Genomic DNA, 72,089 nt, shown 5'->3' with positions numbered 1-72,089 from the left:
AGTGTCCGTGTGTTTTTCCTCCCTTCCTTACTCGATGGTTTGTTCATCTGAATTACTGTACATGTGTGCCTGCACACTGCTTTCTTTGTTTTGCTTCTCGTATAGGTGAGAGTGGGAGTTAAAAAGGAAAAGACAGCGGTACGAGAGAGAGAGAGAGAGAGAGAGAGAGAGAGAGAGAGAGAGAGAGAGAGAGAGAGAGAGAGAGAGAGAGAGAGAGAGAGGAGGCCCGTGCACGCTGAGCTGCCGCGATGCAATTTCACCGCCACGTTGCCACTTTCAGCCCTATTCATCCCTCCCTGCTGAGCCCCATTAGAGGAGACGGGCAGGTGAACAAGTGCACATGGAAAACAAGTTCCTCTAGGCGCTGCGGAAGCACCAGCCAACCCCCCCGCCTACCCCGAACCCTTTGCCTCCACCCACACACACACAGTCCTCCTTAGCCAGATGTAGATTGGAACAGACATCAATAAATAATTTAGAGGTCCTGAGACTTTTAAGTAGGAATCTATGCAGTGTGAAACGCCGCTTAATCGAGTAACTTCTGATACCGTATCAATCAAAGCGGGTTAAAAGCTGCTAACGTCTGCAGAAGGAGGAGGAGCGGGATTCTTTTCGTTTTATTCCATCCCCTCGCTCACTCTCCTCACCACCTTTTTTGTCTAGATGATGGGACATCAGGTGACATTTGTATTCATCAATTGACCCAGATCCTCTGGGTTGACAGAGTGAGAGAGAGAGAGAGAGAGAGAGAGAGAGAGAGAGAGAGAGAGAGAGAGAGAGAGAGAGAGAGAGAGAGAGAGAGGCAGGCAGGCAGGCAAAAGAAGAAGAAAAAACTCACTGGTGCAATGCAGCTCATGCTAATGCAATAAAAAAACAGGCTGATCAAGAAACACTGTATTTGGGGGGGAAAGACATTTGAATATGAGTTTCAAACAAGCCACTCGATTTAACTTCGCAGACACTTGATACAGGAAGAGAATGTAATGAAATGTCAGAAGACGATTTCACTGCTAATTCTCACAGGTGCAGGGATGCACTGATATGATCAAATACATAAGAGGCCTGCATGCAAAATGAACGCCATCAGAATCAAAGACGGAGTGATTTGAGCAATATGTCGCCGCTTCATGTTGCGCCTCACATATTTGCAGGTTCATTTTGACGATTCACATATTCAAATGTTTTACATTTTGATAGCAAGAACTCCCCTGATAGATCGATCGTGGCTCCTCAAAGAGCGACAGAGAGAGAGAGAGAGAGAAACAAACAAATTGTGCGCCTTATACATTATGTTTATATATTTCAGTTGTTTTACCACAGCTGAGCAATTTGCTGGCAAGGGCATAGTTGTCAAGTTATAATAACATTGGAGTCTTATTCCAGACAAGATGGCATGGAGACGTGCACACACAGGCATGGAAGAAAGAAAATGAGAGCGTGTCTGGGATCAAACACACACACACACACACACACACGCACACACACGCACAAAGCTCAATTCTCTGGTGTCATCAGCAGATGTGTACATACCCTCGTCTCAATACAATACAGATGAGCTAATAGCCTCGGAGGCTCCCTGCCTGCCTCTGATCTCCATAATATCCCTATACACACACACACACACGCACACACACACACACACACACACGGAGGGAGCGAGAGAGAGAGAGAAAGAGGGGTGAGTGCACCTGCTCAACTCCCATACTATCTCAATACCTGCCTGCGTGTGGGGAGTCAGAAAGACCTGGTTTACATTCAGAGGACAAATATGATCACTTAGGGACACATTCAGAGACTCGCACATGCATGTGTGACGGGCGAGTGCTCAAATATACACGTTTGTGCACAAGCAAGAATCCTGCACACACAAACACACATGCAGAATGATTTCCACCTGTTATATATGTGTTACATAAAGCTCATATGCTTATTTAGTAGGTGTTCTCTCTCACAAACGAGCAGGTGAGGCAATCATGGGCACACACTCACACCGATTCAAAGTTTTTTGGATTCCAGCGACTCCTGACGTGTAATCCAGGCAGCGCCATTGCTCACTCGGCACACTGAGGTTTCTACGTTCTACAATTACAGATACATTACATTAAGATAATTGGCCAACTTTGTGACAATTGTGTTGGTATTTGCAGCTGACGCCATTCAAGCTACAGCATGCTAGTGCTTTAATACGTGAAAAGCCACCTTCATGGAACCCTTTGGAAGTGACAAGTAAAAGTGTATTTTCTTCAATCTTATCCCAGCTAGCTCATTTTAAAGAAACATCATTTGTAATACTCAATATGAGACAATGACAAGGTCAAGAAAATGTATATTTTTCTTACTGTTGGAGCGCGTAAAAGTGTGTTTGTTAGGTCGCTTTATTTGCCAGGTCTTCTATAGCCAGTAAATAAAAAGCAAAGTGAATTCCACTTCAGTCTGAGGCTTGGAGAGGATCTGGGGGGGATCTGATAATCACCACAGGGATTTGTGTGTGTGTGCGTGTGTGTGTGCGTGTGTGCGTGTGCGCCATTTGATATCCAGCAGTGAGAAGAGGCACCACAGGGATACTCCAGTCAGAGGAGCTCAATAACACCTAATTTCACAATACACACACACATACTACAGAAATCATTGTCGACATGTAAACATGCATGCCAACGCGCATCGACAGACTATAACGGACTACCGCCAGAGTGCAGTCGCCCAGTAATAATTGTGTAATATCCTGGTACAATGAAAAGCTGATTTTCTAAATCAAACGGTGAATGTGAAACCTTCCATTACCGCGCAGCACCAAGGACAATTTATCACGGTAAAAACTCAACTGGGGCAAAGTAACGACACAAACATTAAATAAATAGCATCTAATCTAAACTGTGGACAAAAACAAATAAGATGATGCACCGAGTACATGATTGGGAATAAATTACAATTCATCTACATTTAAATCTGCAAAAGTTTATTCTCTCTATCTCAGCGGCCTTTGGAGAGCAATCGCAAATATTAGCATTTGTCACAGGTGGACAATTTTCTTCTGTCCCCATGAATATAGAAACCATTTAAAGTCTAACAAAACAACAAAAGAACGGTAATTTAAGTCGCTGCAGATGTACAACAAAAACAACTTGCAACTATTACATTCGACAGACTAAAAAAACAAAAAAGAGAAACCCCAGAAGCAATATATGAAAAACAATATGAGAATAAATGTAAGAGGAGACAGCTGACAATCATGGCTGAACCAATCAATACATGGTTTCTCTACTTCCCTCTGGCTGCTGTGTAAGAGCCAACATCTGTCAATTAACTAACACACACACACACACACACACACACACACGCACACACACACACACACACACACACACACACACACACACACACACACACACATACACACACAGTCTATCAGTCAAAGGGCAATAACCTCCTATGAAGCGTTGTGGTTTGGATCAGCAGTATTGACAGCTTTCACATTAGGCCTATTGAAATGCATTGTTGTTTCCGCGACAACACACACACACACGCACACACACACACACACACACACACACACACACACACACACACACATACAAATGCTGCGGGTCTCTGGCATGCAACAACAATCAATCTAATGCAGCAATCGCATTCTTTCCACCTGCTTAAATGGAGAAAAAGAGGCGGGCGGGTCCCTCGACTTCTCAGTGTCACCAAGATGACCCTCAGCCTTGACCTCTGACCTTTGGAGGTCGTGGTCAAGGGTTCAAGGGAGGGGAGAGGCGGAGAGAAAGGGTGAGGATGAGCGGGATGAGGGGGATCGATAGTTATGTTCCGACGGTCACGCCTGTTTCAGGAGAATAAAAGGCATTATAGATCAATTAGGTTTGTCATCTATTTAGTTACGTTTCTATCTGTTTCCTTCTGGGAAACAAGACCCGCCAGTTACCAAACAATATTTATACTAACACTTAGATGCCGCAGTAACATTTGATTGATTCATTTAAAGCATTTTAACAATATTTATTTGAATAAAACATTACATACATTCAAATTTGAGAGCTGTGTCTGGGTAGGCTAAAAAAAAAAAATCATTAAACAAAGGCCAAGAAAAGCCAAATGGGTCCGGTAGAAAAAGTAAAAACTGTCAGAAGTTGGAAGGTAAGAAGGAAGAGAGGGAGGCAGAGGGAACTGTAATGATGGTGTCGGATGTCGTGAATGCAGCAAAGTGGACATGTAGGAAGGGAACGCATGAAGACAGAGGGGGGGAACATATTTTGCCGAGCGTTCAGTCTCACTAAATTACTTCAGTGTTTTGAATCTCTTTTTCCAAAGCACATTAGTGAACAGGTGTTTTTAAAACTGCCATTTTAATCTAATGGGCTCTTAGATTTTATGGATTCATCTTGTATTGCATTTCTCTTTCAAAGTCCCATAAATACGCACATTAGCTATCGATTGTTTTATAATCTAACAGATATCTGTTCTCCATGGCCCTTTTGTCTCCTTCATTTCTTCGCGTTGTTCTTCGCTGCCGTTGCTGTTTGCGTCGATAATTCTGAAAACAACAATCGGCGTGGATGAACTCCATCCATTTATCGGTCACGCTGCTGGCTGTTGGTCGCGGTCATGTAGCCGCAGCCCCTCCTCCTCCCTCGAGGCGTTGTGTTAAGTCCCATTAGCATAACACTACCCATGGAAAACACACGCACACACACACACACACACACACACACACACACACACACACACACACACACACACCTCAGGACACTCATGAATATGTTTTGAGTTGTGCGAGGAAGGAGTTGGTTTATTCATTGTACAGGTAACATAGTCGAAAAGAAAAAACAAGTTTCATCCATAAGTTACCGGTCCACAATAAAAATAGATTTTTTTAGGCATTCTTTTCCCCAGCTTCTGTATATATATATATATATATATATATATATATATATATATATATATATATATATATATGTATATATATATATATATATATATATATATATATATATATATATATATATATATATATATATATATATATATATATATATATTTATGTGTGTGTGTGTGTGTTGGATGTCTTACGCCACAATAAAAACATCTCTCCTTCTCTCCTCTGTCTCTTTTATTGTATTGTATTGTATTATATCCAATTCCCAGAGGACCGTGGGGTAGCATCCCTCTCCCTCACATTCTCCGCCGGCAGCCCTGCACGTCTGTGTGTGTGTGTGTGTGTGTGTGTGTGTGTGTGTGTGTGTCGTCGTGTCGCCCTGCTGTCAGAGGGGTAAACGGGGAGTTAAACAGATATATCCAAGCGTAAAATCTAAAAAGGCTCCCCAGCGGGCGCCGGAGGGGGCTGTTGGAAATCAAGCACATATCAATTGAGAAGCAGAGAGAGACCAAGTACTGGTGAGAAGAGGAGGGGGAGAGAAATAGGGACACCCTCTTATTGTAAACCCGTCCGTCAACTAGAAATGAAGCCTCTTTCCCACTTTGCAAAAAGAAAACTACCACCAACTAACATCTGACTTGTCCTTTCATGGGAAATGTTACAATTGGCTTTCATTCCCGGGACAAGTGACTCGGCTCCAGCGCTGGGATGTGATGGAAACATGACACCTGGGTGGACATGCTAATTTTCAGTCTTTTTTTCTGGTGCGATTTGACAGATTTGGACCATTACAATGATATGTAAAAGGTGCAAAATGTAGAATTAATGAATTCATTTTACTTCGCTGATCATTGTGACTTCATAACCTCGACAGAAACATAATGAAAACCGTCTTTTAGTCTTTGCATTGTTCCAACAATCACCCACTCTGGTTTGAGAGTGTGAAAGAAAGACTGAATAAGTAACAAATGTACAAAAGAAAAACAGCACGGTATATTCAAAGTGGAAAAAGAAAATCATATATATTTGTGTTTACACACACAATTTGGGCCGGTAAGAGGTATTAACCGCCTTTTCTTCCCCTTTATTAAAAATGTTTTTACCTGCATGTCTCTACTCCTCACCCTCCTCTATCTCATCCACTCTTTAACTTGCTTCCCCCTGAGAGTGCATGTTGCACTGAGCGCTGATGGTGAAACTAAGGAATTTTCTTTTTTGTCTGCGCTGTTTCTCCTTTGCTGAGTATGTTTGTATCGTGGAAACTATTGTGTTTGCACACAGGCAGACACACACAACATGATCTTGTCCCCTATAAAAAGGGGTAGGATTTGCAACTATGAAACAGGGACACACACACACACACACACACACACACAACCAAGCCCTGCAGTGGGCGGTGTAATGCTCTACTTGATTATCTCATTGTTGTCTGTAAGTACAAGCCCAGATTGAATCAGCCTGCACTCCATTGTCTCTCTGAAGCTGGTGTGTGTGTGTGTGTGTGTGTGTGTGTGTGTGTGTGTAGGTGTGTGCGCGTGAGCGTGTGTGTGTGTGTGTATAGGGCTGGTAATGAATGGCCAATCTAGTCTATCTAGAGAAAAGCTTCTCATCACAGCGCTCCCATAATTACTAGCTCTCTGTGAAAACTACGCACTGCTTTATTACTTCACAATGCGGTGCAGTCAGGGCTCGGGACTGAAGAGATGAGATGAGCACACAAAGTGTTCATTTTATATTTGAGTCGTTTACTGCAGCTGGTGTTCGCAACCAGTGCAAGCTGAGTGATTTACAATGAGTGAAAGGCCTCAGTGACAAGACAGCGAAGACACACTATCACACACACACACATTAGAATAAGTTTAGTCAAAAAACTATGTATACACAATGGCAATCAGTGCACTTATGCTGCGAGCTATTACTCGACTCCACAATTAAAAAGTTACTCATTATTAACATATGACTATTACTTTAATTAGTAATTATGTGTTTGTAACTACATTGCTATACTTTTACCTCTGTATGTTAACTGCTTAGCTTTTTTTCTCCAAAATGCGATCCATTGGCTGAATATTATGTTTGCACTTATCTATCTGCAGCACAGTGTAACATGGATTAAAAAAAAGAAAAAAAAACAGAAAGGATATGTTGATGATTTCCCACACTGCCCAGACGGCCTTTCAGGAATGTCCACATAAGCAACTTGAATTTGTTCCACTCAAGGGTGCCATATGCACGAGCAGTTTATGTACATTATTGTTTTAATTAATCTTACGGCCTCTGAGTTATTCTCCCACCTTTCTGTTACACTAATACTATTATGAAAATGGTAAAAAGTGTAACGTAGTGTTGCCATTCTAACACATTAACCACTTTAAATGGGAGAATAGCGCTTTGCATAAAACATATGATTGATATTGATATTTATATGTTTGAATGGCTGAGATTAAAAACAAGTATGTGGTTGTTATTGTAATTGAAATATTTGAATTTAAACTACCTTATCCAGAGCAGTCCTGTGACTACAACATCCTATTATGTGGCATTCTGTGTGCTCCCAGTACTCCTGCATCCTGAGTCCTCCCTCCTGCTGGGAGCCATCAGACCAAAGGGACCAGCCCGAGGCGTCTGCGAACCAGGACAGGAGAGGCTGACTGGGAGGAAAAGGAGACTGAGTGATAAACAGAGGCTTGAGGACGCATAGAAGAAGACAAGAAAAGAGGGTGAATAAGAGATGTACAAATTGTAAAAGGGGAGACTGGACATAGAATAAAAAAAAAGGCAAAAGGAGACGACAAAACAGCCCTGAGGCCTGCTGGCCTCTCTTTCATTCACTCTCACTTCCCCCTCCATCCCTCTTAAGGCGGTATTAATATGGTCGTGTAAGAGACAGGGATGTACGTGGGTATTTGTTGTAATGCAGAAAACGTGACATTCATTGCTGTGGTTCTGCACCCGCGATCTCTGAATCAAACGGCGCAGGCATTGCATTTTGTTCGACGGCATTGCATTTTGTTCAACGCCAAATATTTAGAGTTATTGTGTTTGAGTGAATACAAAATGTATGAGATTTTTATGCCCAACTTCAACCCGGAAACAGACGGTTCGTCTGAGCTTATAACCTACAGGCAGATACGGAGGAAGCTGCCAAAACTCGGTGGTGGATTTTTATGTGACGTGCCTTGCCAAGAAATACTGCAAGTGTACAGCTGAAATCACAAGATTGATTACAATTTTAAAAAACGATAGACATTTAATTCTCACGAGCCAAAACTGGCACAAATCTTATCTTGTTAATGTCAAGAAGAAGAGGCCAAATCATCCAAATGACCTCATTGCAGTTATCAATAAACATGAAAATTTGATTTAAAAAAAATAATATAGTCAAAAATCCAAAGTGAAAACAATATTTGAGTAGAGACAACTTAATTATTTTCGCACTGTGTGGCTGACCTCGAGTATAAATCAGTTCAAACTAATTGACTCCTTTCAGAAAATCTACATGTGTTTTGGGGGAAAGTCCTTCTAAAATACAAAATCAATGAATCTTAGCTGCATCCTACGCAGGATGAGTCCATTAGGGGCTGCTTATGTGTCCTGATATGGCTGTAATAGTCGTGATTAGTACAAACCCAGCCGGCCATAGAGGATGACAAATGGCACATGAGACAGAGCGTGATTACTAGCGTTTATATTGGGCAGAGACAGTATCAGCAGCACAGAGTATGATGGATGACGCCCGGAGCGCAGTCAGAGCTGCCTCATAATTAGACCGTGATGGCATTAGTTGCGTTTCCTAGTGGGTATGTCACAATAAATGTGCCAGAGTTGTTAAAAAGGGACACCTTGACATTTTCAAACGCGTGTGTCGGTTGTTTTTCACTCCGCAGGCAGACTGTCGCAGCATGGGCTCGAGTCTTTAGCGAAGTGACACAACGGCTTGTTAGAGCCATGAATGATTATTACAGAGTGAACAATGTTGTTTTTTTTCGGGAAAATCACCAGCGGCCTTTATTGGGCGACGATGCCGTCTGCATGTCAGCTTGCTTCCGTTGCCGAAATTGAACCGGGAGAGGCTTGAATTCACCGCTGCACAGGTAATCGTCATCTGAGCTCTCAATGTGTCCGTGTAAGCTGAGGTAATTATTAAGAAAGGTTACACCGTGTGAAGGTAAGGTAACAGAGTGGAAAGTAATAGTGTGTACCCGAGGCGGCTCAGGTGAAGGGTTTTCTGGTGTGCCTTTCACCCGTCTGGCCACGCGGCCGAGAAGCAAGTGAAAGTCAGACGTGTGTGTATGTTTTTGCTGTTCTTGTCGTAACCCACACTAAGATGACATCTAATATGAGATTCATCAAATTAAGAGGGGAAGGAGGAACAAAATGAAGCAGTGGCAAAATGAGTGACGGTAATTTCCGTGGTAATCAAAAGCAATGACATGACGACTGTACAAACAAGCTGACTTTGACTTGGCTTTTTCGCACTAATCACCGAACAATAGTTGTCCGTTAGAATGTGTTGTTTTGAACTATTTGGTGCCATATTACCGTCTCACTGCACTGCACAAGACACAAGAGGATCTCTAATGTGTGTGTCATCCTTGGTAGTCGGATGGTCACAGCCCGTTCCATATAACAACGTCACAGGTTTGATTCCGGCCTCGGGACCTTTGTTGCATGTCACACCAGTCTACCTGGTGCTGCCATCCGTCTAGTGAAGGCAAACAATGGCAAATAAAGAAAAGAAATGTCTGCTCTGGTTCTTTGACACATTATCTGATCTGAAGCGTTTAACACCATTCACTTTTCACAGACCTGTTTGGAACTGTAATGAGGGGCCAAGCACACATGCCACATATATGTACTCTATGAACGGAACCTCTAGACAGCAAAAGATCATTTAATTCATAAAACGTGGAAAAACACAAATCATCAACGATCGAGTGTTTTATGACTTATTCTGTGTGATTTCAAGATACTGACACTGAAAACTCTTGAAACACTTCAGTAGCAGGACTTCTCAACCTGTTTGTGGAAAAGGAGACATTTATGAGTAAAACTTAGAGGCAGTGTTACTCAATGAGATGGAGATATATCGCAGTGTTAGTCAAGAGTTAAAAGATGGCCTTTGCAAGTTCTCCTCTTCAATTGTAAGGCCAGTAGTGGGATTCAGTCACAGTAACAGCAGTACTAAAAGTCGTAGTAGCATGCGTATCAGCGGTAATAATATAAGTATAAACAGTTGTAATCGTACAAGTGGTAATAGTAGTATCTGGATCAGCAGTAGTTGTAGTGGCAGAAGTAACAGATAGCAGCTGAATTCAAGGTATCGTTAGAGAAAGCACTCAAGTAATGTTGTGGCAGGACAACAGCAGAAGGTGTGTTGTGTTTGTACGTGTGTGTGTGTTATTTGATTGTATAAAAGTGATACCGAGATAGAGATGGTGTTGCGCTCACATTTCAGACTCATCAGTGTCAGTCAAACTCTCCCCGGTGTCCGTATTTACTCTCTTTCTCCAAATGATGTCCAAATAATCTCTCTCTCTCTCTCTCTCTCTCTCTCTCTCTCTCTCTCTCTCTCTCTCTCTCTCTCTCTCTCTCTCTCTCTCTCCACCCTAGTTTTCCCACACTCGGAGATGAGAGCACACCAAACCACGATGGAAAAGTCAAGTGTCATATGCCCAGCTAACTTTACATCCCTCATACCACACACACACACACACACACACACACACACACACACACACACACACACACACACACACACACACACACACACACACACACACACACACACACACACACACACACACTCAGAGGAAGCATCCCATCTACCCGGCCGTGTGTCTGGCTCCTGAATTAGTTAGTCACAGCACTCAGCTCCGGTCAGGTTGAGATCGTGTTGCCAGTGTAGTCGTAACACAGTCAGGTCAGACAGGTCAAATACCTGTTCAGGTAACACACTGTGACCTGTTACCGTTATTTTACCTCAGCTTACCGACAAAGGCAACACTCACCTCTCACTACCCGCCGGATCAGAATACCTTCTCGTGTCCACAGCGTAGACTGCATTAATGCCCCACGTATAGGTTGAGCAGATATCGCTCTCCAGAGTTGCTATAATTGTGTACATGACTGCATGAGATCATTGAAATGATCAGTAGCCTTGATCTCATGCTCTAAAGAAGACATTTGTGACAAACTGAGTTGCTTTTTCTTGCAGAAAAAAGAAGCGTGCCCCTTTGTTGCCTCTCCAAGTGTGTTTGTATTCTTTCTGGTTATACTGCAGTGATCTGACTTAAGTGATTTATTTAATGTCATCCTCTCTTCATTTACCAATTTATCTTCCATTGTCTATAAATTGTTTTTAATACACTTTAATGTCTGTACAATATTTTTATAATTTAAGCCGTTTCAGTTAATTAATCCCACCCCTCCAAAAAAGAAAAAAAAAACAAGTGCATTACAATCTGATTTTTATTATCCCGCTACACATACATGATTGCATTGCCGTCTGGCATCCATCTGATCATCTAATAAGTAACATCTGGTGAGGTCCTGACCGGCTTTTGCCTCTCAAGATTTATTTTGACTCAGTGAAGCATAACACAGTCAACTCATTTCAATCACAGACTATATCATTCACACACACAACAATCTCAATGTGTATCACAAAAGACAAGGACACGCTGAACATATTTCATCATTAACATGATCTAATCTTTTGCATTATAACCAGAGCTCAAATCTGAGTTTAACTTGTGGGTTTGGATGAATGTTTGAGTAATTGTTTTCTTGGTAAAGAGGCTTTATGTCTCGTATCATATTATAACAAAATGACAAAGAGGATGCAGTATGCTTCACTGATTATTTTACTTCAACCCAGTCACTCAGATTCATTAACATTGGACATGGACATGTATTGTTATACAATCATTTTGGTTGTTGATGAATCAAATTACATTTTTATTTTAATGCTGAACAAACTGACAATGTGGCTTGTTACAAAAGAGCAGATTGGTTATTCTGTCATCCAGCATGCACCTGGCCTCAGAAACCAAAAACAGAAAGAGGAAGTGAGTGATGAAGAAATAAAAAAGACAGAGAGACGTCAGTTGTCTCAGTTTACGCTTGATTTGGTAAGTTCAAGCGTATATGTGTGTGTGTGTGTGTGTGTGTGTGTGTGTGTGTGTGTGTGTTGGTCTCAAGCTCAATGACAAACACACACACAGGTGTGGTAATTAATTTGGTGGCTTGTGATTGCCAGAGTTGCTTACTGGATGTAGACGCCAGATCAGGGGTGTCACCTACCAGATTGAGTCTGCAGGTCTCACATACAGACAGACGCAGAGACATGAACGCTCAGTCACCACCTCTGATAGGGTGACGAGGGAATAAATACAATTAAAAATGTATAGAGAGAGAGAGAAGGGGGGACACAGACAGAAGAAAATGTAGAGACAGAAAGAGAGATCAAGAAAATATAAGAAAAGAAGACAAGAAATAAATAGAAAAGGCCACACAGCCCACTATGCTCCTCCCTCTCTCAGTCTCTTTCGCACACACACACACACACACACACACACACACACGTATACACACACACTCACGCACACACACGCACACACACACACAGATGCGGGGTGAGTGACAGGGCCTTATTGCAGGTGTAAATTGAGGCTGCGAGGTGTGTGTGTTGTTCATTAAAGCAGAGTGAATCTCTATTGGTTTTCATTAAGGGGCCTGACCACACCGACTACATGCTTAATCTAGACAGCTCCGCTCCTCCGCTCACCCCCATCTCCATTTCTCCGTCTCTTTGAAAACGCACACAAATGAACACACGCCTAAAACTTCTCGTCCCGCACACAGAGACAAAACCAGATTCTTATTTATTAAGCAGAGGTGGCAGGTACTGAATAAGTCGTTTTTTCTTTCTGGAACAGTGTGAGTGTGTTAGTCTCGGATTGTTTATGAGTTGCTCGGTGTGAGTCCCTCTACGTGTGTGTCTGTATAAGACCTGCATGTGTACACTTGTGTAAGTCCACGTTCGTTTGTGTACCAGTGTCGACCCATATCCATTTATGGAGTGAATTTTCTCCTCTATAGATGTGTCTGTGCGGGTTTGTGAGTGTGTGTGCGTGTGCGTGTGCGTGTGCGTGTGTGTGTGTTGGAGGACAATTGGCGTCTGTGGTTATGAGTTAGGTCTAATTTCCAGGAGACCTGTCCCGGCTAAACAGAGCTGACACAGTGCTGCTCGGACCAGTTATCTGTCACTCGGAATTAGACACTAACACACAACCTGAGAGATGAGCTGGGGGCACGCACACACACACACACACACACACACACACAACTGTTTTTCTCTCACTTTCTGCCTTCTGTGCACAAACAAAGATCTTGACCACATGGGTGCCCACACACCGCACCAGCTGAACCTCTCTTTACAAAACCGTGGGACTGAATACGCTGCTATAACGCTCAATCCTCATTTTTGTGCAATTTTGGCAATATTTTGGAACCCGGCTGAGAGGATTTCTCAGCCAACATCTCTTTATGGACCTTGCTTTGTGCATGAAGGCATGTCCTGTTGGAAAGTGACTTCCCCAAACTCTTGCCAAAGTTGGAATCACACTTTCGTCGCCACAATAATCAATCGTATGATGTAGTCGTGAAATGTCTCTTCGTTTGGAACTGATAGACCAAACCAAAACCAGGAAAAACCAGCTGGACCGAAAATATATTTTCTAAGGCGAAAGTGGGCAATGGCCTGAGCTAAGGTTGCATTTGTACGAGCGGGTGGGCATGTTGATGACGTTTCCATGCAGAACCAGAAGAACACAACGAGAGGGTGAAGAAGAGGGGCCATTTACACAAAGATGGCAATGAAAGTGTCTGACTGGAGAGGCGAGATTCGGCGACTTCTCTTAGTAGGACCGCAAAAAGAGATATGAATCATTTGTATGCCTTAACTCTTCTGTCCATTCTGGGAGAAGGATCCTGCTCTGTGGTTCTCCTGAAGGCAAATTTGTCATTTTTGACTCTAAAATATAAATTAAACATGAAACAATTTTGACACATATTTACACTTATAACAGCCTCAAACCATTGTATAGTCATGGTGTGTATACTGGAGAAAATATGGTGGTCTGCATTGCCCTAAATATGCCACCTTGATACAGAACACACACACACACACACACACACACACACAGACACACACACACACACACACACAGTTGCATGGACCCAGAGGATAAGCTAACATGTGTGAGGGGGAACCGTGGAGTGTTTACAAGTGTCTAGTAACTCAGTTGTGTACCAGGAAATACAGCTTGTCTTATCTTTTCATCTCATTATTTTCTCACTCTCACAGGGGACCTTTAAAAAAAAAAAAAAAGTGTGTAAGAAAGACGGTTTATGGAGTGTTCAGAAGTATCTGGCAGATGGGATCGGGGTAATACAGCGTCTGATCTTGCTGTCTCATTATTCCTGTTCAGACACTCGGCCTCCTCAAGTGGTCCTGCCGCATTTTTAGCCAAGCCTCAATCCAATCATCTCAATCTATTGTGTGCTCTGAGGGGCCATCCTGTCACTCTCTCTCTCTCTGAGGCTTTGAACATGTGCGGCACCATTCACATACATCTCGGTAATATCAAAACACATCTACAGAAGTCTCTGCAGCGTGCTCTGGACCCTTCTGTCATGTAAAAATGGGAAATTGAAGAGTTTCTGAATTCATATTAAAAAATATTGGATGTTTGTGACGCAAAAAAGAAAAAAAGAGATTATATAAAGCAAGTAAAGGTGTCACAGCATGATGCACACTAAAGGACTCTTGTCGCTCACTGGCTGGCCTTTTCGAAAGCTATCTTTTAATCAATGACCTTCTACTTTGGGGATCTTTCTTGATGAAATAAAACAAACCTCAGTGCATAGCTTTCATCTTCAGATTCTCTGAGCTGGAGGGTCTCCTCAGATTTGTAAAACCGCAGCTTTATGTATTTCTTTTCGACAATATAGTTAATGGATTAAATGGGGTTTGAAAGGCACGCTCAAGACTTACCTCTCATATTCCCTCACCGACACATGAATGTAACTTTCCTGACAGAAATATGAAAAGGTAATCATCAAGTGCTCCCACTTCACCTTCTCAGGCTTTAAAGTGCAGGTTTGAAAAAAAGTGCAGAGCAGCTTTTGTATTAATGAATTCATAAAGCATTGAAAAAGTGGCACTCAATGTTCTGCGAGTGCACGAGTGCTTCATGGACCTTTACAGTATTAGAAATTCATGAATTAGAGCTGCAGCACCACTGTGATCAACTTCTCATGACAATATTCTGCTTTATATCATAAAAGTAGCCTTGGCCTATGTGATCATGGAAAAATACATTAAACCACTCTTTGATTCCCCATATATGATGTTTAAGTGAATATAAATAGAGGATGTGAATCAAGACTGAAGACTTGTATTGGGTACATAGATACACATTATATTAGCATGCGGCCCAGCTCACACAAGTATAGACGCTTCTTCAGTTTGAAAACAATGTTGACCAAAACTATTTGTTTTCATTATTAATACAATCAGTAATTCCTTAACAATGGGATTTGTTAGTGGTATTTGTATAATTCGGGGCATGTATTACATTTATTAAAGAGAGGAAAGGATAAAGAGACAACAATGGTTCTTGGTCAAAGTCAAATCCAGAGATTTGCAGATGGAGGTTGACCCTGAGGCCACGGAGACACAGAACAAGTCTGCTTGAAGTCCATCATTTCATCATTGACAAGCATTCAAGTGCAACGGCATTTTTAAATGCTGGCTCACTCGCGTTGTTCCACCATGATGTCGTCAAGACGCTGCACATTTAACCCTTCACATCACAGTGTAAGCGTAGCGCGAACAAGAGTTGTCTCGTTGCGATGCCACGCAGGGTTCAGGGGAGCGCACCAGAGGATGGCGTGGGTTCGGGCAGGCGGGTAAAACATTGACCAAGCAGTGTTCTAAGTAGGTTATTAAAAACTTACAGAAACTTACAGTCCACCTTCACTTTCCTCTCTCTCTCAAAATCAAACACACACGCACACACACACACACACACACACACACACACACACACACACACACACATGCAGAACGCAGGTTTAATCTCTCCAGGAGCCTTGTAAACTTTGTTTGCAGGTTAGAGATAGCATACACTAAGAAATAACACAAGGCAATACAAAAAGATAGGGAGAGAAGACAATAACAAAAAAGGTATCGCAAACATTTTCATTTAAAAATACTGCCTTTGTTTTCCAAATCAAAGTAACACATTAGAGAGAGAGAGATTGTATTGGGCTGTGGCTACTCTGCAAGAGGGATATAGAAGTGTATGTGTGTGTGTGTGTGTGTGTGTGTGTGTGTGTGTGTGTGTGTGTGTGTGTGTGTGTGTGTGTGTGTGTGTGTGTGTGTGTGTGTGTGTGTGCGTGTGTGTGTGTGTGTGTATTCCCAGGGCCTGGATAGGCTATCAAGCATCTATCCACCCTTTGTAACAATCAATATTTATAAACCCCTGAGGACGTGTGGTATGAGGCATATAAACAAGCAATGGAGTAGAGTAGGACAGACCACCAATCGCCAGCACACATTCACAAATAAAAGCAGCAACATTATTATTATTATTATTATTATTATCATATCTATTTCATTTGAAGTTTTATTTTTTAAACAAACGCGAGACAAAGTAAAGAGACGATAACATAAGACGTGTGAAACAGATGTTATAAATGTGTGTATGGTACAGATTGTATTGTATTCTAAGTATGTGTGTGTGTGTGTGTGTGTGTGTGTGTGTGTGTGTGTGTGTGTGTGTGTGTGTGTGTGTGTGCGCATATGGAAGTGTGTTGGAGTGTGACATATGTGCATGTAGATGTGCAGGAAAAGAGGAGAAGAAAATGAAATAAATAGATGCGTAAATACATTTGAATAATGCTAACATTACGTACATGTAATAGCTATATTTATAATAGTATCTTTACTTATCTTATTCATAGTCAGTAGAAGAAAAAAAGAAAACATATAAAAGAAAAATGAAGTCAAATAACTGAACAGCGACAACAATAATCAAGTAAGAATAAGTCAGTACATTTATTCATTTGAGCAGCAAAGTGCGACAATCAATCCCAGACGGAGCAAAGACAGAGAGGAGACAGAAAGAGACGGAAACTGTCGAGGCTCAACAGATTATCAATATCTGTCAGAAATTTTCATAATCATGTAAAGAATATTGTAATTAATTTCCCAGCATAACTCCCTGTGTGCTTTGCTTAAAGGCAATTCACTGTGTGTGAAATCAGGTGAAACAATGAGTATTGATTATCATCGCAATTCTGCATTTTATTACCGGCTCGATGATGTGATGGTGGTTGTCGTATACAAAATACATTTCAGGAGCTGTTTGCACATGATTACCTATGTTTTCTGTTGTGAGTTGTTGTTGTTTTTTTATCTTTTTTTTTTTTTTTTTACAATTCCTATTTGTTTAATAACAATTTAACTGACTGGCAGAAAGCCTGCAAACTAAGAAATGACACTTCTACTTTTACTTCAGAATGTTTCAAGATGTGAACACAATCATTTACTCTACAATAATTGAATTATGAACTCTAATGTAAGAACACTAAGTCATTTGTGGCTCCTCAACTTGGAACTATTTCTTTGATTTTTCATCGTTGACTTTCAGTGTAAGTGTTTAACAATCAATAATCCTTCATTTCATTTTACTTAATGCAGGTGACAGATGAATAACAGTCACATTTACATGAAAACACTCAAACAACGCCATAAAGGGAGCACAGTCCCGAGAGGGGAAAAGCATTTTATTTGAATGAACATTTGGTATTAAGCGCCAAATCCAGAACCAGCTATAGTTTCAGGTCCAATACTCAAACACCCAACAACTCAAAAGCAACAAACAGTATGTCAGTGGGGAGTCAACAACTGTCCAGCCTTGTGAGGCTGTTTTCCCTTCATACTGTAAATGTACAAAAGGCAACCAACTGCAAAAACTACAAAAGAAATGATTGAAATTGATTTAAATAGCATGCACATTATCAGTCAACACACGCGTGTATGAGGAATGGAGTTTCCTGGGGTGCATCTGTGTCTCGTGGCTAATATGTCAAAGATGCCAGTTGCCCGCAGGTAAACATGCAGTTACAGCGGTGCAGTTAACCCCAACTACACCGCAATTACTACCACGTCCCCGGCATCCGAGTGAGTCCTCGTGGTCTGCAGCTTTGCGCACCAACACGGCGGCACGCGCCATCCGGCGCTCACGCCGCGGTTTCCCTGTCGAAAGTGCGCGGTAATCTCGTGCACACACCAACGGCAGTACGCCTTTTTAATGTGCGTGTTGTGTCATCAGAGCAGAAGGAAACATTGCGTGTAATTAACATGTGGGAGGGGGTTTGACACCTTGTAATCACTGCGTGGAGATAAGCGCCCACAGCCCCAGGACACTCGCCCGCACACACACACACACACACACACACACACACACACACACACACACACACAAACACTGAAGGAAGACATTTTCAGAACATGCACAAACCGTCAAACAAACATACACACACACACACACACACACACACACACACACACACACACACACACACACACACACACAGAGACAGAAGCATGCACGCACCTGGCTGCTCAGCTGCCCAGGCTTGCGTACACACCAGAAACGCACACATAGCACACACAGAGGGCCTGTTTAATATCATTTACATAATGAGAGAGCAGACACAGTAATAGCTTTTCCTTTCTCTTATTATCATAATTTCACCCTGGGCGCCAAATGACAGAAAAATAGAGGGAGAGAGAGAGAGAGAGAGAGAGAGAGAGAGAGAGAGAGAGAGAGAGAGAGAGAGAGAGAGAGAGAGAGAGAGAGAGAGAGAAACACAGCAGCCGTGTCTCGTCCTTGTTACCCTGTAACAACTCTTCCTCAAAGTCAAGGCCAACTACCCCTCTCTTTTTCTCTCTCTCCTTCTCTCTTTCTCTCCTTCTCTGTTTCTCTCTTTCTCTCTTTCTCTGTTTCTCTCTTTCCTCTGTATCTCTCTAAACCCCGTCTGGTTGTCTGTCATTCACTTGCACAAGTCAATCTTTCATGTTTGTATTGAACAGTTTTAGACGTTTCAAAATAAGATACAAAATGACTAAAGCAGGGTATCATGGATGTAGGGATTTCAATACATGAGAGCATAATTCACATGACATAATACATGTAATGTTTCAAGCAAGAAGTGGCGTTTCACTGTAAGAATATTGTAAGAATTGTGTAAAAACTTACACATTTAAATTTGTTTGTGATTCCAAAGCAAATTGTAATTAAAACCTAATTTGGACAAGAGCGTTTTATAAAACCAAAACCTAGTCCAATAGGAAATACAATTTAATGATACTATTAAGGTTTTGAAACTGCGTTGATCTGATACATTTTAGGAGAGAAAGTATTTTAAACAAATGAATGCAATTGTCAAATGAAGAACATGTCTTGCTATAACTACATTTGAAAGTCTTGTAAAATTAATGACAAATCAGCAGTTCAGTGATTGTGTGTCATTGATTTAATATCGAACACGCACCACACTGATCTAAGTCTTTCCTGCCCATTTGGCTTTCTGTCTTCGTGTCTTATGCAACTGTACACCCGTAAAACCACACATACCGCAATCTCAAAACGCAGGTACATTTTTTAAATCAATGTGTGAATGTCCGTGAACTCCTTTAAAGCCCCAGGAGGAAAGCGGGGTCATATTCTACTGAAATCTAAAGAGTAAAAGACATATCGGACTCCCGTGTCTGTGTGTGTCTGCAGAATGTCATTGATTTCTGACAAAAATAAGATCAAAAAAAGACCCTGTTTCATCCGTAAAAGAGGGATCAAGTGTTGTACGCTGCAAAAGAAAAGACAAGCGGGGGGAGAAGAGGAGGTGGGAGGAAGAAGAGGGAAGAGAAAGATAAATCAGCACTCATTCCTGCTCCTCTTCTCCCTTTTTGTCGTCTCTTCCTGGTTCCAGTCTGACCTCTTGTTTTCTAACCTTTCGTTTTTCTCAGTTTGTCCAGGTTCCCTGTCTTTCCTCGCTTTCGTTCCCTTCATCATTTCTCCTGAGTCTCTTTTCTCACCGCTTACTTTTATCTGCCTTACCAGGCTTTTCCTCTCCATCTCTCTCTCTCTTCCATTCTTTCATGCTTGTTTTCTTCTCAGTCATCCTTTTCTTTAATGACCCCTTTTCTCCTTTCCTAACTTTTCATTGATCCTCACCATCTCCTTAGTTTCTCTCCTCTGGAGCTTTGCAGTCTTCCTCCACCTTTCACGCTTCCAGTATTCCCCCTTTTCTCATCTCCCTTCTCCTTGACCCTTCACCCGCCACTGTTTTCCCTTCCTTTATCAGTTTTCCCTCATTTCTTTTTCATCTCATCCCTCTCTTTCGCCTCTCTCCTTCTCACTTCCTGCTCCTTTGTTTTCTTGTAATCTCCCCTCTCTACCGCTGACTCCTTACTTTTCACATCCTTTCAACTCCCATCGTTTCTCTCCCCTCCGTCCCTTCTCTCCTTCCGCTGTCATGTCTCCTCAACTTCGTTCCTTCCTCCAATCATTTCCCTCCTCCTCTTTCCCTCCCCTTGTCCTCCGTATCGACAGACGAGGCATGCTTTTTGCTAAAACATTGGCTGATGAATCATTGATGTTGCTGTTGAGGTTTCAGTGGCGCGGGGGCAGCCGGATGTAAATAAGTGAGGACTAGGTATGGGTGTAGCTAGCTCATATTCAGCCCTCCCTCTAAAACATTGATGAGATATACTTGTGTGTGTGTGTGTGTGTGTGTGTGTGTGTGTGTGTGTGTGTGTGTGTGCGCGCGCGCTGGCCCAACTGTGAAGGCTATTTAAGAAGGCAAGATATGACAGTTGTTTACAACTCGGGCCAGACACTGAAGAACTAAAGGAGGAGGGGAGGGCTAGAGAGACGTGGGGATGAAGGATGGATGAATGTTAGAAAATTGGGGATCGGGGAAGGTAAGGAGAGAGGTAAAGGAAGCAAGGATGGAAAAAAGGAGGAAAAGGAATGGAGGGAAAAGAGGGAGATACTGTTACTTGTCGTGGGGACAAATGCAATGACATGGAGCAGAGACATGTCAGGATGGCAGACACAAGCATACAAACACATACTCCCATTGAAAAGCACACACACAATACACGTGCCCTTACATTCTATGACCCGCGACCAACGCAACATGCACATACGGTGAGAGCAACGCACAGATCCATGCACCATGGAAGAAAACAGATTTGTAAGTTGTTGTTGTTGTTTGTTGTAGTATAATAAGATGTATATTAAACAAGTGGACATAATCACCATGATGTCACACATTGGTTTGTGCACCGCTGTTTTGAGGCTTTGGGTTTTGAATTTTGGCTGTAACCATCTTGGTTTTTTTTTTGCGTGACATTTTTAAGAGGACAGAATATTCGCAATTATTTAAATTAAAAGGAAAACACTGTAAGAGATAACTCAGACTACAAAACCGGACAAAGCGTGATAGCGACCTGTCAATCACAAGGTGGTCCCGCCATACCCAGCTATATAACCTTTGACTCTAAATTAAACCTCACTTTGCTCGATGAACATCATGCTGTATTGAACAGGATTTGAAACCAGCGATTGAGACCATAAAGTCATGTTTCCAAAGTTTAAGGTGGTAATAAATCAAGAGAGAATTGGACAAAGTTGACCTTTCTTGTAAGAAAGATGGTTTGCTGAGCTCTGATAGAGTTCCACGTTAACAGCTTTAAATCAGATGCCGGGACATTTAAGAGCAGCAGTGTTATTACTTACAAAATCAAACCCACTATAGCTTTTACTTGAACTTTACTTGAACTACTTTCACCACACCATTAGTGTTAATGGGAACATTCACTTCTCAGCGCCCGTTATCCGACTCTGACACCATGTCAAAGTAACGGATGATGCTTTTAAAAATGTCAGACGTCGTACACACAACCACAGCCGTATACCATGTCAACAAACATGATACAACAATCAGTTGGCGGATGCAGAATACCTGTGATTTGACTTGATGTTTCAGTTCTTTCTGCGAAAGAGGACTTGGGAATCCTCTAAGTGTCCTCACTTGTGATGGATTCCCTGATTTAGTTCTTACAAGTACATCCATTCAAATACTCTTTTACACACACACACACACACACACACACACACACACACACACACACACACACACACACACACACACACACACACACTTACACTCACTGCTCCACACCTTCATTTAAAGCACTTTTCAGGCCTCTTAGTGCCTCCCTTCCTCCCATCATTGAGCACCATTAATACAGTCATTTAGTCCACTAATACATCAGTGTGGTCAGTGCTGTTACATTATGTATCAGTTGGGGTCAGTGCAAAATGAACTGTACTGGTCTCGACTCTAACCACACATTGTAAAGACATTATCCATTTCCCACAGAAAACAACACCAACGCAGTGGTGAGTGATTTAAGGAGACATGTTCATCGATGTGCCAGTATATACTCTGTGTACACACACAGCTACGCACGTACATGTAATGTGTAAATATGCAAAAGTGAGCATTCCCATTGATAAATAACCGCAGTATGTCCATATATTTAATATACAGTATACATACATCCCAACAAAGTTACAAAAGTACACTTGGATGTCAGAATTGAATTTGAGCATTTTAATACTGAGTGAAATGCATTATAATTAAACATGATTAGTCTTTCAACTTTTATATTTGGTTGGTCAGTTTGCAATATGGTCAACAAAAAGGATCAGGCTCATGTCCATTTATTGTAGGATAAGTTAAAGTAGTTTTCATGACAGGCCGAGCGACAACAGCTTGTGTGCTTTGGAAAAAAACATTGAAGACTTCATCTTTTATAGATGGAGTGGCCCTGAGACTCGGGCCCTGAAATAAGCTGAATGGATTTCATATTTAAAATCACTAAGTAGTGCCCTCAATGATTCCAAAATGGTGATGATTAATATGTGTGTTCAATGCCAATTTGCTTACTCACTGTGGAATAAACTAGTGAGTGCCGATTGTGTATGGAGCGGTGAATGAATGAAGGACGGCGTGACTTTGGATGCAGGACTTGATCGGCGGGGCTGGAGCATATCCCATCATGCACCAGGGGAGAGGCGGGGAAACACCCTGCACAGGTCGTTACTCGAATATTAGAAGAGTTAGAAGCCGGAGACTGTGCTGAACCATAAATAACCGTACTGCATTTGAAGAATGAAACGTAAAAGCACCTTAAATTACATACAAAGCATTCTCTATTTAAGACCAAACAGGAGGCAATCTTATCTTATAAACCTGAAAAACACCAGAAAGAGCCTGAACTCAGTGAATATTTACTATTTAATGTCATAGAATGGCACACAAACACTTTGTATGAATGTATTAAGATGCAACTCTATATGAGCCTCTAGATTTATTCATTTCATGTTTTTTTTATTTAAATCACTGCTGGTACTAATCTCTTAGCAAGTACCAAACATATATATATATATGCACATATGCACATGCATACGCACACAAACAGAGCTCTTAACCACACGGTGAAACCCCATATCTTTTAACCACAGAAAACAACAGCGCCTTAAGGTTAAAAAACCAAACTCTCTGAAGCCCATTAGCTATTCACCGCAGAGCAGAGCACTTTAGGCTGGTGTTTTACAGTTAACCACTGTTTCTAAAGCGCATTACCGACTCACCGCAGTGTGTGTACTCCAATGTGCGTACGTCTCTTGTACGGTATGTGTCTCTGTCTGACTCAATGTTGGACGATGTGTATGTGCATTTAAACATCTGTGTGGGTCACCGAGCATGGACGTGTGATTGTGTGTTACTGTTTCCGGGCTGCGCGGGTGTACAAGTAACATGACACTTTAATGAAAGGATGAGAGAGAGAGAGTTGTGGGAAAGAGACAGATGCAAGAGAGAGAGAGAGAGAGAAAGAGAGAGGACAGAGGAGAACAATATTGAACGACGTAAGAAGGGAAAAACAAAGATTCAGAGTAAAAAGACACACAGACACACATGGACATCAATACTGTCAAACCAGAAAGTCACATCAGACACATGAGACAAGACCCAGACTGTGTTACAGTGAGTGACAGTTGGATAACAAAAAAAACAGGCGAGAGTGAGACGGACAGAAAAAGAGAGAAAGCGATGTGCAGAAAATGAAATACTGACATGTTAAGACATGAGAGAGAAACAGAGAACACGCAGAGAAGGAAAGCGAAGAGAAAATGAATAGACACGAGAGAAGGAGGAATTTGTTTTGCTTTCATACTTTCCTTCCTCTTTTTTCATGTTATTAGAGTGTTTCATAAGATTCTTGCATTTTGCGTTCACTATTATTCTATATTCATTAGTTTGATCTTCATCACAGCTTTGAAAAAGATGTACTTACATCAAAGTCCATTGAGAATGAGAAGAAGAGAAGAAAAGAAAGCAAGAGTGAAATTCAAAGACAAGGGACACAGGGAGGAAGACAAAGACAGAGAGAGAGAGAGAGAGAGAGAGAGAGAGAGAGAGAGAGAGAGAGAGAGAGAGAGAGAGAGAGAGAGAGAGAGAGAGAGAAGTGATGGAGGAACGAGTTAACACTGAATTTCCAAGAGAAACTGTGACGAGGCGGCAGCAGTACATCTTGATCAACAGATGACTGATCATATCAGCACTGGCCATCTTTCACCAGCCGCTGTTTGACGACACAACGTGACCCCCGTACCCACACACAGACATACACAAGCACACTCCCACACACACGCACACATCCATTTCCCCCGACATACCCCGAGGCGGGAGCATCAATAACGTATGGCCTGGCCAGGGGCCTTCATTCACACAGACAGACACACACACACACACACCCACACACACCTCCACACACTTTCATTCACACGAATGCGCACAAACATGTGCACAAATACACCACCATATGGGAGTTTCACATATTCATGCATTCGGTCAAACACACGCACATCCACAAAAGGTGGTCAGGCTATAGAGAGTAACAGTGGAACAAGATAGACACACACACACATGCATGCACACATACACACACACACACACACACACACACACACACACACACACACACTACCCCCACATTATGGCTCTGTGCCCTCAGGCTGAGGTCTTACCCCCACCCCTGGACCTCATGTCTTCCCACTGCCCTCTGTGTTTAGCGACAGTCGAAATGAGGAAATAAGAGTTGAATTAATAGGAAATATAGTTGTTTCTATGAAGGCCAAATGGAAATGGAGAGAGAGGATGAGAGGGGAATGGTAAACACTGATGGAGGGAGAAACAAGAAACAGTAGAGTGGAGGCCACACAGGAGGTTGCAGTGCATGAACACGCTGTATTTAGTTAGAACAAACATTTTAAAATCAGGTGCTGCCGAATGCAGTTCCTTAAAAAGACAATATACACAAGAAGAATGTAGAATCTAACAATTTGGGCTGGGACCAGCACCTCTGTAGCTCACTTTAGTCAGTCGGTCCACGTAAGTTTCCCCGCCCTTGGGCAGCTACAGTTTTGTCCTTTTGAGGCTGACATTTGGCACGGAGGTCAAGTGTGTCTGTGTGAAGGTACATGTTTGTATTCTCTTTCGTTGCTATGTATAACTTTTAAATCTGTTTTTGCAGCTGAATCCGACAACACATGAGAAGGCAAGAAAGGTGTCATCCAATGTATCCTTCAAAGCATCCATAGCAATTAAATTGTAAAAATGTAGTTTGTGAAATTGAAACGTTCTCGTTTTTCTGCCACTCAACCTCATCTATCTGCAAGACTAAGAAATCTCTCACATGACTTCATAATATGATGTATTTGTTCCATCTTGCATTGAATAAAAAGAACCAAAATTTAAAATGTAGCCAATATACTGCAGTACCAAATATTACAGAATCAATCTTAATAACGTACAGTGAATATATAGAACAGAAGAGGTGGACTGCAAAAGGGGCACGTGGGTACGTAGGAGCTGAAAGGGGATTAAAAAAAATCAAAAAGACAAGAGGACTTAATGGAGGAGCATGAGATGAGATGGGCATAGGGGAGGGCAGGAGGTGGGAGGACGGTGGCTCTGTACCTCAAGCCTTGTGTCTGGAGTGTAATGGGAGTGTACTTTAACACCTGAGTCCACCACATGCACACACACGCACACACACACACACACACCCACGTTCATACGAGGTCTTCCACTGTGCATTCACTCTCTTTCATCTTTTAGTTATATTAGAGTCTGTCTGCCTCTTTTGTTTGGTTCTTTTTTCCTGTTCCTTTGACATTATTAAACAAACACACCTGGTGTATATGTTACTTCAGGTCACACGTGGACTATGTGCACTCTTCAAAAACACAATAGCAGCCCGAGATCTGTTCTCCACAGCACACATCCAATCAGCACACACGTCTGTCTTCTTACCTCGCTGTGTTTCTCTTTGTTCAGACTTCCTCTGTGTCTTCTTCGCTTACATTGGAGTTATGAATGTTGTCCATCGCGTGTATTAAGAGGGGGTCTATGAAAAGGAGGATAAGCCATACGGGTGACTTCACTTTGCGACCAAACAATGTTGTATGCATAGCACGCAAATCGATGACAGTCAATGGGAATTTAAAGAAAATCACTGCAATTAGGTGCACATTCGGTGTTGTTATATGGTTACCACAAACTAAATCAATACGTAATGTGTACTCATCCTTTTTGAGAAGCAATACATCTAAAAAATTGTGTTCTAAAATGCAACAAATATCACCTATGCTATGACACTATGAGTCTGGAGCACACATCATGACCCAAGCTTTTAAAGAGCAAGACAGGTCACACAAATAATAATCAGCTTGATATAATCCAGCTTGTTGCCTGACCGGACCTTTTAGAGGTCTAAAAGTTGCTTTACCTCCTTACATTCATGAGGAACACTGCTGATTTTGGACTGATGAGTACCTATAGCGGACATCATGGACTCCAATATTTGAGATATCAATAATGTCTGTGCTTTTCCTGCTTTTCCATCATATAGATTGAATTATTCATGCCTGTTCTTTTATATGTGTTTTGTGTCAAAATAGCCAAAAGTCCCATGCGAGCAGTGATGTTAAATTTGATCTGATCCTCCCCTGGAGGACAAAGTGTGTCTCCATCGAAAGGCCTACACTAGAAAAGAAACAGAGACATAGAAGAAAACGTGATTGTATTAAACAGATGTTAAATCAACAAAACTTTAAAAAGTTAATAAAACATACAAGGCAGCCACGCGTAGAAGCGGTCAGTCATGTGTGGAAGACTCACAAACAGAATGTGCAACTAACCGTTTTGGCATTTACCCGATTTATCACTGATACTGAAACAGATTAAACTGATCTACAGCTGGAGAGGTCCAGCCTCTTCTGGTAAGCATGGCCCACCCATGAATATTTAATCATAGAAACAAATTTACAGCACATAAAGCAGTCCCCGCTTCTTAATTGGACTCTTTAGTTATTCCTGTTAATGTTAAATACTGGCAGAGAGGGTTTAAAGACTCATTAAAACACACACACACAGAGACCCACACTCACACACACACACACACACACACACACACACACACACACACACACACACACACACACACACACACACACACACACACACCTTAAGGTTGTATGGCTGGGCAAACTATGCACTCAGTCACACACACACATAACATGATGGAGGTAGGCTGCTACCACACACACACACACACACACACACACACACACACACACACACACACACACACACACACACACACACACACACACACACACACACACACACACACACAGGGGATAATTATTACCTTCATATGCAAACGCCTGCAGTGCTCGCCTGGCAGCCTGATGTTTTTTAGAGTGTGTACTTTTCTTATTTAATTAATTAAAACAATCGTCAATGAACTTTAAATTAGTCCAGCATAAAATAATCATTTCCGCCCTTTGTGTTTGTACTGTATGTGTGTGTGTGTGTGTGTGTGTGTGTGTGTGTGTGTGTGTGTGTGTGTGTGTGTGTGTGTGTGTGTGTGTGTGTCTTTGATGGGCGTGTGCTTGTGAGTGTGTGTTAATAATTAGCAGGCAGTAAAGCGACTGTGTTAATTGCATTTAGGATCCTGCCTGGGGAGAGAGGGAGGGGAAGAGCAGAGAGAGAGAGAAAGAAAGAGAGAGAGAGAGACAGAGAGACAGAGACAGAGAGAGAGAGAGAGAGAGAGGAGAGGGAGAGACACTCTATCTCTCATCTCTTGTTCCGGAAATAGAGAATTCCCATGTATTCTCAGATATAAAATGGAGCTTGGAGCCCCCAGGAACAAGAAAACACACACACATACACCCTCTCTCTCACACACACTTTCTTACACACACACACACACACACACACACACACACACACACACACACACACACACACACACACACGCACACAAGAACAGCCCCTGGGAGGATGGCGCTAACCTTAATTAGCCTAACACTGTGGTAAAATTGATTGAAATGCAGAACATCAATTATTAAGCCTAACTGTTTTCATAACCCCACACACACCCCGCCATGTAGCACATGTCGGGGGGAGGAAGGGAGGGATAATAGGGGGGTGGAGGTGTGTGCGGCGATAAGAAAGGAAAGGTGTGAATATACATGTGTGTGTATGTTAGTGAGTGTGTGTGTGTGTGTGTGTGTGTGTGTGTGTGTGTGTGTGTGTGTGTGTGTGTGTGTGTGCGTGCGTGCGTGTGCAAGCTACAGGATTTCCTCGCTAAGGACAAGATAAGACGTGAAAACACATTGTAGTTTTTACACCGTCAAAAACAGCATAGAGCACAAACACACAAACACAGGACAAGAACATACAAGCGACACACATAGGATGACAAGGATTATGGCAGAAGTCTCAGGAACACGTTGCGATGGTTCTGCGATGGATCATCGTAACATTTACCATGAAGATCTTTACCTCTTTACCATCTAATCTCTTTGCTGTTGTCTTCTATTCAACTCATTTTCTCAATAAATACACCGAGCGTTTATGTACATTTTCAGAAATCATTTCAGTTATGTAACTGTTATAAGTCCCAGAAAGTCGGTGCATGCCCTCATTTGCAACACATTTATATTAATAATCTGTGTATCGCTAATCAATAATAATGGAGGGGGTACTACCATGCCACTTTGTTGATCTATGTTTTATGGCCTTCAGAAGAATACTGCAGCACACCAGTAATGCATAGAATAGCATGAGCATTCAAAGCATTATGTAGGCTTAATCATTAAGCGCTAAACACATTTTCATAATGGACATTTTGACATTTTATAGTAAGCGAAAGCACTAGTGTAATTATGAACATGAATGATAGCTGCATTCCACTGAGGTGTCCTAGCCACACGGTCCCGCTTGCTATGCTTTTTCATCCTTTATAACTTTTATAAAATTCCATATATCCAGCTCAGTCTGATATTTCCTCTCGACATAGAGAGCTGACATAAATAACAAACTTACTACAGTACGAGCTCCACCATGGCCCATCTCCCCGACAACCCCCTGCTGTTATCCAGTGACCTTTTGACCCCAACCTGAGTGCAGGTCACGAATGGGTCGCGCTGATGTCATTTTGACCACAAACACTTCCTGCAGGTGGTTCACGATGGCCTGTGGTCGGTTGATAATGTATAATTCACAGTTGACCAATAAGAATAAAAACAAGTGTTTGAACTCCACTTCCCAAGTGGATTTGTGGCAAATGGATTTGAAAAAAAAAGAGACCGACAATGCCAGAAGTAGGTGGCCATTAGAGTCACAGGTTTTGAGGAGAGGAGCTTGACAGTTTTTGATTCATCCATTTGGGACCAAAGGACAGCTGAATGGTACTGAAGTGGACTAGTTGTGGTTTTCTTAATGGTTTTGACAGTAACACCTCCAGGCCGAAGCCTTTGAGCATTCGTACTTATTATGACATTTTATGATGAGCATGATAGGCAAGACGAGATGAGCAGGCTTGTTCTTATTGTGACAGATGGGAATACTTCATGTGGTCCACTGCATTTTAAAAATAATCATCTTCCCGAATCCAAAGAGCACCAAGCAGTCAGCACTGTACATGCTACTAAAAGTGTTTTTCTCTGCCAAGCACAATATTTGGGCAGCACTTTAAAATAATCAAGAAAGAAACATTTATAACTGTGTTTATGAATGAGTTACCAATGAGTGTTCATGTTGGAATAATGCTTTATAAATGATGAATTCAGTGTTTATTTATGCTTTATTAATGCTAAAAAGTGTGTACTTACTATAAAGTGCTACCAATATATGTTCTATCAACTGTGCTATGAATGAGAAAAATAGTTTTTTTCCCCATCAAACAAATGTCTTGGCCTTTTTTGGGCTTTATTTGGCCATTATTGTATGTCAGTTTAAGAATACATTTGGCTGGAGCTGAATCATCATGAATTGATATCAAATGTCCAATCCTGCTGCACCTGCTTTTTGCCTCAGCATGAGGAATTGTTGTCCTGTTCAAACTGTGTTTTTTTTTTGTTCATATGTGTTATTGTCAGGTATTAATAATAACATCAACGACGGCTCAATTCTATGAAGTCTCCCAGTGAGCAATGGAACATTGATCCAACTTGCACAACACCAGGAACCTGAAAGTGAAGCCGCAACTTCAGCCACCTTTCATTGTAATATTTACATTATGTCAGAATATGTAGAATGAACAAAAAAAGGGCCTAATATGAATGAAAAGAGACATCCCTCCACTGTCCGGTAAGGGAAACCCCTCGTGTGAGTGTTCAGTGGGGGTGCAGGGCCTTTAATTAAGACAATTATGGGAAGCTTCTAACCAACAGAGCTCCACAGAGTGAAACTGATGAGATGGGTGTTTCACTCAGAAGGTATCTCGATGTGAAGCACCTGCTGTAATAAAGCTGGTGAAGCTCCCTTAAAAACCTTGACCAGAGAAGACCTGCAGTTCCAACACTGCTTACTGCGCCACGTCTCTTCATTTGACGACAGCGATTCTTGTTTCCCTGACTCCATGACTCCATGACCTCCAGTCTATCTTTGTCCCGGCGCTGCATCGCCACGACCCACTGAGTCAGTGGAAAACTCATTTAGGCCTAATTACATGGGCTGGGCTTCTCTCCTACTTTCTTTCACTGAAGAGGCACTTTCTTTCTGTCTTTCTTTCTTTCGTTCTTTCTTTCTTTCTTTCTTTCACCCCTTCTCTTTTCTCTTGGCTCTCTCGTTTCTTCTCTCCTTGTGCTCCAGTTACCAGATCAAGGTAGTCCTGCACTAGCAGCCAGCCAGAGCACACACACAGGACATCCAACACGCTGGTGTGGCCAAGAGGCCACAGGTACAAAGCCTTTTCGATGGTGCATTGTTATTTCCTCAGGGTCAGCCATAGGTTAGGGCCCAGTCTTAATTAGCTGACATAACTTATACATGATTACCCCTCTTCAGGTCCTACGGCCCCAAACACACGCTTACACACAAAGTGCCTTTATACCACCTGCAGCCAAGAAGTAAAGAGAGTTTGTCCTGCAAAGAAACACACCGACAGAGGACAGTGTACACACACACACACACACACACACACACATCATGTCTAAGGTTTAGGTCAAGGAGGTGAAATGTGAGGAACCTTACCCCAGGACGTCAGACGGCACAAAAACAACGTCAGAAACAAAAGTCATATTAATGATGGATGACAGTCTGGGGTCAGCGCTCAGGTCGTATGTCAGGGCCTACATTGTCATCAGCAGGAATCAAAGACAGGAGACGGGGAGAGTTCAATGTGTGTGTTTTAATCCTCCCTTGTGAATTTCAGGTGGGATTTCTATATTTGATTTGTGTGGGTATAAACATAAAGCCAGATGGAGTGATGGATAGCAACGGAAAGGAAGCCAACACATTACTAAACAAGTGCGGAATATGAATCTGTCTTTATTTAAATGTGTGATTTAAGATGAGTAATACTGCAAAAGATTGGCCAAAAATCTCTAACCTTTATTTAACTGCAAATGTATGTTCAAATGTAACTATACTGTGAAAAACAACAGTTACAGTGTCATTTATTTAACACGGAGGCCGATGAAAGCCCATAATTACACCTCGATATTCTCTTAATGCGATGTGATATTGACAGAATATTCTCTTCTTCAGGTGCATTTGCTTACCAGCAAAGAAATTTGACCCGGCCATCACTCCCCTGGACCGGCCAACCTCACGTTCACATGAAATCCATAACACACAGTAGACTAACAGGCTGGCGTAAGCTCACTGTTGCAATACGTACAGTATGCCGCCGACTGTAATTTACCAACCTGAATTACTCTCATAGTTATTTGAAAGCATTTTGCATTTGCGGCCCGCTGCACGAGAGACAGCATGGTTACAGCCCGTCCGATCAATACCCGGCCCATAAAGCGGACGCCACAGTCACAGGAATCAACCAGCTTGTGTCTATAAACCATTCAGACGCATAAACATGCGCTGAAATACGTTCTGCAACCACGGGAGATGAAAAGGACTGCCACCGTTACCAGGCTGCATTACACTCCCGGAAAGTTTAGGTACACTCAGAATGTAGTATTCATTTCTTTGGGAAATGCTTACTGCTCGGTGCTGTGATGGGGCTCCAGGGAAAGGGATGAGATCCAAGGGCCGAAAACCATGAGGAAGAACAACAGCTTAATGATGCTCTGGTAATGGAGCACGGTCGGGTCACTTAGAAAGAGTACTCACCCTGGCAGGCAGAAACATACTTTGCCCACACAAGGGCACTATATATGTGCACTATAACACTGATGCAGCTACGTGTGTGCCAAGTATTTGTGCGTGGACGTACAAACAAAACCTACATACCTCAAATATCTAAAAGCATGAGTGCATCCAAAGGGATGAGTGGAGTAACGCACTTTAGAATCAATCAATCCAGCGACTTCGGATGCATATGTGCCATTTTTGCTAGATGTGGTACATGTATGAAGTAAATGCAAACAGTCTCTTTGCTCTCGAAGGCTGTTTCACTCTCAGTCCACCCAAACCTCTTAACTGCGCTGGCTTTTAATGTGTTTTAATGTCTCTGAGATGTTTAACTGTGCTAAGTATCCTGCTGCACTGCGCACAGACGGGAGGGGTGGAGGTTCCTCTAGCTGATAGTAAACAAATCTAAATTATTCAGAGGGAGAAATTAGCATTTTATTTATTTGTTATTCATCAATTACCGTTTCAGGGTTTTGATCCAATGTCTGAGTGTGTGTGTGTGTGTGTGTGTGTGTGTGTGTGTGTGTGTGTGTGTGTGTGTGTGTGTGGGAAAATGGAAACATAATTGCTAGTCTTAGAGGTGGAACCAAAGCAAGATTGCATTTTTTTCAGACCTCTATTGTTTGTCTTTGCTTTGAAATACAACTTCTACTAAGGCAACTTTAATACTAATTTCCAGGCTGTGACTGACAAAAACCTCACAGATAGATCTTAATAAATCCAGGGCAATAATACATAAACATCTACCGAAAAAAGAGTGGACCACATTAAAAAAAAAATATGGTTATGACATACAAGATTAGAACAGGATCACAGTTTTTCTGTAGAGACAAACAACAGAGACGGGTTCAACTTGATGGGTACACGGACTCTGTCTCGAAGGTCTTTCATTAATGGACGTCTACCGCCATCTGCTGGCTATCGGAGGGAATCACATGTAATCTGAAATTACAATCTGGAATCATGTTGCAACAACTGCAAAGTAGGGTTATATTGTGACATGGTTATATGAACTGCATTCGGTTGTATGTCTTGGATCTTCCTTTGTTGGGTCTAAAAATAAATGAGAACCTATAGTAATATATATTAAACTGTGATTCCATAGCGCGAGGCACAATGTTTGTGCGCACGGTGCACCTCTCCACTAAACATACAACTCGTAAGCTTTAACGCATTTACAAGACTGTTGCATTGTTATAATAATATAATACATTATCTAGTAAAGTATGAACACTTGTCTCTGTATCTTTCGGTCGTGTTTATGCCAGTCGGTATTTATGACAATTCAACTCCTGCGAGGTGCGAGTTCACCTTCGTCCACACCTGGTTCCTGCCGACACTAATCATTCATTAGCCACGCCCCCTACGTTGCACGTCGTCAGTATACATGAGAAAGTAAATAACACAAAGGGGTGCTTGAATTAGGATTTGGCTGACATGGTTTTTACATTCTGAATACCAAATGCAACATTCAAATATGTGTTACAGTCTTAAAAATATTAAAATTAGTGAATTCATTGTAATCATGATTTTATATTTATTACATAAATGCAAAACAAGTAACCCGCAGTTTCACTTGTTTTTTTATGTGTATTGAAAGAACGTGTTAATACTTAACTTAAGCTAGTCATTTGTTTTGTATATTCATAATACATGTATAATTATCTAATTCATAAAATAAATGTTATATGATTAAATGATATTTAAGTATTTCTGCTGATTATAATTATTACAATTAAACTATGCCTCGTTAGCTTATGCTCTGTTTTGAGTTACTAATCCCAGCGCCAGTTCAGATTTGCAACACAGGACACAATTTCCAGTTGAATTAAAACAGCTTTATTAGTGTACACTGTAAGAAGTTGTTTGAATATGAAGACTAGTTGGAAAGCCGATATGAAAATTGTCATCAATGTTTGAAGAAGACAGAAATCCTAAACTGGTTGGCTAATAGAAAATGCTCCGCTGATAGCAAGAACAAGGAACGGCATGTACGGTAAAATAAAAGTACAACTATACAATAACATCACCAGTGACATGTAGAAAGTTCACGTTCTCCAACTAGCAACCAGTCTCAAGAATTCATCAGAGAGGCTTGTTTGGGGACACACAATTGTCATCACAATAAGAAATAATAAAAGCAAATATGTTGTCTGTAAAATAGGGACATGGCCCCCTAAACATGTGGAGCTGTGGCTGACATGAAACCTAAATTGGGCTCATCTTCCATATCCAAAAACTGACTTCTGAGACAGTGAGAACAGCTGGTTGATGTACAATGTTTGAGTGGCACTAGTTTAAAAAAGAAAAAAACATAAAAGAAAAGAAAAAGTTGATAAAAGGCTTTTGTTGGACCCTGGTAATATGCAGAAAACAGCATACCTAACCATCAGGAAATGTGTTGGATCACATAGTCCAGACTATTTGACGCCACTGCATGGAACAAATATGTGGGGGTTTTAAGCAGTGACACAACAACCCTATATATTTCCATGTCATGTGCAGTGGCCTTGGCAGAGTCAACTATTCCCCAAAATAAAATGAAAAGAGACACACAAAAAAAGAGACAAGACTGGCAAGAAAGACAGGACGGGCATGTGGACAGACACATACATACACATACATACATACAGAAAGACGCCTGGTCCTCGTCTGGTTACAAGCGATACTAATTTGACCCTTGATTAATGGAGGAAAACAAATGTTTTCCTCTAAAAAAGCAGTACACCTCATGATTCTCTGCGGTCGGACAATTGTCAAAACGGGCCATCACGCAGGATTTCTTGAATTGAATGGTCACAATATGATTAAACACCAGGGTTTCTGGACTTCTTATCTCAGCCGTTGTATGATAAACTAATACTTTGTTTGAAAACCCTTATTTGGAGTTCCCTATCTAGTTCTTTAACACAAAAAAAGTCTACATTTAACCCACACGTTGCAGTAGAGAGTGATCAAACAGGAAATGTCAACGTGTTTGCGTGCACGCTGGCATTACTGAGCACAAGGTTAAGACCACCTTCAGGTTTTTTGCCACGAGTTAGGAACAAGTCAAAAAAATAAGAAAGCTATCTGGAATGTGACGGCATGAGGCAAGATTTACCCCCCGGTCCACATATTCTGCTTATGGGATGCGTTGGGATACAAGAGGAACACACTGAAGAGTAAAGATGCCTTGAATGAAACACTGCAATATCAGGTGTGCATATATGAACGTGCTCGCTGTAATTGAAACATGTGCAACCATAAATAAGGAGTCATGAGAAGTAAAAACATATGCAGACCTTCAATTGGCAGCAGCTTTTACGCTGCATGTTGGAACGTCCGTTATCGCTAAAGCAAGACAGAATTCCACAAATTCACCTTCCAAAGTTAGAGCTTTTAAAATGAATACCAACTGCTTCGATTATGAGAAATATTACTGCAGCCCAGCTGCTGGATTCAATCCTAATATCTCTAAAGACGTCTGCATTATAGTTTAGTTTGCATGTTTGTATCTTGATTTAAAACCTAAAAGGAAATTGGAGAGTTCAAACTTCTTGATCAAGCCAATTACATTTTATATGTAAGAAGAAGAAGAAAAAAAATCACCAGCAGTGGCTCTGCTGTGTAGAGGACATATTGTAAATACGTGCCTTCAGTCTTTGGGACAGCACCATCATAGTTTGGGTCACACCCATTGCGCTCAAGAACGAGAACGCGGAAGGAGAGAAGCGACATTTCAAAAACCTTTACCGTTTTCGCAGCCAAAAATTTGGTTTGGAAGGAAAGAGTATGATGCTTATGATCATGTGGACAGTGAAAGTGTTCAATCCTCTAGTACACGCTTCAGAACTCATCGTCAAGATGTGGTCCTTTTTTTTTTGAATGGAGGGCATATTCTAAAAAAATACTGAATTCTAATAAAAGGGAAGAGAAGGTTTGACGATCTTAAATATATCCATATATAAAAAATACGTGAACATACAAAAATGTAGCTTAAACAATGTGTAAATAAAATAATAGCCGTGTAGTATAATCAGCTTTTCAAGTACTAAAAGCTTAAATACTCATTTGGACCGATGTGGGTCCCAGCTGGCTTTTAGTTTGGGACAAGACATTTTATTACAAATCTAATGAACGCTCTTTAATAAGCCAATTCAGACAATATATGGAAGAAAAACTCTTTATAGTGAACATTCTTTAAAAAATATGGAAGCTATCTTTTGTAATGGTCTTGATTTAAAAACGGGGCTTTTTTTTAACATTCCTATCTGTACATTTTAAAGCATATCTTGCTGTATTTTTCATCTAAAAAAGGCAACTTTCTTGGAGCAATATCAATGTGCATAATTTGGGGGCAGTTCAAGTACAGTGCAGAAGCCATTTTTAAGTCCCTGCAGGACTTGTCTTCCGATCAATAAAATGTAAATAGTGGGGAAACCGTGCGTCATTTGAAGCATGTCATCGAGAGAGACTCGCGCCATGTCTACATCAGTGAAACGTTACATGATGGTCGTTTATATATTTTTCTCTTTTGGACAGCAGGGGGCGACATTGAGATTCTTGAACTGCATTTATAGGGTGTCTTCAAACGGCATCTCCAAATCCAACATACAACTCTTCCTTCATAAATAGGCTGATATAATAGTAAAAGGTTAATGAAGAGAATGTAAGAAAGAGAGAGAGAGAGAAAGTGTGAGAGCGTGCAGAGTCAGAGCAAATTGTTGGGCCTCAAAATCCACGAGGGGCAAACCGTTAACTGTGGGTAACTCTGTACGCCTTTATTGCAGCCGGGAAACAAGAATGATTGTTTGCCGTTCCAGAGGAAGAACGCGTTCTACACTCTTGCTATGAAAATGACTCATTCCAGTTATCTGTGCTGGCTAGCAGCTTTTTTTCAGCTCCGATTCATGCTCAAACATCAAACCCCCAACCTCCACTGCACACTCACGGTCGAACGGCACCGACCGACTTAACACGCATGCAGAGAAAATGACTTGTCGTTATGTCACAAGTAGCAAAAGTTAAGTGGCGTAAGAACAGCAACGATTCGCCGGTGTGACGGTGTATGCGTACGTACATGTGAAGACAGGGTATGTGATATTAATTAGAGACGACACGCTTTCCCGCTGGTCACCCCCTCCTTTCCTAGCAGAAGACCGGCAGTCCGGTGTGTGACATCACAGAGCCGACCAGGAGAAATGCAGGAAAAAAAGTGGGGATCTCGGCTAAAAATGGGATGGAACCAAAAACCAAGAAAAAACATCCAGGCGTGGAGCTGACTTTGGTTGAACATGAGTTGGATTGGCAGCACGACCATCGGTTCAACCTTGTGGAAACAGAGATCTTGACGGTGAATCAAAGTTGTGCTGTGGCAGATAGGTAGCGAAGCAGTTGGGGCGACTAGTGGTTGCCTAGAAGGTTCACACGCTCCATCTCCAAAACAGCTGGTGTCGTGTCACCGAGCAGGACAGTTAAGCTCCGTGTCGCTTTGCGCTTCTGGATCAGAGCCCCAGTCAAATAAACATGAATGCAGTCCGATCCATAATGACATCACTCTCGTCAGTTTGATATTGCAAGGTGGTTTCAATTAGCAGGTCCATGATTACTGGAATTTAATCCTAACTTCAAGCCAACATCAGGCGATCGGGCCCACTGTGACATCGTTGTTAACATTCCACTATTGTCCATCGGCAATGTCAGTCTCCCATCCTCCAGGTCCATTGTTTAATCCTTTTTTCTTCTTCTTTTTTTTCAACTCTTCATGATGATGTTGTTGTTGCGTCAGATTAAGACTGCACGGTGGTCTCCTTCAGAATTTACTGGTCAAATGTTATGAAATGTCAGAGGGACTATGCACCGCCAGCAGCAGGACCCTGTTTAGGACATACTGGAGCAGCGCACCGAAGGGGAACCCATCTGGGTCAGCACCTTATCCAACCACTGGAGGGGGCCATTGAGGTGCAGCTCAATCCAACAAGGAGTGCTGGTTACTGTCTGACGTCTGTAGGGATACAAGAAAGAACAAAGGGAAAAAAAAGCATAAAAAAGGTTAAAAACATCTTGAGTCAAAGCGTTATGGCATATGATACATTACGGGTATGCACTGATTAGAATGAGCGTCACAACCCGAGTAGTATTTCTAGATAATGACAATCTCACCTATTACATGTTAGTATTTTCTTTTAGCACTGAAGTGATAGACAAGAGCCGCATGCATACTCTTATCTCAGTCATCAACTGAATTGCTGCATAAAAGTGATTTACAACTAATAATAATAATTTTAAAAAGTGAATGGGTCCTTGCATTGCCCAGGTCTCACCAGATGATCAAACACAGCACACTACACCGTGGTCCTGCCAGGCTCAGCCAAGCCCTGGGCTCTACAGACAGACTGAACCAGGCTTAACCCTGGCCAGCGGGCACAAGCCAAAACGCCCCCGCAAACACCGCCGTCTGGCTCCTGGGAGGGGCACAGAGCCGAGCAGATGTTTGCTGGATGGACGGTTGGAGGGACGGAGAGAGACACACGGTCTATTCTATTCCACCCTTTGTTGTAAAATGTCAGAGACTATTATATACATGCAGTGCAGATGATAGCATGGACAAGCTCAAACAAACCTTTTTACCTTGCAACGGCTTGTTTACATAATGAACATTGTCACGCCCCATCTTGTTATGCAAAAAGCAGACCTGCAGTCAGTCATTTACCTAAATTACATCCAGGGGGAGACGAGACACTTATTTGTTAAATTAAATGGTGTCAGGTTTTATTGCGTCACATTTGATCACAGGCAACTGTGATTTATGATCGGAGGGTCAAACCTGAACTGCTTTTTCAGGAGCATGTATTGAAGGTTCGGGGCCGAGCCGAGGTCTATGGGGGTTGGGCTGGATTTGGATGTTGAGTCTTTCATCACTTTGTTCGAAAATTATTGCAATATAACTGTTGACACACAATCAGAGCTTGTACTTTTCTTCTTCCTGAAAAGATGCTGCTCCAGAATTTTTTGTTTCACTTAAGTTCTGTCCCCGAAGTGAAGGATTCCTGCCTATGCATAAAAAAGTGAATACAAAATAAATTAAAAACTTAACTTGAATAACCTTTTATTCTGATAACGGCAAAGTTTTGTAATTGTACACGTTGTTGCCGTTGATCAATTTAAAAAATGTGACAGTGCTAAACATGAGGACATGGAGGGTGTCTAAACTGGAGGAAGATGTGTCACGTCATCAACTTATTTACAACAACAGCCAACAGTAGCCACAACTTAACCTGCGAGTAGGCTTCATGTCACCAAGCTTCCAGCCTGACCTCTTTCATGAGGACACACCGTTTCATTTTACTGTGTAAACGTTCTGGTCCGACTAGACCGCGACGGCCCTCTATTCAGAGGATTATAATGAGAGAGAAAAAGAGAGAGAGAGGATACTTAAGAGCTTAACACACCTGTACTCTGCTCCCCAGCCCTTGACGAAGCTCATTCTGATGGTGCACATCCTGGTTAGTTGGTAGACTGCCTCAAATCCCTGATTGACTGACTGGGCCAGCAGTGCAGCAAACTCCTGGTTGTTGAAAATCTTCAGATTACAGCCTGCAAAAGAGAAAAGAAACATGATGATTGGGTTAGAAAACACTTGGACATCAATGGGAATACTTCTAAGGCTTAAATGTTGGAATTTTTTGAATGCGTTAGAAGTTTACTGTAGATTAAACAATGTGCGTTTTTTGGAAACTAGAGAACCCTACATTGCCATTTCTGCGGACAGAACTTAGAAGTCCCGAACATATGCGTTGAGGTGTGGGTGTGCTACATTTTGGTGATTATTCTCCACCAGTCCCACCCCTGAGTGTCTTCAAGATCCTTGTTTCCCGTCAGTACAATTCTGTGCCTCACTAATGATACTGTTCACACTGCTCATTTGGCCAGGAATGAAATGTTCAAAGTTGCATGGGCAAAGATGAGTCAGTGCGTGTGGGTGAGAGTCTGAGAAAAAACTGTCACATTGTGGAAGAAATTGGTGCTCAAGGTTCACTTCATTGATACCCGGTGAAAGAAAACAAAAAAAGTCTTGTTCCTCACTCCAGACCATTGGCATTGTAAAGGTTAGTCAGAGCAAGCAGTGATACTTGTTGAAAAGATAAAAGTTTCAACTCTTTGCAGACACATTTCAGTGTCTTTTGTGCTATCACAGCAGTCCAGCTCAAGAGGAAAAGGAAGAAAACTAGTATTGCATATAAACCTGGTGGTATCTTGCAGACTGTAGCCGGGTGCCAACCGTATCGCTGGTTGCAGTTGGGACTCTGGACAAAAATGGCACTGTCGCTGAGGCACTCGGCAAACACCTCCCCTCCGATGTAGTACAACCGCACACCACGACCTGCGTGAGCCAGGAAGAATGCAAAGACAAAAAGGAATGGAAAAGAAAGGGAAGACGACAGGAATCATGTAGAGAAAATCCTGAATTTTGTGCTATGGAAAATACCATATCTATAAAAGGCAACATATCCACAATTAAAGTCATTTTGAAATCTTTTAACTGCTGCATTTCCCATTTCAACCCTCGCCATATCAGATCCTTGACCTTTCTATGATGTCAACAACCTCCCAAAAGTATACTTCTCTGCAAATAAACTTACTCACTCAAATAAATCATCATACTGATTACAATAACTGATACGCATGTTCCCCGTCTGTGTGTGTAGAAGGGCGTGCGTGTACCTATATGTCTTCTTGTCATTTCAACCGTTGCGTTCCTGTTTACATTGCTGAGAAGCCCGAGGCAGAAGCGCTCGGAGTTGGAGGGGTCGGTGAAGCCATCGACTGTCAGAGATGGCTGTGAGGCGTGGAACGTCTCTCCGACCCGCTGGTTGAGCTCATAGTAGGCTATCGAGCACCAGAAAGCTGGTTCGCTGTAGGTAACCGGCTGCAGGTCTGCAAGGGAATCAAGGAGGGACAATTTTTCACGTCAACAACTGTTTCAGATTTTTCGTATTTCCCTAAGTTTGACAGCTTTTCCAGGCCGTCATTTGTGGACCTAAAATTCAAAGATTGTGGCCCATTTTACAATATGACAAATGATTATGAAGCGTGGCTCTAAAACAAATCAAACAATGCATAACACATTAATTCACTCTGAGAGATGCATTAACCTGCAATGACATCAATGAAGAATTAATAAAGAGCAGTCTTACCCAGGGCATGATTGACAGGTGACAAGGCGCCGGGTGACATTTCTGCAGGTGAGCCTGGAAGCAAAAATTATTATTTTTTTTAAATCACATAACCCTATTTTGTATGTCTACAGTTTGTAGTGTTTATGTTTACTGCTGCAACAATGTGCGTTTGACAACACAAGAAAATAAAGTGCTTTGTGTGAGATTTTAGGCCGTGGAAACTGAGCCAATTGAATTTTCCCTCCACCAATGAGATAAGCGGCAGCTTGTACAGTAGCACATCTGACCTACCTGATTCCATACTTTGATTCATCTGTTGGTCGCTGTTTTCTCCATCTTCACTGATGTAGCCAGGTGGAGGAGTCTCTGTAAAAAACAGACCCACACAAACAAGCAATAAGAACACAGGTTAAACTGATACACATGATCAGAAAGACTTAGATCTCTGCAAGTCAATATAAAGGTGATGCATGCACGTAAATATAAATCTAGAAGAGCAGCTAAGGTAGGAAGAGGTAGGTTAGGAAGGCTTTTGCGCTCCGCCCTGCATACAGACCTGGTATATAGTTGTTAGGAGGGTCTATGCCGACGGGGAAGTTGGTGTTTTCGGGAATGGAGTTTGTAAAGTCGTCGAGAGGAGGAAGCTCTGTGAGAATCTCTGTGTGGCGTGGCACCAACACCGGAGGCAGCACTGGTGGGAGAAGGGAGTGTCACTGACTGAGGCAAATGTGAATATTGCTGTAGAGATCAAAATTGTATAATTAAAATGGACAACATTCTGCCTCTTATACAAACACCAAAACAGACAAATGATAAAACCCATCAAAAGTGGGTTTCTCGACACAAACCCGCAACAACTCCAAACTCTTGCAGTTGCTATTATAGACTTACTAGAGGGCACCTTGAAGATCTCAAGGAGAATACGAAAGATGGCACAGAAAATACACACAATTCTCAAGGATCATTACCAGGCGTCTCCACTCTCTGGTAATGGTAGGGATTGACACACACTTCATCCTTTTTGAGGTTGAAGGCGAACTGGCAGGAGTCAATGGCCCTCAGCTCATGGTGGCTGTGAAGGTCGGGCCATCTCCACAAGCGGCAGTAGATGACATGGGGCAGGCCCTTGCGATGGGACACCTGGAGCCGCCCGTCCAGTGACCTGAGGAGGTCGGGAGAGAGAGCTCAAAGCTCAGAAACCTGCCCAAGTCTTTGCAGGAAACTACACGGGGAGGGGGTTGATCAGCAGTTTGGAAAGAGCCAATGAGCATTGCATTTTAAAACTAGTACCTCGCAAAAGCAAGATTTACTTATAGAAATAGATTTTGGCAGTTGCGACTCAAATAAAGCTCCACGATTTTGTTATTGCCTGCATGCATATTTTTACATACATACATACATACATACATACCTATACAAATAAAAATAAAGCGTTATGCAAATGGCAGTTTAAGATAAGGTTGCATCATGAGTGGCAATTACGTAACAGTCTCAAAGTCTTTCGGTGATCTTAATAAACAAAGAAGGCCACACATAGAAATACAAAACACACACACCAGTGTGTAGTGACACTGCAGATTCCAGAAAGAAAACAGTCAATGAATGAATGACAAGATGTAAGGTGATTGTTGACTCATTGTGTGTTCGAGTGCATGTGAGTATATTCACCTGCTGTGGTCATGGTATCCGTACATGCCTGTAGAGTCCCACTGCTCTATCGTGTGGCCTGAGCCTAGACCCCATAGATCTGAGCAATTACTACAGACACACACACACACACACACACACACACACAAACAAAGGATATACACACACACACACACACACACACACACACACACACACACACACACACACGACAAGTGCAAAAAGGATGAAAAGAAAATAAAAGAAAACAGATGGTAAACATGAGGCGTTTCATTCCAAATCAGTAGGATGAAATCACGAACACGTACAGCTGGTCTCTTATTGGCACGAAGGGAGGACCTTAAAAAAAAAGACTCCTCCCTTGCGTTTTTTCAAAAAGAGACTAACTAGATGACAGGTGATTATGAAACTAATCCAAATTGGACCGACAGTGATGTGGTGCAGTCAGGTGATGACGGTTAGACGGGGTTGAATTAGGACTGCACGTTAAAGCAGGAAAGGCGATGTCAGACAACTTCTTTTAAAGCGTCTTTTCCTGCTCACTTCATGTGAACGGACAAGTCTGATCATTTTACTTATTATTTTCGTTATATTTTTTCTCAAAGGCTTTAAGTATAAATATGTTTCCGCATTGCCTGATTGCACATACCATCACCATACCATACACATGATTCACATTTCTGCTGATCATCAGTATAATTATTAAGACAACGTGACGGGCAATGTGTCGACACAACAACAAAATGTGAATGAGGAAATAAAAGATGTTAATAGACTGTACAAGATGTGTCGAGACATAAAAAAGAAAAAACAGATGCCACGCAAACGTGTGTATACAAGCACAAAGTGTGTGTGTCTACGACTGAAGAAAGCACACAACCAGACTGTTCGCTAACTTGTTCTCTGAAGCACTTGTGAGTTTCCACAACATGTTGATGCGAAGGAGGGTAGGGAAGATCCGACTGGCTTATCGGCAATTGCCAGGTCTGTGTGTGCAAGGCCTTCTTTATCGACACTTTATCAGCGCATTCAAAAGAGTGCCCCGCGTGGACCATCTCAAGCACAGATAAAGTCTTGCCTTCTTTCTTTCTCACCTAAAAAGGTCACCAGCACAAGCCCCACATTGTCCGTCTGCCCCGTTCCTGAGCAAGATCCTTCATGCACAAGTAACTGTGGCTTTAAAGCTCGACGTGTAATTTATTGATAAACTAGACCGTTGGCGAAAAACACCATGAGGAGGATTTCACCCAGAGCCAGTGTGTGTTCTTTAAAAAAAAATAAAAAATATGAACCATTATCTTGTTCTTGTGTCATCCACATTTAAGTCCTAACTTTAGAAGCTACTCAAGCCTATCCACAGACTCCTTCAAGTTGTTGCCCACTTTCTCCGTTGCAATTCTTCCTGCGACCACTCAAACAGAGAAATCTGCAAAGCCCTCCAGGTGCCATCGTGTGACAAGCCTCCACCAGCCCGTTTACGATCTGATTATACAGGGTAGGCTACCTCTTTGTACTTCCTGTGGCCGAAGACATCAAGTCAATAAGAGCCTTCCATCTCACCAAACAGTGAGAGAAAGCACGTCATGTGTTTACTGTTTGTGTACAAGTAATTGCCTTATTTACCAAACACGAAAAGCTAACGCAAAACAAGCAGGCCATGCGACTCCTAAGAGAAACAACACATGTTGGTACGGTCTAAACTCTGTAATCCTCAGATGAAACAAAATGTTAATCAAATAAATGTGATCTACTGGAGGTTAAAGACTCCAACGGTATTTGTGTAAATGCCTCACAAGAACCGGCATCACCTTATCTGCACCACTTCAGAAGCTGCTATCAAGCCAACATTCCTCAGAGTGAAGAAACACGAGAGTTATTCTTCTACACTTCTTTTTTTTTTGCCTTTTTACCCCATACGACTACAATAGAGACCAGTATCCGATATAGCCGAGCTCTTAGCGTGACCATGTGTTTTGTTAAGTTATATATGCTGCAGTGTCATCTATGATCGATTGCTGTATGTTTTACTTGTTGTTTTGTTGCTTTTAGTCATTCTAGCACTGCCCTGCTTCATACTTCCAGACTTTCTGGACATTTGCTATTAGGACGTCCAAAGCAGCATGTCGAGCCCAGCCCATTAAGACTGCAATGTGATTAGTTCTTCCAGACCGCAGTCAGCAGTCCATGCAGAGTGCATTGCTGAGAAACTACCCACCCACCGGGAACGTCCCTCTCCGATATCACTGTAGTCTTGGAGGATGAACCCTTTCATGGAATTGGAAAAGTAAACACACACACGGGGCCTGCCATGTTTGTTTTCCCTGCCACCTCTCCGGCCTTCCGCTCGTTTCACAAAGCGTGGCTGAAATGATGTCAATACGAAAGCTGTAAATGCAAATACACTATTCGATTGTTGTCTGACCGCACCCGTGCCAGGTTTATCGAAATTGCATTGTAATATCCGGTATGGATGAGGTTTTGATTCCAACATTTGTGCCACTTTCTTTCTTTCCAGGTGAGCTGATCTGTGACTGACGTGGGCGTGCAACGGGGCACACATTCTATTATTGATACTTTATAAAACTAAGACAATAGGAGGAAAGAATGGTTAGACAAGAAAGAAAATTAGAGAAGGGGAAGCTCATAAAATCTTCACAAAGCAGCCCTGTTATCTCCCGTCTCTGCTGACTCTCCGTGGATTGATTGACGTTAACCACGTGCTTCTCATGGGGCTCCCCTTGACTTTGCCACCTTCATTGCGATAAGGTTTCACCTGGTCCGGGTGACTTGGCTCACTCACCTTGTCATGCGACACGGTAGAAATCTATACTGATAGACACATGACCCATTACCATTGAGGCTCTACAGTATCTACAGTATATACACAGGTGGAATGGGGGGCGGGAGGGACTCAGAGGTTCTTTCCAGAAAGCAAACACATTTACACAAACTAAGTTTACTTTCAAGTCTGTCAAATAACTTTTTATTCTGGAGAAAAGAAAAGTGAGGATATGCAACGTGAGCCCCATTTTTAAGAGTATGTACAGATGTAATGGATGGAAAGCTGTGGCTTCGCTCCTTCTTGAGAACCCTCACAAACGACTCTTCACGCCCAACGACTATGCAGAGCTTTATGCGTTAGTACTGCGTTTCAGTATTTCTGCTTTGTGTTCGGTCTTAGACTTCAATATGAGTTTGTTAATAACGAACAAACTCTTCAACCATCGTCATATATATCTTTTTTTTTAAGTGCGTGTGTGACTGAAAGGGCAACAGGGCATCTACATAATGCCTTGCTAAACTGTCACCAGCCATCATTCAGATTGTCTCGCGTTTTTCCTCACATAAATACTTAGTTTACTGCACAGTAAGTCTACCTGATGAATGCAAGCTTTTTCCATTTTTTTTTTGTGCAGTTTTTACGAGTAGATGTGCTCCCACCGCTTCTTCAGGACAGAGTACTTCTCAAAAGCAGAGAGAGATGAGTCGATGTTGAGCACCAGTCCCACCACATTACTCAAACCTGTGCCATCAGTTAAGGCACACCAGCCGCAGACACAAGCTGGAATCAGCATTTTCCTTCTTTCTTGTGCCAATAAACATTTCTGACCAAAGAAAAGCTATGTTTTACACCTAAGACTAATTCAATACATTAAAAAAACATCGAAGGCTGGGATGCACCAAGAAGGATTAATTTTCTTGACTTTTAATCATGCCACACCAAACTGAAAAGATTTAAATTAAGAAATATCCAATTAAAGACTTATTTAAATACCAGTTTGGTTGTTTATTCTAAACCTAGATTAAATGCAAATATTTCGCACCAAAATGTTAAACTCCAATTTAAAAAATTTGAATTTTGAATCTTCCAGTGACCGCTCAGAATGGAGCAACCCGTCAATGCTGCGCATGATGGACTACATGTACACGTCTTACGCATGTAGACAATGAGATCAAACAACGTTCACAAAGTGTGGTTGCAAACATATGTTAGACATCTGTTTCCCCCCGAGCAGGTTTCACTTCTGCTGCCTCGCTAACCTATGGCATATCAGATTGAGGAAGTGGACCTGTTGTTGCACAACAGAAACTTGTCTTTCTGCAACCCTTTGGTTGCCCATCACCCGGCCTCTTACTTTCATGTGTGTTAACACAATTTGCTGTGCCTGTATTGGTGGCATTGTGGTATACCATTGTGCAGAGACTGCGGATGTGCATTTGTGTGACCATGAGCGCAATTTGTAGCACGAAAATATTTAGTTTTGATCATCAATTGGCGAAAGCAAAACAAAATGTGGCACATTTGCTAATCCCACATTCATGAGAGATTACATCCGTCTTTTCTCGTATATTTTCGTTCAGTTTGTGCGTGTGTGTGCAATGTGCATGTCTGATGACCAGGACAATGTCAGTGTGTCCATTACCTGAACATCTTGATACACATGGTTTACTATTTTCTGCGACAATGCCCATGTCGTGCACGTAATCGTGGACAACACAGAAAAACATAGAACTGCATGGGGTGTGTGTGTGTGTGTGTCCTTCTCTCACCTAGGTATGGTGACACACTTTGTGTTGCTGTTCTGCGTGCTGATGGCTTTCTCGAGCTCATCCAGTTGCCCGGTCTTCTTCAGCTTCTTCACCAGGCTCTTCACAGCTTTTTCACACCACTTATCCTCCTGTCCTCCTCCGTTCTGCTCCCCTACTCCTCCAATGCCTCCCCCAGCGCCTCCGCTCCCCGTTGAAGTCTTCTTCCATCCCAGCAGGCGCTTTACCACCGGAGGAGTGAAAGGAAGAATGGAGGACATGGTGGCTTGTGTGTGTATGTATGTGTGTGTTAAGCGAGTCTTGATGTCCTTCTTACTCATGTAAAGAGAAATAGGGAGAGAGGAAGTAGGGTGATACAGGGTGATGGGTCGTTGTCTGAATTCCTGCCCTGATTTAAAAAAAAGTTTACTAAATATGTACTTTGTTTATATCCAGGCAGAAATAAGACATTGGTCTTGAGGACTCTGGGGAAACGTCATTTCAAAAGCACAAAACTTTGGGAGCGAGAAGAGTACATCCAAAGAAACCTATAAGAAACAGATGGGACACAAGAGAAAAGAACACAAACTCATTACATAACATTTTCTCTCAACGATAACATCAATTATGCCCACATGAGACGCAAACTTTTTTTTTTACCAAAGCCACCCCCCCGCCCCTCTCTCGCTGCTAAGTCTCTCACCATACAGCGCTGTATGCATCAGCCAGACAGGCAGTCTTTGCACTAGACCCTGAGCATGCGGTTGGGAAGCAGCTTTCTTTTTTTATGTTCAGCTTTTTCTTTCCCTGTTGGTCAATATACCCTCCTGAGATATACTCTACTGCTGGTGCACACTTTGCAGTGCAGTTGTGCAATACCATTAGGTGCTTGACCATTCTAACAGAAGGTGAGCTCATCAGTTTGCACTAAACAGGTTTGTCACATTGCAAAACCACTCAAACTCATATACAGCCCCTTAATGTGGAGATCTACTTTTAACGTCGCCTTGATTGACGGGGAAATTATTGCTTACACACGGCATACCTTACCAGTATTTGAACATAAAATATATACAGTTTAGTAATACTCTCTTTGTCGTATGACTTGGATGATCTCAACGACTCGTTTTTACAAGCAACAACAGGGTGACACATAGATCACACACACACACACACACACACACACACACACACACACACACACACACACACAGTATGCAAGATCATGTGTCATTGTTGTTATTATTTGGTCAACCATAAATATTGTTTTAAGATACATACATTTAAGCAAGAGAACAGAGGAAATACAAGTATGAGGGAACAATTCCATGTCAATATCTGAACTAATCCTCTGGTAATCCTGTAGTAAACCCTGTTACATTAAAACCAACCAAGTGTTCACCCACTCATGCTCAAATTGAGCCGTGTCAGACTGTGTCTGACCCCTTGTCTGAAAGCAGGTGAGCAGCTCGCCAATTTGAAATGCATATGGGACAGGTAACGGTGTTGAAAACGGCTAGTGAAATATGCAATTCAATGGTCGTCAGGTCACACACACTTGACCGTTTGTTCTGGGCGATGACGTGCAAGCTCTGATTTGCAAGTGTAACCTTATCCGATATCATAGCTATCGTTGTATTGCAACGAGATCCAGTTTCCAGTCTAATGAGGAAACACACATGCTCAGAGAGAGGAGAAAAGCCACAGGAGGATCTCCAGAGAATACTCCAATTGAATTGTAAAAACAATTTTGAAAATGAGTCTTCTTTTCCTCTTAAAATAGAAACATGTTTGTTATATGTAGATTACTGCAACATATTATTGATAAATTAGACTGGATTAATAAATGAAAAAAAAACCCATCAGATATAGCAATCAAGTTAGCTGGAGTCGGAGGAAGGGATAACTGTCCTTAGCACGTTACTCTGAAAGTCCAAGCTCCTTCTGAGAATTAATTTCGCAGGCTTAACCCCTTGGACGGCTTGCTATTGGTGCACAAGTATGAGTGGCTTTCAGAACCAGTCTCCTGAAAATAATTAAAATCTCAGCAACCTGCTGTGGCTCGGTATCGTCTAAACATTGAAGCATGCTTGGGGAGGGCGAGAGGGGGGGGGGGGGTGCTTTGTTGCCGGAATTAAAAGCAGTCTGGGGAAATAAAATATAATAATTTGAATAAAATGCGCTAGGGTTTGTGACCTTGATTTGGGGGTTATCGCAAAAAAATATGATTTAGAAGGAAAAAAAAGACGGATCACAGTGAGAGAAACAAGGTAGGAGCATGTTGCTAAATGTTGATAGCTCACACAAAGAGGGGGGCGGAGCTTAAAACTCCTACAACCTTTTGCGGATCGGGTGTCCCCGGGACAAAACCTTGCCGTGTGCGGCAGCCTTTCAGACGGAACAGAAAGTCCTTACGTTAAGAACAATACCACAATTATTAAAAAAGCTGTTGTGGCCACAATGCATGTATATGTCAACTCGAAATGCTCACCAAGGCGACCGGGGGCCTTTTGGGCAAACATAAAGAAACATTATTTTTCTCTGCATAGTCTCGTCATTTTTGTGTGTGTGAGAAAACTGAATGCTTGCGTTAACTACTTCTTCTCCAAAACCATACACAGCACACACGGTGAGAAGAATAAGCTAACGCTACTAAGGGCGATTCACGATTAAACTGCAAGTGCGCGTGGACTTTGACAAGCCACACAATAAAGAAAAACGAGTTAATGTCCCTCCTGGGTGTCTTTTGTTGTGAACTGCAGGTACAGTGAAAAATATTACGGGTTCTTTTGTCTCGAAATGACTGAACACCCCCTCCCTCTCTCCCTCCCCTCTCCGCCTCCCAGCGCCTCCAAAAAAAAAGAAAAAAGAAAAGAGTACGAAAAAATCCGCTAGCAAGCTTGCTACTTTGTGTCAGACAAATAAAACAGGTCTGCTGTATGTTGTTGTCGCTCGCGAATCAAATCCGCTACGTTGTCGAAAACACACTTACCCAACGAGAAGATGAAAGGGCGACGAACAGTCGTTCGGGTAACCTGTCGGAGGAGCCCGCTTGTTCATCTTAAATGCATCCAGAGAGACTTTAAACTGTATTTTCCACCTCTGAGCCTGCCGGGATGATGGCCCCTCATTCAAAACTCAACCAAACATGTATCGCCTCGCACGCCAAACAACACGATGGGCGGCGAGAAACCCGAAAGCCCCGCCTCTTCTCTCCCCACATTGGCTAATTCCCAGAGTTCAGCCGATAACCTGTTGACAGACGTGTGTCCTATTGGCTGGAGGTTTCCGTCCGTCAAAAATGTCGTATACGAAGGTATGTCGGGGATGTTTATCAGCGGGTACCTTGATTGTCCTGTTCGTGGTTGCATAATAATGCCGCTCGTCAATTAAATATAATTGATAAAAGAAACAAATGGGACATGCACTTATATTTACAATGTTTTTTCTTCTTCAAAACGGCCGTGTGGTTTAAAACCTCTGCACCGCAACGCTCATACACTTAAATTACATTAAGAGAAAGCATAAAGCAATTAAAAAAATATGACGCAAACCGTCTCAATGATAATACACTACATTATGTAATGCCCTTATATTCCGGATATGATAGTAGATTTGCAGATAACAGCATAACCAATGCTCACTAAGCTAAGTTGTAAGATAAACTGCATTGCCTATTTAAGTGTTACTTATATTTTGAATGTGTATTTTGTTTTTTGCTTTTTTTAACCAAATTTGCCCTGCTTTAATGATATGTCCTTGTTAGTCATTTCTCTTCAAAAACGTGCAAATATATGACATTCCGGCAGAGTATGTTATTTGTTTGGAGTAGTCTATTGTTAGTGTTTGTATAGTGAAATGTTGAACCATTAACAATTGACGGACAGAGTGCTTATAGGTGATCCTTGCAGATGCCATGCATGCAAATATGCCGAAAAAAAACGCTCATGGAGCACATGCATGCAAATCAAGTCAAATCATATCCCTATAGAGAAAAGTCATTTCCAGATGAAGTCCCGAGCTTTATTCTGTCTTGTGTCAGGTATAGCAGCCTGCGTTAATCCTGTGAGTATTTTCCTCATCTCACACCGTTGCGATAAGGAGCCCAAAGAGGCGCATGCTCAGTGCGCGCAGATACCTGGGGACCTGTTGCTCAGCTGCGGCTGTACTGCGGGAAGAGGACGCCTGTGTTCGACCTGAAGGATGTCCGTCGTTTTCCTTCATCTTTACGGATATATATGATGCGCGACAAACCGAGATGCCATCCGCTATAACAGCACTTTATAACCAAGCCAGATGAGATTACAACAACAAAAAAGTGGACACCAAAAGTCACCGTGTCTTTAAAAAAAAATCTCAGTCGGCTTGACGATCCAAAGCAGTCCACACATTGTGAGTATTGTTTTGTTTTGTCTTACAAACAAATAGCAAGAAAGGGTCCGGCAAACAGTTGTCAGATTGTGTGCAGACTCATATTGAAATTCAAGTTGATGTGGTATCATGTAGAAACAGTGTGTTTGCGACTTTCTATGAGGCTATTTTCCATCTTTCATAGTCAATGCTTCACACAGTGGAGATCATTTAGAGAAAAAAAAGTGGGGAAATAGACACAAAGCCCTAATTAACCCTAAATAAGTCAATCAATCCACCACATTCATGTCGCATGATGTGTCTTCAGGGGCTGTGTGTGCCTATCAGCAGGTAGCCACGGGATGATGCTCTGAGTGTGTAGACTAAAGCAGACACGAACCCTCACTGGACCATCACCAAGGAGACAGAAACTCCAGAGGGTTACCTGCAGTGTTAGCTATACAAAATATATATATATTGAAGGTACACCCATGCCACTGCAGTGGTTGAGTCAGCGAAGAGAGTAATTAAAATGTGTTCTCTGGTGTGATTTATATATATATATATATATATATATATATATATATATATATATATATATATATATATATATATATATATATATATATATATATAATGTTTTCTATGTTATTTTTTTATATGTGTTTGACTTGTACACTAACAGGCAATGGGAAAATTCTGCAAATGCAATGGCAGACTGCTCTGCATGTGCCTGCTCCCCTGCATGATGACCGGCCACCTACTGATTTACATCATGGTGTCCATATTCGTCACCATCTCCTACACGCCTCCAAAAATAACCATCCACTACATTGCCTCCGGGAGTTCCGCTAATTCCTCTGACCATGCCTCTCACCCTCTTGGCCCTTTCTGGAACCTCCGTCTGGAGGACAGTGCACTGTGGAACCAGTTGCAGCATGTTTGGGACCGCCAGCACAACCCAATACTGCGAGGAAATGCGACTGGGAGGACGGAAGTTAAGCTTTTATCGGACATCGAGGATGAATGCTCTTCTGCCTGCATGTCACACAAGTGTTCAGTCCCTCGTGTGCAGGATTTCAACAGTTTGCCAGAGCAAATGAGGGCATTTATAATGGCAATGCACTGCATGGAGTACCCGCTTCTTATCAATCAACCTGGCATGTGCCGGAGGAACAAAAGTAGCTTTGGTTTGGGTTCTCCCATGCTCCTCATGGCCATCAAATCCCAGGTGGGGAACTTTGAAAACAGGCAGGCCATCCGTGAAACGTGGGGACACAGTGGCCTGGTGGAGGGGGAATCCAACAAGAAGGGTGGATTAGTGCGCACAGTGTTCCTCCTCGGAAGGCAGGACTCAAGTACAGGCCCTCACCCGGATCTCAGAAACCTCCTGGAGCTGGAGAACCAGAAATACGGGGATATCCTGCAGTGGGATTTCAGAGACACTTTCTTCAACCTGACCCTGAAGGACTTGCTGTTCTGGCAGTGGCTCCAGCGGTACTGCCCCACGGCCGTCTTCGTGTTCAAAGGGGATGATGACGTCTTCGTTCGAACGGGCGCCCTTCTGGATTACTTGCACGAGCAGTGGGATGAGCACAACCTGTGGAAGGCCTATACGAACAAAACTGAGCTGAATTTGTTTGTGGGGGACGTGATCTATAACGCGAGGCCCAACCGTGAGCCATCCGCAAAATATTACATCCCAGAACGTTTCTACAAAGGTGTGTACCCGCCGTACGCCGGCGGAGGAGGGGTCGTGTATTCTGTGTCACTTGCGTTGCGATTGAAAGACGTGTCCGAGAGGGTGCGCCTCTTCCCAATAGACGACGTGTATCTGGGCATGTGCCTGCACAGAATGGGGCTCTCCCCGAGCCATCACCCGGGCTTTTTAACATTTGATCTCCCAGAGACGGACAGGGGAAATCCCTGTGCTTACAGGTCCGTTCTGCTGGTGCACAGGCGGAGTCCCCACGAGATGCTGACCCTGTGGAAGCAGCTCCAGGGTCTGCCAGGTCACTGCTGAGGCTCATTTGCCTGCCAAATAGGATTCCTCGAGTGCAGGATGAATGAACGCACACGCTGTGAGTGCATCTCCTGTGCAGTACACATGCAATGCACGTTTCAAACTGAGGCGGAGACTGATCTACCTCAAAGTGTACTTTTATGATGAGGGCATTACACAATAAGGATGCTAACCTTAATACAGGTGTGTATGTGTGCCCTTTCAACTTCAAAGTTTTATTTTACTACCCAATAAAGAACACCTAATAACTGGCATGTTGTTTCAGAATGTTTAAAGAGAATACTGTGTCACAGGTTCCCTTGTTGACATCAATTACTTTCTGTTTTCTCTTGTTTTCCTCCTCTTTGCTTTAAGCTAGCCGATCACATTTTAATTTGTCTCGCCTCCTCTTCGTTTAAACGTTTAAAATGCAACTAAGCCTTTCTAATTCTTTTCTAACAGCAGTACTGATTTGTCGCAATGCTTGAATTTCACGTGGGCTACCATTTGGCTAAGGATTATACAATGTATGGAATAATTGTGTTAATAACAATAAATAAAAGTCATTTTTCACTTAAATCACTTATTTAACGTGTTGGTGATTGTAAAAGGGGTACATTTTTTACACTGAAATCCACAATGCCTCATCTCTTACTTAACAGTTAAACAAATATGCCTGACTAGTAATGTTACACAATTGACTAATTGTACAATTCTGTCTTTGAATCCCAAGAAACGGAAGACAAATAATGTTATTTGTTGCTCTCATCAAGGATTTAAAAAAATACAAAAAAGTATAACATGTCAGGGAAAATAGCTTGTTTTTCTCTACAAATATATATTTATCCAATAGCATTGTTTATTGGTGTGGTTTATGGTGTTAAAATTCAATTACATTTTGGTTGCAATCCTCTCCCCATTATACTGTATATTTTAAATATATCTAAATATAAAAGGGAAAATTCAAGAATTGTAACTGTAAACAAGCATCTAGTTTTGAATTCTACGTGATTTCATAATGAACATTTTCCATTAAAACCATTTGTTTTACATTATTTGCATTAAAACCAATGTCGTCTACTCAGTGATGAGTCGTGTGCATTTGATGTGGAGTCAAAGCGTCACACACCTTATAATCAGGCATTGCGAACCCAGCACAGTGAACCAATTTAACTGAATGTTTATTATAAACACACTTGTGAAATACACAGTTTTGAGTGGAGCATTAAAAATAAAGATATTAGACTGGGTTTAATGTTCCAATTCATTCTTGATCCCTGTAGAAGTGCACTGCTTTACATGTTGGGCTATCACTACAGGACACGGGGTAGTACGACATGTGGATGCAAATTATGCAAAATGTTTTGTGACCATGAATACAGCAAACATGAATATGTTCCTTATCTTTACCAGCAATACAAGTAAATCTATTAAACATATTTTAAAGGTGCAATAAAACAAAGTAAACTACAAGAACCATCCTTGTTTACCTTGCTGGAAGATGAAGCAGAGGAGATGGGAAATGAAACCTCAGACGATGAGTCTGGTCCAGGAAGAATGTGTTCTGCTGTGGCAGGAAAACAGCAACAAAAAGAGACTTGAGATGAGATACAGAGTGTGACTGTGTCCTCAATTAAATATTCAGCAGACATCCTCTCCTCTCTTCTCTTTATTGTCTAACAGCATATTAGTGTGTGGTGACAATCATTGATTCTGGTACCACGATATAGGCAGACAGTGGCTTCAGAGTAATGTGCTTGCAAAAGAAAACAAGTCCATCAAGGGACCGCAGGAGGAAGACTACTGAGCTGCTGAACACTAACGAGAAACTGGAGGCAAGGTGAACTACATGTTGATGTAGTTACAATTTAATTTAACTAAGCCACACAGCAAAGCTTCTCAATTTTAAATACAATTGCTACTCGAATAAATACTGCTGGTACTACTACTTGTATGAGTATGTTTTGGACGAGGACAAACAATTAAATCCCAAACTAGTATCTAGCAAAGTGAGACACAATTGGAGATATGGAAACTATATGATTACTGCAAATTGGATAAATCAAACAACAGAAGTTTGAGTGACATCTAGTGTTCAACCTCTGCAAATGCAGTAAGTTCCAGAAAACACATGAACGATCCAGTGACGTCCACAAGCCAGAGTAACAGCGCCCCCGAGCGAAGAGCTGTGGGAGTGACAGGAAAGTTCCTGAAGACTCTGGACTTCCTCCAGTTAGAGTATAAAGGCTGGGACAGTCCCACTGCTCAGACACGAAACACCACAGAAGAGAAGACACTTTAACAAGAGGACTCAACACCAAAGACACTGAAGATGCTCTGCTCTCATGGATTCCACTCTGAACTCAGTCCATTCATGGGCTTCTCCTGGCCTGCACGCAGTCTGTGGCCAGAGGTCAAACCTCTGCTCCAGCAGCAGGATCTGCTGCAGAGAAACCATCAGCAGCTCCGCAGCAGTCTGGAGCTGATGGACAGACTTCACCACGGGACCCTGGAGGAGACGGAGCCTTTCCAAACCGATGTGGCCCTGCAGCCGGCCTCCTACCAGCTGGAGGGAGAGGGAGAGCACTTTGGCCTGACCCTGGACACGCAAGGCTTTTCCCCAGAGGAGCTGTCTGTCAGGCAGGAGGGCCGCAAGCTGAGAGTCAGCGGGAAGACAGAGGAGAAGCAGGAGGACGGGGAAGGCTGCTACTCTTACAGACGCCAGGAGTTCAGACGGGAGTTTGATCTGCCGGAGGGGACCAACCCCGGGGCCGTCACCTGCTACCTGGCTCCAGACGGGAAGCTCCACATCCAGGCAGCCAAAGATCCATGTGAGGAGGAGGCTGAGAGAGAGCTGACTATCAGGAGCAGCTCGGAGGAGGAGACACAGCAGAGTGTGTGTCCACACACACAATGCAGCAGCACACTGGACAAACCTGAGTCATGTCGTTGAAGCCATGTGTAGTAACTGTGTAAACTGCTTATTGTGTATGATACATGAATAAAATTATATTTTTAATTACATTTCTTTGTATTTGTTATGATTTGTGATTTTGCACATTACAGCTTATATATTTTTTTCTTTATATTTTTATGTTTCTTTAGAGGTGAAAAAATGAAGTTTTTACTTATTTTCACAATCAGCATTACATATAATGTTATTATTCCAACATGACATCTATTACCATATTACCAGTATTAGCAGTCAGTGTTATATATATATATATATATATATATATATATATATATATATATATATATATATATATATATATATATATATATATATATATACACACACACAGATAGATGTAAATGTATTGAACCTCACCCTTTTTTTGATTTTGTACTTATTAGTTTATTATTTTGGTCTTGTTTGGAAAAGAAAGAAAAAAAATTCTTGTGTTTTACCTTTAAATGATGAATATGTGAATCTCAATGAATTAGTTTATTTGAATAGCTATACTATTAAAATACATTTATCATGGATCATGCCTTGAATTCTGAGCATTTTGCTTTCCCCATTAAAGTTCACATTCTGCAGAATGGCATGAACATTCATTTTATTTTTAATTTTGACATCTGATTCCACATGAATTTACCGCCTAATGCAGCTTTCATATTGGTTCAAATGTGGTCACATCATCTTCTTCCAAATAATTAAACAATATTTGCAATAGTTTGATGAGTCATGGGACATGGAAATAGTAAAGTCACGTTCAGGAATTTTCTCTATTCAGAAAGGTGACTTCTTATACCTGCCTGCTGTTGTTTCTATCACATTTTTCTGAAACATGAACATTAAGCACAAACAGGATCGACCTGCTGACTCACTACTCATGAGTAACAGCTCCATTTCCATTTGGTGTCTGTCAAGTGTTGGGCGCTACTCTGACAACTAATTTAATTTAATTAAGTATACATCTATCTGTGTGCGTGTGTGTGTGTGTGTGTGTGTGTGTGTGTGTGTGTGTGTGTGTGTGTGTGTGTATATATATATACATAAATTAACATTGACATATATAATGAGCAAAAACACAACACAAATCATAACAAATACAAAGAAATGTAATTAAAAATCTAATTTTATTTATGTATCATACACAAACCATACAATAAGCAGTTTACACAGTTACTACACATGGCTTCAACGACATGACTCAGGTTTGTCCAGTGTGCTGCTGCCTTGTGTGTGTGGACACACACTCTGCTGTGTCTCCTCCTGCGAGCTGCTCCTGATGGTCAGCTCTCTCTCAGCCTCCTCCTCACATGGATCTTTGGCTGCCTGGATGTGGAGCTTCCCGTCTGGAGCCAGGTAGCAGGTGACGGCCCCGGGGTTGGTCCCCTCCGGCAGATCAAACTCCCGTCTGAACTCCTGGCGTCTGTAAGAGTAGCAGCCTTCCCCGTCCTCCTGCTTCTTCTCTGTCTTCCCGCTGACTCTCAGCTTGCGGCCCTCCTGCCTGACAGACAGCTCCTCTGGGGAAAAGCCTTGCGTGTCCAGGGTCAGGCCAAAGTGCTCTCCCTCTCCCTCCAGCTGGTAGGAGACCGGCTGCAGGGCCACATCGGTTTGGAAAGGCTCCGTCTCCTCCAGGGTCCCGTGGTGAAGTCTGTCCATCAGCTCCAGACTGCTGCGGAGCTGCTGATGGTTTCTCTGCAGCAGATCCTGCTGCTGGAGCAGAGGTTTGACCTCTGGCCACAGACTGCGTGCAGGCCAGGAGAAGCCCATGAATGGACTGAGTTCAGAGTGGAATCCATGAGAGCAGAGCATCTTCAGTGTCTTTGGTGTTGAGTCCTCTTGTTAAAGTGTCTTCTCTTCTGTGGTGTTTCGTGTCTGAGCAGTGGGACTGTCCCAGCTTTTATACTCTAACTGGAGGAAGTCCAGAGTCTTCAGGAACTTTCCTGTCACTACCACAGCTCTCCACTCGGGGGTGCTGTTACTCTGAGTTGTGGACGACACTGGATTGTTCCAGATGGATCAGGAATGTTGCTGTTAGAAATAATCTTGTGCATAATGGTAATAGTACAAAGGAAGATTTGACTTGCAATACAGCATCAAGTTAAGAAAATATAATATGTGAAACGGACACTTGAGATAGCAATATGCAACTTCCAGTGTCTTTAGATGATTTATTAATGATAAAGATTTCTAAAAATGTCGTTCTCTCATCTCCATAAACCAGCAGTCCATTGTTTAATTTTAAATTTGAGTGTATGTGTGTGTGAGTGTTTGTTTTGCATCAGGTTACGTTCTAAATAGATTTTTAAAATGTTTAAAATGTCAAAGATTGAAGATAATGAAAGGTTGTGTGCCTGAGAGTTGAAGAAACATGGATTTGAGGAATTCAGGGGGGAAAAACCTGCCAATAATCTTTTTAACTCTTCTAGTAGAGACCATTGTTTTGTTTTGTTTTTTCATCACACATTTACAAATTTGAATGGACATTTGGTGACTCCTACATTACCCTTACCAGCTCATTCTAAGAAAATACCAGAATCCACGAGAGACAGCGTCTTCAGCGGATGTTTTGGTCTTTTGAGCCTCTCAGATGAAACACAATATTTGATTCATGTCTCAGCATGAGACTGTCCAAACCTATTTTTATGTCCTGCACATCATTTCCTCTGATCCGCCTCTTTCGCATCCATGCATCCACTAGATGGTGGCCTATCCTTACGTACAAATATACCAGCAATACTATCCTCCAGTAGTTGTCAGCCTATAGCTTGACAAGAAGATCAAATTAATTTACAAACACATGAAAAAAGCTCCCCATGTACATCGACTATACACAGCTTTTAATTAACGCCGTAACTGCTACTTTGCACTTTCAAATTATATTTTTTACCACACATGCTGCTTTTAGTTTAGATCAAACACAAACATATTTGATTTCAATATATATGACATGATACATCTGCATTTCTGGAAGTAAAAATAACACTTGTTTTATCTTTAAAGAAATATGTAAATGAAAAACGTAAGCAAAACACAGATGAGTTATTTTGAATTATTCGCCGACCTTATGTTGCATAATTGTGATATAACGGAATGTATCACGTTTTTCACTTTGTTAAAACGCTGACAGGTAAAAGGTGTTATTTATCCGGTGTATTGAGGAGACTGATATACTGTGCAATAAAGTAGGGCAACAACAACACAGAAGGCAGGATTTCCACCCACAATCTCTTTTTCAACACATTTTTTATCTCCCCCAAAAAATATAAAAAAAGGATCAAACCAGGACTGGCAAACACAGCGCTTTGCTGCTCGGGGATATCGTGTCAAGGCTGGTGTCAGTATTTTTGACACAAAAAGAGAATATATGAGTTTTTTTAGGTTTGGGGAGGGGAGGGATACTTCTTCTTTTTTTTTTGCGAGGCGTTCACCTTTGGATGAACTCCCGAAAGTGAAGGCAGGCAAGAATTGAGGAGGAGGAGGTGGAGGAGAACGAAAGATAACGGAAATAGAGGAAGGATGAGGAGGAGGTGGATTAGGAGGAGAAAGCAAGGCTCCATGTAAATCATCCGCATTGTTCTCCTGATGCTGCTTGTATGCACAAACACACACATGAAGACAGGCGGGACAGCATCAAACTCTCTGTCTCACACACACTCACACTCACGCTCTCACACACACACACACACACACACACACACACACACACACACACACAAACTTACACTTCCTTGTTCCTGTCTTAGTTTGTCCCTCCCAAAGATGGTTTTTAATGCAGCATAATCCCCCTCTCTCCCCCGAACACATAAAAGAGATATCCTTCTATCTGTGTAAGTGGTTCTGACGGCCACCAGCTCATCACAAACACACAGACTCTCACGCACACACACATACACACACACACACACATACACACGCACACACAAACACACATATAAAGCCGCCAGCTCATCAGCATGCAGTTATTCCTTTGGCGCTGGATCGCAGGCTGTTAATTGGCTGCCAAGCAGAATGTGTGTGTGTGTGTGCGTGTGTGTGTGTGTGTTTGTGTCTGTACTGCAGAGCTGGGGTTGCTTAGAAATTCTGCTCACGTCTCCGAGCCTCGATTAAGACGTTGCTCCAGTTTTCGAACAGACAGACATGTGGGGAGGAGGGGAAGAGCGGTAGAGAGGGGGAGGGGAGGAGTATATATGGGGGGGGGGGGATGAGAGAACACCAGAGGAGTGGGATAGGAGGTGATGAGGCGGGACTCAGCAACGAAAAGGGGGGTGAAGAGAGAGTTGCTGAAATGCTGCAGTGTGTGTAGGACCCAGAACTGATAACTCTCCCGTCCTGCCTTCCTTATCTCTATTATTGAGTTGCAGCGGAGAGAGTTCCAGAGGTAAAGCGCCTGCTCCTCTTCTGCAGTGTGAGGAGACGGTTGCTGGTGCACCTCTAGAGTCCGAAAGATGTCTGCTCCAGTGGTAAAAAGTCAACATTACAAGTGAGTCTGTGATGATGAAGATCATGATGACGGCAACCAGCTGAATGTGCGTCAAAAGCCCCGGCGATAAAGTGCCGCTTTAGTTTTTGATCTCTCAATCTCCTTTTAGTGCGCCTTATTGAGAGTGTCGGTGACTTTGGATGAGTTCAGCAGCTGTGGTGCAGTGCTTTGTTTCCGATTGCAACGAGGAAGCATTCTGAATTTGTCACATAGCTCCAATTTCCAACCCTGACGAGCTTCCTCCGTGCAGTAATGGCGACCCGAGGGCAACACACACTGCTGGCATGTGACAAGACTTTCATCCCGAGTAAAATGACAAAATTAGTCAGTTGTTTGAGCAAATCCCCCACCCCCTCCCACCCCCTCCCACCCCCCCCCCCTCCCACCCCCCCTCCAAAAAACAATATGTATAAGTGAAGAGGCTGTTTAGAGGGCGTAGAAATTATGACTCTTGTCTGTCAGGAGCAAAAGAGGAAGTATTGTGTTGTTTTGGAGCCACAAAGTCTACAAAGAGAGGAAGTCGGGGTGGAAGGACACGTGAGATCGCCGTCTGTCTCCGGTTTCCCTCCAATGTTGGTTTCTATCAACGTGTCCTCATCATTCGTACGTATGATACGAAAAAGTTACTCCTCATTTTTTGTAAGTTTCCGAGGAAAGTCCAACAGCACGTGTGAATTTCCACATGATAGATGCATACAGTCTAGATGTAGGAAACGATGGAGGTTTTGGGCTTAAGCATGGCGGTTACGTGACACATTAATCAACGTTGACTTCTCGTTTCACTCCGTGCACCAGCAGTGGTCTCCAGGCTGAAATAACCCCCGTTCCCACCTATCCGGTAAGGCTAGTCACTCACTAGCATGGTCATTATTGTAACCGTGGAGATGAAGGTCCTGCAACCTTAATGAAGTCGCCATCTTAACCCAAAACCCAAATGTTTTAGGCCCTCCAACCAAATTGTTGTTGTGCTTTCGCCAAATCAAACAACTGCAGCTTCATCACATCATTAATACTTGTGAACAGCGATTCGTAACTTTTTTGGAATGCACTGACATTGAAAAGATCCTTTCAGAATCAGCGGCTCCTCAAACTTCACAAACCCTAAACTCTGAGTGACAGAGGGAAGACAGTTAATGGAAATAAAGTATGGACAACATGAAGAGAACCGCGAGAAGCTCAGTATGATCACACGTTTAGAAAAATAAGAAAGAAAGTGGGCAAAACAACTGCACAAAAAGACAGACACACGCACACACGCACACAAACACACACGCACACACGCACACACGCACACACACACACACACACACACACACAGTGCATCAGGGAGCTAGCTGAGTGATAATTTGAAGGTTATAGATTCTGAACTTTTAGTTTATGCCCTAATGAAGCCATGAGAGACTGCTCGACGTTTCTGGGTCATACATATGCACTTAGTCACACAAGCTCGCTTTCAAATGCATTCTCAAATACTGTACACACACACACACACACACACACACACACACACAGATATTTCACTGCAGATTGCCAGTTATGTAATCACGCCAGAGAGAGTGAGACAGAGGACAGACCGCCCTGCCTAATCAGACACCAGCAGTAACACATGTCTCACAGCTGTCAGTCAGACACCGACTCCATGTTGCTTTTTCCCAGCTGCAGCATCCAAATGCCTTGTTTTGATTTGGCGATGGCAATAAGAAGAAAAAAAGAAAAAAAATCATCTGTATAAATATTTTGATTTCAACCAGAGCGGCTTTATCTTTTTATGCTCCGTCAGATGGCGTCAGCAGACGCGCGGCAGCTCGGCGGCTTTGTAACAGGCAGAAGCGATGCTGCAGCTGGCGCTTGAGCTGACCCCTGGTGTCAATGAACCCATGACGTTAAAAATGACCATTAATATGGAATGAAATGAGACAAATCAAAAGATACCATCTCCTCTAATTGGCCTCATTTGTTACCTTTTTTTTCTTGTAGTTCCTTAAAAGGTCAGAGAACAGGGTTAATTAAAGGACCTTTTATCTTTGCTCATTTGTGAAAGCATTTGTGTTTTTCACTGCTTTGGTGACCTTGACTCTCCTTTAGTTAACATGACAGTGAAAGTAAACGTGACCCCCCTACTATTGAGGACTTGCTATTTAAGGGTGTGTGTGTGTGTGTGTGTGTGTGTTTGCAATGGGCCGTGGGTCTAAGTGATCTCAAGGTGCTATCCTGTTTGTTTGATGGAGGATAATTAAATAGGTAATAGAAACCGACCGGTTCTCATCACTATCGATTCATTTGCAACACACACACACACACACCCACACCCACACACACACACACACACAATCACACACACACACACACACACACACACACACAGGCTCAATACTCTGAAGCCCTTGGTCTCTAAGAGGAGCTGTCTGATACTCCCACATCAGCTATCAACAAGCTTTCATGTTTTAATGGGCCTGTTTAACCTAATCCACATTAGCCCCCATCTCTCAAACCCCCGCCACCACAAATTCTACAGTGAAGATCCATACGAGCCGAGTCCATCGCTGAAAAAGTGTTTGTTTGATGAAAAATCAAACCAATAATCCCACAAAATACCCGTCATTCTCTGGTCTTTAGATCTGTGAATCCAAAGCAAAGCCAAACCACTGGGGCGATCCGAACTGTAAGGGAGGAGCTGCAAATCAAACCACGACAACAACTCCATACAATGAGACAGCTGCCTACAATACAAGAAAGCGGGATTTTGCATTTTCCAAAAACTTTACTCGGTGGCTTTGAGGTAATGACCGACTGGCCTCCTTTAATCAGAAAGAAGAGCCATTTGAGAAGATCGCACAGAAACACATGAAAATACCACAAAACTTTGCCCATTTAAAGTCAATTAGTTGTTCAATGGCAATGTGTTTGGCTCAGACGCTGGGTAAACAAAGTACAAACACATGACTTTCACCCAGGAGACTGGCATTTGCATCCTGCGTAAAACTTAAAGTCAATATCGACTCATTTCAAATTCTGTCGGCTGCCTAACCTGGTTGCCTGTTTAACCCAATTATATATGATTTAAAAGTTGCTTAACCAACGTTCTTTTAACCCAAACAGTGCTCCTTTCTTTCCTAAACCTCAGCACAAACATAACGTTAGCTTTGTACCCTAAACCGAACATTACATTGTTTTCACCTGAGCGCTCAACACATTACATTATCACTGATGTGTAGAGTCACTTCTAGAATGGGATGTGATGCATTGCATTGTGGTATTTTTAGCAGAAGGTTGTGTCCATGCAATGGACATGGCTTTTTGTGTGTCATTGTAGAATTTTTGAGGGGACATTCTACCCTGTGGTTAATAGAGAGTGATGTCAAACACATACATGGCTTTTGCTACTGATAGACACTTCAATGGAAACTACTAAAATCTTGTTGAAAATAATCAATCCACTTGTTTTTTTAGCTAACAAGACTCCTTGAACACACGTATGAACACATCTATTTACATTTTACTTTTTTTTTTACATTACATTTTCGCATATGACAGAGCCAAAAAATGAAGCGCCTGCTGTGTTTGTCTTTTCATGGCGCATCATTTAATTTCACACGAGCGTCATGAACCGCAACACGTTTCTCTGCTCCATGAGCGCCTTTGTTCTCGACACATGTGCCTTTGTTCTACGTAATCTCTTTTGTTGGTCCATGTATCTGTACGACAATGATTACCCGTGATGGATGATAGTGACCCAATAATTGTGACAAGGACACAACATTAACATTGAAGCAGGGACAATAGCTCTGCAGCTGTGTGGCCACTGCATTATTCAGACAGGATGGATGGAAGGAGAAAAGGGGGAACGGGAGAAAACGGGGAGTGGGAACAAGTGAGGAAAGGAAGGAAGGACGAGATGGGGGGCGGGAAAGTGCGGGTGGGAGTGGAGCTACGTACGGAGCGATTTATGGATGGGAATAAAGTGGTGGAGGGAGGGATGGATGGAAGGGGGAGGGAGGGGGGGCAGGTGGATGTACAGTACAGATGGATGGTTGTAATGGAGGGAGAATAGGTGGAGGGGGCTGGGGATACACTAACAAAGAGAAAGGTGAGGTGCCTGAATGGGTGATGTGGTATTTGGGTGTTATCTCTATATGAAATGGAAGCCCTTACCGAAACAGGAAGTAGAGCAAAAGTAGAGAGTGTCATCTGCCTAAAACTAAATGGATTATACTAGAGTTTACATGACATGAAGCTTAATATCTTCTGTATTTTAGACAAAAAATCCTGCCAGTCAATAATTGGATTCAAATGCGCACCATGGGATTGTTTTCTGTTCAAAGTGTGCAGTGCAAATATTTGTGTATTTCATACAATATTGATACATGAACTGATGTTTGAGTTCATTTTCAAAACGCACTTGCCCTAATTTTGTGTCATTGTCGGAGTCTCAGATTCTCTTTGTGATAAGATGTAGCTTCTCCAGCAACTTATTATGTAGCTACATTTATTCACCGACACATCTGGCGAAACTGACTTAAGAGAACATTAAGACCACACACACACACACACACACACACACACACACACACACACAGCCCCCACCCTCGCTGCCATAGGATCTATTAGTGGAGACACTATGGGGACACATAGATAAAGTCTCTCATTGCCAGAGCACTGATCTGTAATCACCACAGTCTTTTAACAAGAAATAAGACAAACTAGGCCCTGAGGACTGGTAGTTGATGCTAAAGCAGTATCTGTTCACTCCATCTCTGCGGTGTCAAGAAAACTGTTATCTCCATGTGAAATATCCTGTTTACACTGCTGTCTAGACTTTAATTGCATGTGTTTACTCCTGTTAAATAGTCCAAAACAAACCTGGTTTGTTCTATATCTGAAAGAATCAGTATATATATATATATATATATATATATATATATATATATATATATATATATATATATATATATATATATATATATATATATAAAGATAAACTTATTTGTGCCATTATAAACACATTTTTGTTGATCCAGGATGAGGTCAGAAGTCTTGGTCCTATCATGGTCTATTTTAAGTTTTAGCGCGATGTTAAAATTTGTTCTGTCTTGCCTTTGGTGTCAGAGAGCTGATAAAATATGCATGGTTTGGACTTTTCACCTTTCCGATTTTTATTCCTTGTATAAATCAAAGGAAAATGGAGCCTTTTATGGTTGGAGCTCATCCATGTTTGATGTGCAGCCAGGAGGGAGACCTAGATAATAGAAGCTATCAGAGACATACAGCACTCTCTCTCTGTGTGTGTGTGTGTGTGTGTGTGTGTGTGTGTGTGTGTGTGTGTGTGTGTCCTCTTTCGGATTCTGTTTCATTCCCAGGCATTAATGGACTTAAATGTATTACGGCATACACTTTTAGAAGGTCTGACACTGAGCTAAATGGGTTTACACACACACACACACAGACACACATATACATGCTTGTATTTAATAACCGTATTTAAAATTTGACTCCAGTAAAATGCAACAACATGAGACGGAATAAGCCTCTGTGCCAAATGAGGTCAGGCAGTCAAGACTTCCCTTTCCCTCTCTCCACTCCACACGGATGTTAAAGGCAGAAAGACATTTGAAACGTCTGCTCTCAAGTGTTCTCGTCTCAACCTTCTCCATCAATCATTCAGTCTTCATCCAGTCAGACAAATTCATCCATTCAGAGAAATTCAAACATTCATTGATTTTTTTTTTTTTCTTCTTCTGCCAGGGTGCGTACAAAATAAGAAGAAAATACCTCTCGGCTATCTCTGAGGGAATAGCACAAAGTGATCAAAGCACCGCAAAGTGATTCATCGTCAGCTGTGGAAGGACAGGGATGTCACCACCGATACGTCTCTCATATCTCCATCGGTGCATTTTGCTGTCCGCTGTGGGGCAGAATCAATAGTCATTTTAAAGACTTGACTTAATAATGACTCATTACACACTGTAGTGAGCGCTACTTATGAAGCAAAGGTCAGGCCACTATTTCTCACTAATGCAAATGTTAGTGTTAGAGATTGCCAAACAGGATGTTTTATTTCAATCAACACAGCAGCCACACCTTCATTTTGAACATACAATAAAAACTTCAGATATTTCCATTTTCTTCACTGCAATGTCTTTACAAAGGTTTTCTTTTATCTTTAAGGCCATGAGATTGAGCACGAAAATAAAGTTTTGGAAAAGTTACAGCCTAGCATAAAGAGAAACTCCTTCGCTTTTTGAAGTCTATTTTCAGAATATACTCCATGAAAAAAAATAAAAATAATAATAGCTGTATTAACCCTGCTGTGATTCCGGAAAGAGTTGCATGAAGTCTGATAAAGTGATGCCACTTGAGTCAGCATTTTTGGGGGATGAACAATACAAGTTAGGTATCACTGAGCACAAAGGTGCCAGAGTTTGAAAAGGAAGAATAATGTGTAAAATATAAAAGATGATAAATAGTTCTGCAGCGTATACTTTTTTTAACCGTCGTGAGTGAGTGACGATTTTATAAGAGAGCAATGTGCTGATGTCCAGACATTTTTTTCACATTACAGCAGCAGTTCACCCATGCATCTTTAGTTGGATACTTTCACAGAAGAAGCCATCTTTCCAGTTAATAATACCATCCCAAAAGAATGGAAGAGAACGGTGCTTCATTTGTTCTGCTCAAAGCATTGACAAAATGCAATAAAAAACAACACTAGAGACAGTGTGCAAGTCGCTCACGGTGATCAACAGACGTTGCCGTCAACAGTTTTTAATAGGACTAGTTCCTCAGTAGACAGTATTTGCGCACATAGACTTTTTTTTCCCTGCTCTGTGCAGTGGCAATTAATGAGTATTGGCCAGTGGACGTACGTCACAATTTAAATTCATTACATGGAATTCCAATGAGACGCGTTGGACTGAGGGTCACTTCATTACACATAATATGATGCATTACAACAAATGGTGCTGAGCAGGATACTCGCAAATATGCAACAGACATGAACGGAGACTGACTTCGAAAGAACAGTCACACGCTCAAATGCACACGCACGCTATCCAGGTGATGCATTGCAGTCATTACTTTGTCTATGCAGAGCGCAGTGGATATTAAGATAAATGGGGAGCTTCTCTCATACATTCACAGCTATTAACTCCAGTTCATACTCGTATGAGGATAACCGCACATTTTCATATCATGTTTATAGGGAAAGTGGGTGCCCTTTGCTTCCGTAATATGACTAGATATCACATTTTTATGTAAAAACTACAGAATACATTTTGATTTTGAATTATTACTTTTTTTGTTCAATGCGAGCCTATAATCATCCTCTGTACCGACATTTTCTGGGATCAAAGGATTTGTTATTTAAAGATTGGAGCTGATTGAATTTTAATGAACAGAATATGACCTAATTACACATTTAACTGAACGGATCCAAACTAACATGAATTGAATTAATTGAACATACTTATGCAGATCTGAATCCCCCAAACGATGAAGATCAGTATTAACTATTTAAAACAACATTTTAATAAAGATATTTTAAACAAATAAAAAATGTTGTGACATTTTTCGACTGAGCAATATCTGCCTCTGCTCTCCCTCAGGGTGCTTCCACAGGGGGGTTGCTGCTGGTTTGCATTACAGCATGCAACACGCAAAACCCAGCCAGCATTATGAGTAGCTGCATTGTGCAAGCACCACTGTGAGGGATATCACAAGGTTAATAAACAAAGTTATGTGGCTTTGCCTGTGAAAGCAAACAGTGTTGTAGTGAATCTGATGTAAAAAAAAAAAAATAGCAAGACAACTCTAATTTAGCCTCCAGCCTGGTTATTGATAAGTGACATTTCTAATATCACAAGGTTTATAAAACAGTTATGTGGCTGTGCATGTGAAAGCAGCAGCGTATAGAGAATCGGATGTAAAAACCTCTAATTTAGCCTCCAACCCAGTTATTTGTATGTCATTGGTAAGTGACATTTCTCTTCACACGCTTTGCACGCCATCATCTCACTTTGAGACACAAGCAATTAAAGCAGCAGTCAAAGAGTGACTATAAGCTTCCTTTAGATTTTCATAAAAAACAATTGTCTTTGTTAAATTTCACAATTTGATCTGTAACTGCTGCACGATTGAATTGAATGCATGTCTGTGACATTAAAAAGTAAACTGTGCACAATGCTGCTCCACATACACACACAGGAGTTTTACTGGCGCACAGTGGATGCACAGGTTTACCCATGCGTGACGAGGCTGATTATGGAGAATGTATGGCAAGCAGACGCTGTGGAGGACAATTCCCTCCCAGCCCTCAGTGGGTTGTGTCAAAATAATCATCAGACGAGACAGCTCAGTGGGAAGGCAGCGCCTCTTCATTATGGAGCAAGGTTGAGGGGCTAACAAGCTCCAAATAAGACACACCGTGCAGTAACTCGTCAAATCCTTTTTCCTGCTTCAGTTTTGTTGCACTTTTTGGATTGTGATATACACAAATATACCATAGGATAAGAACATATATTAATTTAGTTTAAGGCTCTGACATTTTGGCATTATTTTTTTTATTTATTTTGATATTGCATCGCAGCAGATGCATCGTTTTCACAAAGTCACTGCAGATGAACAACATGAAATGGGTTTTGTGAGCATTCAAGACAATCAAATATGACATTGTGTTGGATAAAGATGCTTGGTTTCATGGAGGAAATGGGAACAAAGAGTGTGTGCCAAGTCACTTAAAAACCTCTGTGTGTGTGTGTGTGTGCCAGAGTGACAGACCTCATTAGACCAGAGAAGCAGCAACTGCATGCTTGTGTGCAAGTTATTGTAGTTGTTATAAATATATTACCCCCCCGTGTCTCAGGTCAAATGCACTTTCCTCTCACCTTGACGGACCTTCCACACACACACACACACACGCATGGATGAACGTATACACACGCTGAGACACACACAAAGAGCCGTTGCGCCGAAGGGACTTCACATTAGGGACATTTCTGCTCATATGATTGACTGCTTCGAATAAAAGGACCTTGGAAAAACATCTGGGCGAGTGACAAATACGTCCCTCTGGCTGCCGTTGTATGAAGGAGACAGATACTGTGGGCAAGACACAGAGAGAGCGGGAGGGAGAGAGAGCGAAAGCCAGTGTGTGTGAGTTATCTTCAGTGCGACACAAAGACCTGCCTGACTGCTGTACCGCTGTTGAGGTTTCTGTGTGTGTGCGTGTGTGTAAACGTGTGTCCTTGCCAGCCACTTGACATCACACAGACCTCTCATGGCAGGCTCCTCGGATCAGTAGCAGAATGGATAAGGCTATTTACCAGCAGCTTATTTGGTCTGGGTCAGACCTCCTGTAACAGTTTAATGGATGTTGAGGGTGGCTGCTAGATGGAGGAATACAAAAAAAAAAGTGTCTGTATCTGGTCATGTGCACCTTGAGCTCCTGTCTGAGAAGTGATTTCAAATATTACATTTTGACAGCTAAGGTGTAAGAAAAGCTTGATGCCAGGAGAATACAAGGATAATGTTTTATTATTTCATTGTATGAGTGAAAATTATAATTTCTTTATCAATAACCATCTGCTCTCAAAACCTGCCGAAACTAGACATAAAATGTATTCATAACATGTTTAAAAAGGACAAGGACAACACTTTATTTACATAGACATTTTTTTTTGTAATTGAATTTCTCTGCAAGGGAAATGCTGTATGGGCCTTTTAATGTAATCTACACACCAGGCAAGTATGGTTACACGAACAGTTGCACACAAAAACAAGCAGTTACTATTTCAACTTAGCGGAGAAATTGTTATCTGGAAAAAGAAATCAAACAGTATTTGGTCATGTCTGCTTAAAAACCCTAGTGCCAGTGTTGACACCCAGCGTACTATAAAAGCTGCTCACTTTTTTACTTATTTCAAAGTACTTCCTGCAAACCTTTATTGCAGGACTCTTATAATAAACATTTTGTGGAGACAGAGAAGTTGCCAAAATGTCAGCCCACCCTCATCCATCAATTACATGCAACACACACAGCCAGAGAAATGCATTCTTAGACCTACACATGCTTACATTCTGACACTCTCGCACACAAAAACCCATAGATTCACAGGCACCCGCGCCATTACGCCTACACTGACAGCTGCGGCTCTGCTGAAGGTCATTCATAATGATTAAAAGAGGCATCTCTGCAATGATTTTGAAATGACCCT

General features: G+C 42.0%; 4 protein-coding genes across 6 annotated transcripts; 2 read left to right on the top strand and 2 right to left on the bottom strand.

Moving 5' to 3' along the window:
• Positions 1–34,583: 34,583 nt before the first annotated feature.
• Positions 34,584–51,214, bottom strand: smad2 (SMAD family member 2). Of its 3 annotated transcripts, none has more exons than XM_068573530.1 (11): positions 51,083–51,214; positions 48,115–48,638; positions 43,585–43,674; positions 42,885–43,078; positions 42,473–42,607; positions 42,208–42,282; positions 41,935–41,988; positions 41,462–41,674; positions 40,983–41,120; positions 40,189–40,333; positions 34,584–38,741 (listed from the first exon to the last, which is right to left on the bottom strand). In XM_068573530.1, exons 2-11 carry the CDS (start codon positions 48,429–48,431, stop codon positions 38,618–38,620), a joined length of 1,485 nt encoding a protein of 494 aa, XP_068429631.1. In that variant the 5' UTR covers positions 48,432–48,638; positions 51,083–51,214; the 3' UTR covers positions 34,584–38,617. The 3 variants fall into 3 exon arrangements, with proteins under 3 accessions (XP_068429631.1, XP_068429634.1, XP_068429633.1); XM_068573532.1 differs by lacking the exon at positions 34,584–38,741 and adding an exon at positions 39,098–39,201; XM_068573533.1 differs by lacking the exon at positions 43,585–43,674.
• A 1,914-nt stretch (positions 51,215–53,128) lies between these two features.
• Positions 53,129–54,463, top strand: si:dkey-175m17.6 (N-acetyllactosaminide beta-1,3-N-acetylglucosaminyltransferase 2). Its single transcript, XM_068574559.1, has one exon. The coding sequence runs from the start codon at positions 53,129–53,131 to the stop codon at positions 54,461–54,463; it is 1,335 nt and encodes a 444-aa protein (XP_068430660.1).
• A 2,289-nt stretch (positions 54,464–56,752) lies between these two features.
• Positions 56,753–57,395, top strand: LOC137783849 (heat shock protein 30-like). The gene has a single exon (XM_068574188.1). The coding sequence runs from the start codon at positions 56,775–56,777 to the stop codon at positions 57,393–57,395; it is 621 nt and encodes a 206-aa protein (XP_068430289.1). The 5' UTR covers positions 56,753–56,774.
• Positions 57,396–58,589: 1,194 nt separating this feature from the next.
• On the bottom strand, positions 58,590–59,232 carry LOC137783848 (heat shock protein 30-like). Its single transcript, XM_068574187.1, has one exon. The coding sequence runs from the start codon at positions 59,208–59,210 to the stop codon at positions 58,590–58,592; it is 621 nt and encodes a 206-aa protein (XP_068430288.1). The 5' UTR covers positions 59,211–59,232.
• Between the last annotated feature and the right edge of the window lie 12,857 nt (positions 59,233–72,089).

This window comes from Clinocottus analis, unplaced genomic scaffold (assembly GCF_023055335.1).
Source record: "Clinocottus analis isolate CAN_PGR_092001 unplaced genomic scaffold, fCliAna1.0.p SCAF_13, whole genome shotgun sequence".
Classification (NCBI taxonomy): domain Eukaryota; kingdom Metazoa; phylum Chordata; class Actinopteri; order Perciformes; family Cottidae; genus Clinocottus; species Clinocottus analis.
This window is presented reverse-complemented; position numbering and strand designations above follow the sequence as displayed.

Excerpts from the sequence above, each read along its gene's own strand:
- smad2 (XM_068573530.1), bottom strand. The coding sequence starts at position 48,431 with ATGAGTAAGAAGGACATCAAGACTCGCTTAACACACACATACATACAC. Across the intron at positions 43,079-43,584 it reads GGATACCATGACCACAGCAG|GTCACTGGACGGGCGGCTCC; the intron begins GTGAATATACTC and ends CGACCTCCTCAG. Across the intron at positions 41,675-41,934 it reads ACCTGTCAATCATGCCCTGG|ACCTGCAGCCGGTTACCTAC; the intron begins GTAAGACTGCTC and ends ATTCCCTTGCAG.
- si:dkey-175m17.6 (XM_068574559.1), top strand. The coding sequence starts at position 53,129 with ATGGGAAAATTCTGCAAATGCAATGGCAGACTGCTCTGCATGTGCCTG.
- LOC137783848 (XM_068574187.1), bottom strand. The coding sequence starts at position 59,210 with ATGCTCTGCTCTCATGGATTCCACTCTGAACTCAGTCCATTCATGGGC.
- LOC137783849 (XM_068574188.1), top strand. The coding sequence starts at position 56,775 with ATGCTCTGCTCTCATGGATTCCACTCTGAACTCAGTCCATTCATGGGC.